The sequence below is a fragment of the Petromyzon marinus genome, chromosome 1, assembly GCF_048934315.1.
Source record: "Petromyzon marinus isolate PM22_M1 ecotype Great Lakes invasive population chromosome 1, UKy_Petmar_22M1.pri1.0, whole genome shotgun sequence".
In the NCBI taxonomy this organism is placed as follows: Eukaryota; Metazoa; Chordata; class Hyperoartia; order Petromyzontiformes; family Petromyzontidae; genus Petromyzon; species Petromyzon marinus.
The window spans coordinates 32593568-32665656 of NC_133667.1; the positions used below are offsets into that span (position 1 = coordinate 32593568).

The 72089-nt window shown below is 49.7% G+C and overlaps 2 protein-coding genes across 2 annotated transcripts; both read right to left on the minus strand.

Moving 5' to 3' along the window:
* Positions 1-3147: 3147 nt before the first annotated feature.
* Positions 3148-20650, minus strand: LOC116940170 (ammonium transporter Rh type C-like). Its single transcript, XM_032949529.2, has 10 exons — positions 19401-20650; positions 13407-13596; positions 11906-12056; positions 10826-10973; positions 8746-8912; positions 7752-7889; positions 7386-7522; positions 6251-6366; positions 5918-5991; positions 3148-3280 (listed from the first exon to the last, which is right to left on the minus strand). Exons 1-10 carry the CDS (start codon positions 19585-19587, stop codon positions 3182-3184), a joined length of 1407 nt encoding a protein of 468 aa, XP_032805420.1. The 5' UTR covers positions 19588-20650; the 3' UTR covers positions 3148-3181.
* Positions 20651-28281: 7631 nt separating this feature from the next.
* LOC116940176 (ammonium transporter Rh type C-like) lies at positions 28282-52169 on the minus strand. Its single transcript, XM_032949543.2, has 10 exons — positions 51059-52169; positions 45939-46128; positions 43103-43253; positions 40484-40631; positions 39628-39794; positions 39009-39146; positions 38428-38564; positions 31811-31926; positions 31221-31294; positions 28282-30503 (listed from the first exon to the last, which is right to left on the minus strand). The coding sequence occupies exons 1-10, from the start codon at positions 51243-51245 to the stop codon at positions 30390-30392; spliced, it is 1422 nt and encodes a 473-aa protein (XP_032805434.1). The 5' UTR covers positions 51246-52169; the 3' UTR covers positions 28282-30389.
* Between the last annotated feature and the right edge of the window lie 19920 nt (positions 52170-72089).

Sequence of the window (72089 nt, forward strand, 5' to 3'; positions counted from 1 at the left end):
TGTTGGAGGGCGACTGCCTCCAACTGCCCAGTAGCATCCTTCACGAGCCTCCTCCACAGAGGCCGATCTTGACACCGCTGGTACCAGTCATCGGCAAGTCCACTCAGCTCCACGTCCTCCTGTACCACATCACTCCATCTCTTCTCTAGCCCGTGCCGCGCCCGCTTAGCCCCCTCAATCCGGCCAAACAAAAGCTGTTTCGGCATGCGGTGGCTGGGCATGCGGGCTACATGACCCAGCCATCGCAGCCTTGCCTGCCGGAGGAGCTCACCGATGGGACCCTGCCCAGATCTTTCAAGGATTTGTGAGCTCCTCACACAATCCAGTCTGGTTAAACCCAGGATGGATCGTAGGCAGGTCAGCCTAAATGTTTCTAACCAACACAACAACAACCGCCATTCGCCACTAAGTGGCGGTGACGTCACCACGACGCTTGTGCCAGGCTATGTGCACCCTGAGGCCACGTGAAGTGTCGAACGCCCGCTGGCAGGAGGTCACGGGGCAGACCCAGGTGCCACGGGTCGACTGACTGAGATGACTGGCTGATGCACCACCTGTGCCCCCTACTGTGCCAACCTGCTGTGCTTTAGCCACCCGGCGCTCCGCTCGCTGTTGTGAGCGTCGCTCCTCCGCCCTCCGTTGTTGTTGGAGGGCGACTGCCTCCAACTGCCCAGTAGCATCCTTCACGAGCCTCCTCCACAGAGGCCGATCTTGACACCGCTGGTACCAGTCATCGGCAAGTCCACTCAGCTCCACGTCCTCCTGTACCACATCACTCCATCTCTTTTCTAGCCCGTGCCGCGCCCGCTTAGCCCCCTCAATCCGGCCAAACAAAAGCTGTTTTGGCATGCGGTGGCTGGGCATGCGGGCTACATGACCCAGCCATCGCAGCCTTGCCTGCCGGAGGAGCTCACCGATGGGACCCTGCCCAGATCTTTCAAGGATTTGTGAGCTCCTCACACAATCCAGTCTGGTTAAACCCAGGATGGATCGTAGGCAGGCCAGCCTAAATGTTTCTAACCGGCGAAGATGTTCCATTAGGGGGGTCCACGTTTCGCAAGCATAGAGAATGGAGGGAATGACCGTGGCCGAGAAGACCTGAAGCTTAGTGCGGAGCGACAGACCAGGTAGCTTCCACACAGCGTTACGCAACCGATGAAAAGATATTGCCGCTCGACTGATTCGGAGTGAGACCTCTGCTGTTAAACTGGAGCCAGTCATAAGCACACTGCCCAGGTATGGGAAACTCTCCACTCTCTCCACAACTGCCCCATCACCGATTGGGAGTTGTGGTGGTGGAGTGTCCGATGGTACAAAATACCCAGGCAGGTGCTTAGTTTTGGTGGGGCTGATGGTAAGGCCCCACCTCTTAGTGGCATGCTCCAGTCTCAGCAGCAGCGTCTCCAACTCCTCCTCTGACTGAGCAGCTATTACCAAGTCATCAGCATACATAACGTGGTTGAGCAATAGGGAGCCATCCCTTGACCGCACCCGGGCATCGATTAGCCTCCCATTATATCTGTACCATATGGAGATTCCCCCGGTACAGCTATTGAAGGCTTCACAAACTACGTGGTCAAAATAGATGTTAAATAATGTGGGAGCCAAAGGACATCCCTGTCGCACCCCAAGGTGTACAGGGAATGGCTCTGACTCCCGGCCACGTAGTTTTACCCGGGCCCGCTCACCATCATGAAGGTCCTTAATGATCGTGAGCAGAGGGTCAGGTACTCCAAAAGCACGAAGAACGACCCAGAGCCCAGGCCTACTGATGGTATCATAGGCCTTGACCAGGTCAATAAAGCAGAGATGTAGGTCTTGTTGGAATTCCCTACACCTCTGCTGTAGCAGACGGACAGAAAATATGGCATCTGTGCAGGACCGCCCTTTCCTGAAACCGCATTGGGGCTCCGCAAGCCTCTCCTCAGCGTGCCTGGCAAGGCGATGCTGAATAATCCTTGCCAGGACCTTTCCCGGCACACTGAGGAGTGAGATGCCCCTGTAGTTGTTACAGTCTGTGCGGTCCCCCTTCTTAAAAAGGGGGACCACCAGGGCATCCTTCCAATCCTGCGGAACCCGTCCAGTGGTCCAGACTGTTGTTATGATGTCATATAGGGCAGTCTGTGCACAAACGCCACCCTCCCTCAGCATTTCGCTTGGGAGATCATCTCTGCCCGCTGCCTTTCCTGGTCTCAGACTCCGGATCGCCTTCAATACTTCCTCAGCAGATGGCACCTCAGCCAGCCACTCACAGGGGGTGACTTCATCCAATATTAGAGGCACCGCAGCCTCAGCAGGGTCATCCTCACTTTGTGCCGCGATGTTTTCCTGGCTGAGGGATTTTCCCTCCCCCAGGACCTCACAGAAATGCTCAGCAAATCTGCGAACCTGTTCCTGGGGGTCGGAAATTGGATCACCGTTTTTTCCCCTAATGATGGTAATAGGTGTGGCGCTGCAGGTTACTTTTTTGATGGAGTTAAATAGAGATTTGTGATCACGGGCCACTGAGGCAGACTCCATCTCCTCAGCAACCCGCGACCACCACCCATCCTTGCAGCGCCTCACGGCTCTCCGAACCTCCGAGCGAAGGCTGCGGTAAGCCTCCTCATTCTCTGACGTGGGATTCTGTAGCCGATGACAGTGGGCCTGTCGCTTTTTCTCAACCATCCTGAACAACTCCTCTGTCATCCAGGGTGTCTGGGGAGGTCTGGACCGCGTACCCAAAGCAGCCATTGCAGCTGCATGAGTCACAGTCCTAAACCTCGCCCATTTACCCTCGACATCAGGAGGAGTCGGGGACGATGCCAATCCCAGCCGCAAGCGATGATGAAATTCTCGCTTGCAACTTTCATCAGATAACTGAGACCAGGCCACTTTAGGTTGGAATGGGGTCCTGGGTGTACACCCACCACCGGAGTGGAAGAATGGCAGGCGCATCTTACAGATGACTAGTCGATGGTCAGAGGGCAGATCAGCTCCACGGTAGGTCCTGGTGTCAAGGACATGGGCTCGCATTCGCTGGTCCGTCACTATGTAGTCCAGCAGATGTTCTTGCTTGGACCCGGCATGCATCCATGATGTTGTGTGGATGCGCCGATGCCGGAACAGCGTGCTAACCAACACGCACACACGCACACACACGTACACACACACACACACCACACCTCGCTTCTCGCTGCCACTAAGAATCAACCTTGGAGTTCTCGATCGTCATCTGGAAGTCCTGGTTGTTGCGGTCTTTAGGCGCCGGACTGTGATCCTCCTCGTCGCTCCCGGGTACCTGCAGAGTGGAGGACGACGTGAGGCGGACAACATTGGGGTGACTCGCTCCCGACACAACACAGGCACGGGTGCGGCCCCTGTGAATATTAAGAGAACACGCGTTCAGAGCGGTGTTCTTTGTTGCAAGGCCCGCGGGCCACTGGCGGCCCCTGGCGGCCTTTAGTGCGTCCCCCCATTCCCCGACAATACACACCACGTGACAACAATACACAGCACGTGACAACAATACACAACACGTGACAACAATACACAACACGTGACAACAATACACAACACGTGACAACACCCCCTCTGAAAATCAGTGAAGAACGCTGGTTTAGAGTATCTAGCTGCTGCAAATTTCCACGTGATGATAAGCCACCGTCATTTGTGATGGGCAGGTCGATTCTGAAAAAAGAGCGAAATATATCGCTCAGTGGGCCTTGCCCGGTAGTTTGAATGACTTTCTTTACTTCGTTATCCAGGAAAGCCACGCTGAGCTGTGGGACTCTCTCTTTCAGGAGGTTCCCACTCAAGCGACATTGCATCTTTATATTTAAAGACGTTTTCAGCCAATTCACGACGAGTCGCGTTTAGCGTACGTAGCTCAGTAGCTCTTATCTGCTAAAAATAAAAATCGTCAACAAATGACATGCCCACCCCACTGCTGGCGGAGAGGGCCCCCATTGTAAGAGGGCGTTTGGTCTACTCCACCACAACTGACCAGGTCACGTTGGAATACGCACCCACAGTTTACTCCACCGCACGCGAGCCCCGCCGATCGTCGACTAATCGGTGAGCCCATTTACACTGCTGCCGGGGGTTGGGCAGAAGGCGGTAGGGGATAATGATTAAACAAACAAAAAATTCACCCCCAATGTTTCAACTGGCCAGCCGGGAGACGGGACTCGAACCCTCTGGACTGCGAGCCAAGCGCTCTCGCACCTCTGATTATTACGGTTGGCTATGTTCGGTGCGAAAGAAGTTCAACATACGTTCAACATACGATAACCATTACCCCTGTGGCCAGGGGTAATGGTTATCGGGTTGCCAGGGCATATCACGCACTGTGCCCCCCCCCCCCCGCTCCCCACCCCCGACATTTTCCACATAAACCGGCAATATTGCATCTGACACCGCAACGTCAAAGCGTGGGTCCCCCCCCCCCCCAAAGCGTGGAGCCCGGGGCGGTCGCCCTGAATCGCCGTGACCCTAGAGAGACGGCAGCCTCCTCGCTCCGTACGATTCGGCCTTGAAACTGACACCCGTCGAGGAGACCGCGGTACGTACATACATCCCTACGAGCAGCAGTAGACGTGCGGTCTCCCTGTGTATTGTGGCCTGAGTAACATGGTGGTGAGGAGGGCGGGAGGGCGACCAGTGGTCTTGTTTGTGGGGGAGCGGAGGGGAAGGGGGGTGGGCACCATTACGAAGGGGGTGGGGGGGGTTGAGAAAACATTGCCACGAGGGCTGAAAGCTTTCGTGACTGCAGGAATTCATATCCTTTGGGTCTTTCGGTAAATACTCTTTGGTTCTATTCGGTAAAGTCACGTAGGTAAAAAATAAAACAACAAAAATCACGACGCCTGCACATGTTCACCCCCTCTACACCGTTCATCATGCTAAGTCCGCCAATTAAATGCTAATTTTTATGCTAATTCCTTTGTCAAGGCACCTTAATTCCTCTCACACAGCTTAAAGGTCGCGGTCTGAGCTTGGCTGTGTTCACTTCAGCGCTGTCCTCGAGACAGTCTGGTCCCTTCACCTGATGAAGGCCACTTGTGTTGTTGCCGAAACGTCGTGATTTTTTGTTGTTTTATTTTTTACCTACGTGACTTTACCGAATAGAACCAAAGAGTATGGATCCTTGCAGTCAGAAAAGCTTCAAATCTTTCGGTGAAGTCACGCAGATAGGTTCAAAGCAAATAAAAAAAAAACCATGACGATTCGATCACAACACAAGCGATCGTCATCAGGAGGCATAAAAGACGATTCCTTTGTGTTGCTAAACGAAACGACGTCGTTTTTTTTGTTCGTTATTTTCTTTGAACCTGTCTACGTACACCCCTAGCTGCCACTGCTATTCAGTGGCCTAAAATATGGCTCTGGGGTTTGGTGTTACATGTTATTTATGTAGTTTATTGTTAAAAAAATTCGGTCACAGTCCCTATGATCACTGTTACATTGCATTTATGGCTTTTATTTTGGTGATTTCGAAAACGTTTTTTTGTTTTGGCCATGTTTTTGTTTATTGTAGTACGGAGTTAGACTGATGGCCTTAATCTAAGTTGTTTTGTTGTTGTTGTTGTTTGACTTGCATCCCACCGGGATTTTTGCACACAGCGTTGGTGTACGGTGCTATTTCAGGAATATTTTGATGTGTTTTTTTCCTGGATTTTCTGTTTGCACAGTCACATAGTCACATTAAGATGTTTTCTTGTTCATGTTTTTGTTTTTTGTTTGTTGAGGCTGTACCCGATTCAAGAGCCGAATGGCTCACAGGGCTATACCAAATAAATTGAACTGTGAACTAAATGGAACTAACGTGACTTTGCGGCAAGACGCAAATAACATTGCCACGAGGGTCGAGCGACTCGCGTGGGAGTGCGCGAGCGACGTTGGCCGAGGCGACCTCTCGTCGACCCTGGCGGCTCACCTCCCAGTACGACTCGTCCTGGAAGCACTCCTCGTCCTCCGGGGAGTCCCAGATCGGCAGCTTCAGGAGGAAGCCTTTCAGAGACAGCAGCAACGAGAGGCAGCGTCACGCGCAGCTATCGCTGCCACGGCCCTCAAGCTCGCACGGCTGTCGATTGGCACGCAGCCACCCACGTCCCTCCACACTCGATGGCATCAATATGCGCCGATTCAATGATCGAGGATTCGATATTCGCGGGTTCGATATTCGCGTCTCTTTGGGGACCAGTGACCCGCGAATGCCGAGGGCCTGCTGTGCGGTGTTCGTTGCCTCGTCGCCGTGGGCGTGACCCACCTACGATGGTCCCGCCCACGAGACCCATCGCCATGGAGACCATGGTGCCAGCCATCTGGTACCCGCCGATTCGCCTGTCCGGATATTCCTTGAGGACAGGGAAGGTATCGGTGAGCCTGTAAACGACAAAACAGCAACACATGTCAATCTCACACGTTTTCTTAACCTGGACTTAACTCGACGTGACGTAACCTCACTCACACACTCACTCACTCATCCCTCCACCTGTTCCTACCCTCACTCACCCACCCACCACTTCACCCAACACTCGCCGACCCTCACCCATCCTCACCTACCTGATGCATGCGTAGCTTTAGTCGTCTCTGGCTATACTCCGGTTGATAATGGTGATGATGATTTGCCCTTTATGCTGGTGCACTTTGCACGCAATAAGTGGCTTCCATCACATCTCGCATCCAACATTTTAAAGGGCACCCCCCCCCCCCCCCCAAGTGGCAGCCGTCTTTGTGCAGCACAAGGTGCTTCAGTACCCGTCCTGCGTGGGGGCATTCATCTGCCAGGAGGGGGCGATGATTGCCGCTGTGTGTAATCCCAATTGAGTCGATTGGTGGTACTCTGGGTGGGCTCTGTGCGTACTCTGGTTTTCAATCTGGTTGCACTCTTCCTGCACTCTCTGAGTGTACTCTGAGTGTAATCTTGCTGCACTCTCTGGGTGTACTCTGAGTGTACTCTGTGTGTACTCTGAGTGTACTCTGGGTGTACTCTGAGTGTACTCTGAGTGTAATCTTGCTGCACTCTCTGGGTGTACTCTGAGTGTACTCTGTGTGTACTCTGAGTGTACTCTGGGTGTACTCTGGGTGTACTCTGGGTGTACTCTGGGTGTACTCTGAGTGTACTCTGGGTGTACTCTGAGTGTACTCTGAGTGTACTCTGGGTGTACTCTGAGTGTACTCTGTGTGTACTCTGAGTGTACTCTGGGTGTACTCTGTGTGTACTCTGGGTGTACTCTGGGTGTACTCTGAGTGTACTCTGTGTGTACTCTGGGTGTACTCTGTGTGTACTCTGGGTGTACTCTGGGTGTACTCTGAGTGTACTCTGAGTGTACTCTGTGTGTACTCTGGGTGTACTCTGGGTGTACTCTGGGTGTACTCTGGGGGAGTGGAGGCGCGCTCACCCAGGGCCGTAGGTGCCGCTGTTGGGGGCGGTGGCGGCCGTGACAGCCCCAACGATGCCACCGATGAAGCCCGGCATGGCGTGCAGGTTGTGGATGCCGCACGTGTCCTGGATCTTGAGCTTGGAGGCCAGCAGAGGCTGTCACGTGGTGGAGAGCCGGGGGTCCAACGTTAGGAACTTATATTGTATTTATATAATATATCATCATCACGATCCATGGGTCAATAGCCCGTAGGTGTAATGCGTAAATATATGGACCTTGAACGAATTGATAATGTTGCTGATGGTGATCGTGGCATCTAGTTCGATGATGATGCTTCTGACGATGATGTTGCTGCTGCTGCTGCTCATGACGATGACGACTCACAGAGAGATACTTGAAGCCCAACGTGGAGATGGTGCCGGCGATGAAGCCCACGATGAGCGAACCGTACGGCGTCACCATCATCTCCCCGGCCGTGCCCATCGCAACCCCTCCCGCCAGCGTCGCGTTCTGGATGTGGACCTGAGACACACCGGGAGGGGGTGGGGAGGGGGGGGGGCAACACGAGGAGGACACGTGGAGACACGCGAGGACACGGGAGCACAGCGACATGGAGGCATTGAGGGTTCAGCGGTGGCGAGATGTTAACGGCCCACTGAGCTGTACAGCTCTTTCTCTGAATCGACGTGGCCACAAACGATCACGGAGAAATGTATCGCAGCCAAAATACCCTCAACGCGTGGATGTCGATTCTAAATGTGGAGGGGAAAAGCGGAGTGCTCGGATACAACTCCACGTGACCACGTGGAGCGAGACACACAAGCACCAAACATACAGCAGGCGTCGGGGTTGGTATCGAACCTACAACCTCCTGCATACTAGACGAGGTAGTTAACATCTCGCCACCGTAGCCACTCATACACAGGTCGACTCATAAAAAGTCGACTCATGCACAGGTCGACTCATACACAGGTCGACTCATACACGGATCAACTCATACACAGGTCGACTAATACACAGGTAGACTCATACACAGGTCGACTAATACAAGGTCGACTCATACACAGGTCTGCTAATACATAGGTCGACTCATACACAGATCTACTAATACATGGGTCGACTCATAAAAGGTCGACTCATACACAGATCGACTCATACACGGATCAACTCATACACAGGTCGACTAATACACAGGTAGACTCATACACAGGTCGACTAATACAAGGTCGACTCATACACAGGTCCGCTAATACATAGGTCGACTCATACACAGATCTACTAATACATAGGTCGACTCATAAAAGGTCGACTCATAAACAGATCGACTCATACACAGATCGACTCATACACAGGTCGACTCGAACACGGTTCGACTCACCATGTCGAGTTTGCCGTGCTTGTCGGTGAGGCTGGATATGGCGTAGGTGACGACCACGGAGGCCGTGAGCGAGTAGTAGGTGTTGATGGAGGCCCGGTGCTGGTCGTTACCCGCCGCCGAGATGGCGGAGTTGAAGCTCGGCCAGAAGAGGAAGAGGAAAATGGTCCCTGTGTGCGGGACAGACGTCGGGGTCATCAGCTGGGCAGGAGGGGAGTCACGGGGTGGAAGTGGGGGGGGGGGGGTGCAAAGGTGGGGGGGGGCGCATAGAGCGGGGAGCGGTAGTGTAGTGGTCAGCGCTGCGCTACGAACCCGGGTACCTGAGTTCGATTCCCGCTCACGGCCATCAACACCGGGTGACGGTTACCTGAACCGGTCCTGGGCCTCCCTTAGGTCGACTCAGCCTCAAATGAGTACCCGGTGCGGTGTGTAAACATCGCCGCTGGGGAGACAAAGGCGGCCGGGCGTGGTGTTGGCCACCCAACCCCTCGTGTGCCGTGCCGGCCTTCATAGGTGCTCGCTAACAGCACTTGCCCCAAAATTATATTAAGGCTACACGGGGGATCTTTGCCTTTGATGTGGATTGAGGCAAATCCGCAAATAGCAGCTATGATCATCATTATCATGTCATCATCATCACCAGCAGCAGCATTGTCGTCATTACCATTGGCACCATCTTCATTGCAAATCAAATCATCGTCGTCATCATTGAATTCTGGCCAATTAAGCGAGAGAAAAAATTAACGCGGCAGTCGTTGAGAACCGAGGCGAGACCTCCGACTCACTGCGCTTTTTTGAACGCCGGTTAATCACGGGAGGCCACACGCGCAGACTGGAACCCAACAGCTCCCAGCAGTGCCGACTCAAAGCACAGAACTCTAAGCCACCTCTTCATGCGTTTGGAGTATATGTCTGCGATAAATTGCAACGCAATGAGCCACTTTGTTGGGCTATCATTTGTGATGGCCAGGTCGCTTCTGAAAAAAAATATATATATAGCTCAGTGAGTGGCCTTACCTGGTAAAATAAAAAAAAGTTGCATAAGTATAGTTTGGGGGTTTTTTTTCGTAGCTACACAGCGAGTGATTTTAACACTTAGGCGGCTTTCGCGACCAATATTATCTATATGTATAAAAGTAAAAAAAATTGTCTGTTCGTGGGTTTGTTTGTGGGTTTGTGTGTGTTCGCGAACGATTTGCCTCTCCGATGGTGGGGTTTACGTAAAAAAAGTAGCCAGGCACCACGCCGCAAGCCCCGCGGCGAGCAAGCGCTATTCCTTTTTCACATCCGTCAACTTAAAATAAGTTTAATGAGCGATTTAGTGCAGCAGCAGCAGGAGGACGTCATCGCAGCGAGTGAGTCGTATGTATCCGTAGCAAACAGCGCCAGTGCGTCCCAACGGAGAGGCGACACTTCTCCGGCACGTCGCGCGCGTGCACGAGCACCGTGTTTGCAGGCGGGATTCATCTTCGAGACAGAACGTAAACAGCCGGCGGGGGATTTGCCACCCGCATATTAGCGGTGACGCAAATTGCATCGCGCCGACGCGTGCGTACGTGCGTGGGCCGCAGTGCACGGAGCGGTGGGTGCAGTGGTTAGCGTGCGGCGCTCACCGAACCCGGCCACCCGCGCTTCGGCCCTCGCCCACGGCTAACAGCAAGATGCTCGCTGACAGCACTTGCCCCCAACAGTCTATTAAAGGCCGTACGGGAGATCTTTGTCTTTGCACTCGCTGGTTAGCGCTTCGCTGCTGCGCTACAAACCCGGCGACCCGAGTTCGATCTTCCCGCTCACGGCCATCAACACCGAGTGGCGATTACTTGGACCGGTCCTGGGCCTCCCCTAGGTCGACTCGCGTCTTGTTTTGTTGTCCTTCACCGCCCCCCCCCTGCACCTCCGATGAGCAACGGTTAACTCCGTGGGGGGGCGGGGGGGGTGCGATTAGAAGTTCAACCCGCGTACATACACACGAGTACCTGGCGCGGTGCGTTAAACATCGCTGTAGCCTAGAGACGGCTCTGATCCTGCGCAGGAACGAGACTGAACCGCTTTGCCACGAGTGAGAAGAAGTTACCGCACGCACCGATCATCGCGAAGACGTCCGAGTGGTAGACGGAGCCGTTCTTGGGGTGCCCGTCCTTGAGTCCCGGGCGGTAGAGCACGCGCGACACGGCGAGTCCGAAGTACGCGCCGAACGTGTGGATGGTCATCGAGCCGCCGGCATCGTTGCACTGCACCGCAACAGCGACAGCAGCGGCCACGTGGCGTCAACAATTCTCTCAAGCTCTGCGGCGCTCCTTTGTGTCATAGTCAGGTGACACCGGGCAGGAAACCGGAGCACCCACAGAAAACTCACGCGCGCGAGGGGGCAACGCTCTATTCCGTACAGATGGAGCAAATGGGTTCAGTCTCGTTCATGCGATACGCATTTTCTGTACTGCCTTCCCCTGGCCACGTCCACGGGAGGTTCGTTAACGAATGTGCCACTGCTTCACCACCAGCGTCATTGCACAACTGAATGACTGCAACAATAATAACAACAACAATAAATTATTGTCGTCCGTCCATGAAATGAACGGCAACAACAGCAGCAAACGTGTGGCCATAGCAATCCTGGAATTCCTACACCCTCTGCAACAAAAGTCGCAACAACAATAAGGGTTGCACGTGGTTGACCGGCTGTGGAAGAGTGGGCGGCCACGATACCTGTAGGCTGAGAACCAATGGGGTCAAGCGATTCGCGTCCGAGAGTGACAATCTCTCCATCTACGGCGGCCTCCTGGGACAATGCAAACTCTCAAGATGGAGCGTCAACGGCGGCGCTTCGCCGCTGCTTCATCTGAACAACGATGACGCGGCCGGGCGCGTGCTACATCAACGAACTCTGACGCTGAGCCGCAACGCAATGCAAAGCAACCGCATTACGGACCGCGAGTAATCACATAACTCGACTGCCCTCCGTCAATCGGCTGCTGAATGAAGCCCTACCCACCTCTTACGGTTGGGGAGGGTGAGTGAGTGATGATGATGGTGGTGATGATGATGATGGTGATAAGAGTGAGCGAGTTAGAACGAGGAGTGATGATGATGACGATAACAGCGAGCGAGCGAGCGAGTGCGAACGAGGAGAGTTGAGGGTGACGAGGGTGGGATGAGCTCGCACCCTGAGGAGGTGCAGGACGATGTACTCGTTGACCGCGTACAGAGTGATCTGCGGCAGGGCCATGAAGAGAAGCTGCACCGGGGTGGTCTTGCCCAGCAGGGCGCCAAACGCGATGAGCACAGAGCCCACGCAAAAGTCGGCGTTGATCATGCTGAGCGGACACGGGAGACACACGTACGCATTGCATATGCACGCACGTTGAACTTCTTTCACACCGTGCGTAGCCAACCGTGCTGATCGGAGGTGGCGGGGAAGGACAACAAACTATGGGGTCGTCTCCGCGCGAGTCTATGGGTCTCCGCGTGAGTCTATGGGTCTCCGCGTGAGTCTATGGGTCTCCGCGTGAGTCTATGGGTCTCCGCGTGAGTCTATGGGTCTCCGCGTGAGTCTATGTATGTAGCGTATGATGAACTTCTTTCGCACCGTCCGTAGCCAACCATACTCATCGGAAGTGCGGGGGAAGGACAACAAACTAAACACAAAAAGGAGTTCTAAAGAAATTAGTTCGTCAATCTAGATGATTTAAAAGTACATAGCTCCAGTGGCATCCTCATATCGGAAGGAAGAGCGTTCCAGGGGGCCGCAGAAGCGCTTCTGAAAGTGTTCGATGGCCGAGCAGCCAAAAGCCGCCGCTGCGAGTTTGATCAGAGTTCACATACACAACAACAACAGACCAACAACAACTCGCCACTCGTGCCAGGTTATGTGCACTTTGAGGCCACGCAGGGGTGCTATCGAAGGCTCGCTGACGAGGAGGTCACGGGACACACACACACAGACACACAGACACACACACACAGACACACACAGAGACACACACACAGACACACACACACAGACACACACACACAGACACACACACACAGACACACACACAGACACACACACACAGACACACACACAGACACACACACACACAGACACACACACACACAGACACACACAGACGCAACAATAACAACAACCGACATTCTAAGTGGCGGTGACGTCACCACGACGCTTGTGCCAGGCCATGTGCACACACAGACACAGACAGTGAAGCACATCTCCTTCGCCACCGCACAACCGAGCCAGCCACGCGCTCCGGCTCACGAGAGGCCATCGTGGGTTGTTGTTTTGTTTCCACTTCACAAGCCGCGCCGTGCCGCTTATGTCACGTGCAACGAACGAGCCGAGACGAGTGTAGCTTTTGGGGGGGGGGGGTGTTGGACCATACTTCACGGTGATCAGTGCAGGGGTGGCGGAGTCGACCCACCCCGATGTGTGTGGTCCCGGGCCTCCGCTAGGTCGACTCAGCCTTAAGAAATTACCTGGTGCGGTGTGTAAACATCGCCACTGGGGAGACAAAGGCGGCCGGGCGTGGTGCTGGCCACCCACCCCCATCGTGTGCCGTTCTGACCTTCATAGGTGCTCGCTAACAGCACTTGCCCCAACAGTCTGTTACTGGCCATACGGGGCGGGATCTTTGTCTTTGTTTTGTGTGTTTGCAGTGTCCCCTCACTTGATGACCCCGACTCGGATCTTGCCGTCCGGACCCAGGTGCCAGAACCAGCCCTGCATGAGGGTGGCCCACTGGATGCCGAAGGTGGCGAGGAAAAACGTGGCCCCCACACTCGTGAAGCCGTAGCGCTTGAGGAAGGTCATGAGGAAGCCAAAGCCAATGAAGATCATCACGTGCACGTCCTGGAAACCTGCGGTGGGTTCACGGCGACGAAGGTGTTGGGGGAGGAGGACGAGGAGGGGGGAGGAGGAGGAGGAGGAGGAGGTGTCAGTGGGAATCAAAAGGAGGTGGTGGAGGGAGGAGGAGGAGGAAGAGAAAGAGACACAACGACGCGTTTATGCAACTGGGTCAACCAGGCGTCTCTTTTAAGTGATGTAAACTTGATTTGGAGCTTGCGTGACTGCAGGAATTACTCTTTGGTTCTTTCGGTAGAGTCACGTAGAAAGAGAAAATGAGAAATTAAATAATAGCATACGACGTTTCGATTGCAACACAAGCAATCATCATCAGGTACAAATGAAAGAGAAAACAAACCCAGTAAACTTAGAAATATAATGCAATACAACACAGAGAGTCGGATAACATAACAGTCAACACCCTACCTGGCTGATTACGTTCTTCCAAAGATTGCTAAATTTGAGAAAGAGACAAAACACAGACACAGAGACACACAGACAGACACACAAGCAGAGAGAGACAACACAGAGACACACAAAGAGAGAGAGAGAGACACACACAACATAGACACACAGAGAAACAACGCCTCTGTGTCGAGGCCTTTTAAGTGATTTGTTTACCTTTGCTATACTTTGCACTCCGATCGTGTTCATTTCGTATGGGTTGTTATTTGTAACGCTCCGATCCATCCCTAATGGACAAAGAGCTTCACAGCTCATCGGATTCATCCAGTATAAATACATATTCTGATTCGGATTTCGTGTTCATGCCGTGTTCATTAACTCTCTCTCTCTGCCGTGTCTGTCTGCCGATCGAGACACACCATTGAAAGAGAGCTGCAAAGCTTCATTGGGGGGCTTCTGATTCTGTAACGTCTTACTTCGGAGGGGAGGGGAGGGACGTGGTGAATGGGTGACGAAGTGGTTAGCACTCGTGCGTTACGAACCCGCCGACCCTTCTGTGGCTAACCGTTCAAGGGCCACGGATAACATCAGTGGGCAAAAGTGATTCGAGCGAAACCAACAAACACCCCCCCCCACCACCTCCTCCTCCTGAGTATTAGTGGGCGGCGAAGGTCGATCGGTCAAACAACTCCCGCTACAGGACACGGCGTAACGGAGGCCTTCATCCAGCAGTGGATGTTGACCGTGGCCTCGAAAGCGGTCGTGGCAGAGCTGTGCACGCACCTAAAATGAAGCTCCCACCGAGCGTTGCTGGGTCACTGCATTGTTCGTCAACAACAACAACAACAAAACACGATAATCTCTCTTGCATATGAAGAAGGGTCATTGCCCGAAACGTCGCCCGTTTTTTTGTCCCTCGTGGAGCAGCGTTGTTATTAGCTCAGCGGTTGGCAGCGGTGCTCTGTGGACCGATTTGCCAACGCAGCATCGCAAACGAAATGTCACTCGAACGTCTCTGGGCGCTCGTGTTGGTGCTCTGTGCTGGGTGTGTGTTTACGCGTCATTGCGCTCCTGCCCTTGCTTATCGTTCTACATTAGTACAACAACAAAATAATAAAGTTTTACAGGCTGGCTGGCTGCCTGGCTATGACGACGCGCGGCGGTGACGTCACAGCGCACATTTGGGCAGTGCCTGTGGTGATTTGCCGGATAGCGAAACGATGAACATCGCCTGACAAACAAAAAAACGAGCAGCGAAATATTTAAAGGGGAACAGAAATACAACGTCTGACGAAACAACCTATTTAAAATGTATTTTCACGAGAGGAGTCCTGCGAGAGTCGACAGAGAAAGCAGCAGTAGCAAAAGGCAGCAGCAGCAGCAACAGCAGCAGTAGCAACGGCAGGAGCAACACCAACAGCGGTATCAACAACAGTAGCAACACCAGCAGCAGTAGCAGCAGTACTAACAGCAGTAGCAACAGCAGTAGCAACACCAGCAGCAGTAGCAACAGTAGTAGCAACACCAGCAGCAGCAGCGGCAGTAGCAACACCAGAATCAGTGGAAACAGCAGTAGCAACACCAGCATCAGTAGCAACAGCAGTAGCAACACCAGCAGCAGTAGCAGCAGTAGCAAGAGCAGTAGCAACACCATCAGTTGCAACAGCAGAAGCAACACCAGCAGCAGTGGAAACAACAGTAGCAACTGCAGTAGCAACACCAGCAGTAGCAACACCAGCATCAGTATCAACAACAGTAGCAACACCAGCAGGAGCAACAGCAGTAGCAACAGCAGTAGCAACAGTAGCATCAGTAGCAACAGCAGTAGCAACACCAGCAGAAGCAACAGCAGAAGCAACACCAGCAGCAGTGGAAACAACAGTAGCAACAGCAGTCGTAACAGCGGTAGTAACACTAGCAGCAGTAGCAACAACAGTAGCAACACCAGCAGTAGCAACAGCAGTAGCAACAGCAGCAGCAGTAGCAACAACAGTAGCAACACCATCAGTTCCAACAGCAGAAGCAACACCGGCAGCAGTGGAAACAACAGTAGCAACAGCAGTAGCAACACCAGCAGTAGCAACACCAGCATCAGTATCAACAACAGTAGCAACACCAGCAGGAGCAACAGCAGTAGCAACAGCAGCATCAGTAGCAACAGCAGTAGCAACACCAGCAGTAGCAACAGCAGAAGCAACACCAGCAGCAGTGGAAACAACAGTAGCAACAGCAGTCGCAACAGCAGTAGCAACACCAGCATCAGTATCAATAGCAATACCAGCAGTAGCAACAGAAGTCGCAACAGCAGAAGCAACACCAGCATCAGTGGAAACAACAACACCCACAGCAGCAGACACCATTGCACAACTGAAGACACGTGATCAGCTTCGACTCATGGCTCCCAAGCCGCGTGTGGCTCTTTAAGGACTGCTGCGCGGCTCTTGATAGAAAAGGAAATGTCTCTTCTTGTTATTTTGGTTGGCGACCGCTGACCATTGAAGTCCAGTTCGCCATGGGAGTCCACTTCACCATGGAAGTCCAGCTTACCATGGGAGTCCAGTTTACCATGGGAGTCCAGTTCATCATGGGAGTCCACTTCACCATGGGAGTCCAGTTTACCATGGGAGTCCAGTTCACCATGGGAGCCCAGTTCATCATGGGAGTCCAGTTCATCATGGGAGTCCAGTTTACCATGGGAGTCCAGTTCACCATGGGAGCCCAGTTCATCATGGGAGTCCAGTTCACTATGGGAGTTCAGTTCGCCATGGGAGTCCAGTTCACCATGGGACTCCAGTTCACCATGGGAGTCCAGCTTACCATGGGAGTCCAGTTCGCCATGGGAGTCCAGTTTACCATGGGAGTCCAGTTCACCATGGGAGTCCAGTTCACCATGGGACTCCAGTTCACCATGGGAGTCCAGTTCACCATGGGAGTCAAGTTCACCATGGGAGTTCAGTTTACCATGGAAGTCCAGTTCGCCATGGGAGTCCAGTTCACCATGGGACTCCAGTTCACCATGGGAGTCCAGCTTACCATGGGAGTCCAGTTCGCCATGGGAGTCCAGTTTACCATGGGAGTCCAGTTCACCATGGGAGTCCAGTTCACCATGGGAGTCCAGTTCACCATAGGAGTCCAGTTCACCATGGGACTCCAGTTCACCATGGGAGTCCAGTTCACCATGGGAGTCAAGTTCACCATGGGAGTCCAGTTTACCATGGGAGTCCAGTTCACCATGGGAGTCCAGTTCACCATGGGAGTCCAGTTCACCATGGGAGTTCAGTTTACCATCGGCCGGGATCGGCTCATGAAGGATTGTTTCGTGACTTTATTTATTAAAGGTCCCCACCGTCTCGTATTCACCAGTGTGCATTGCGGCTCTTGAAACATTGGGTGGGGTGGGGTGGGGGGTTGCCGATGTGGAAAACATCGGACGCGTTTGGTGGTCACTTTTTAAAGAGAAAAAAAATGTCGATGTGACAGAATTTAACCTCGATTACACTTCCTCTAACTTCAGAGCTAAATATATATATATTTTTCAACCCCACTCTACTTGTCTTTCTTCTGTTTCCTTACAAGGCAGTCTTCCGGAAACTTGTTTTTTTTTTATTTATACAAATATGAAATCGTGAAAATGTTATATGCATGCCAAAAAAATTGCACGTGTGAATCGCTTAAACGCAACAATTACAATTTCGACAGCGGCAACTTCACCAAAGTGCTGCACGTTTGTGTGAGACTGACGTTCACCCTTAGCATCGGGATTGTTCCGAGCGATCACGCTAGACCCCCCCCCCCGCTACCACTTCTGTGCCTCGGGAATTCCAGCTCTGTCGCCGACCACGAAGAGCCTCGTTGGAACGTGCACCGCTCACTCCGTCCCGCGATCGTCTGTACTCATCATGCAAACCACGGTGGCTCGGAGATGTTAACCACCTCGCGTGGTCTGCAGGAGGTCGTGGGTTCGATCCCGACCCCTGCTGTATTTTCGGAGTCAGCGTGTTTCTTATAATCACCACCACGGTGGCTCAGAGATGTGAACTAGTGTCTTGTACTAAAGATGAATTACCGAAGTTATCAACAGAAGGTGTATATCGGACCAATTGCTTATGCGGTATGTTGGACAGACGGGACGTAACATTAGCGTAAGACTAAAATAACACCAAAGGAACATTACATTATCTCAAACACAGCTGTCGGCAGTGGCAGAACATGCTTGCCAACAAGGACACTCAATTTATTTTGATAACGTTGAAGTGTTATGCAGAACTAATTATTACTGGCCAAGACTAATGAGATAATCCATCGTAATCAAGAGAAATACCAATCATTTTAACCGTTCTGATAGCTAGACTTAGCGCAGCCTGGAAGCGTATTATTAAGTAATACACAATACACATTACAATTCCTTAAAAAGGAATCACATACTAAGTAACTGATTACTAATCTATTATACGATTACATTACCCCCCGCCTCTGATCTCGAAACCTGATGGGGTTCAATGATGACGTCGTCTTGCTGCGCTATTTAACACCGGAAGCAGGTGGAGGGCTTCACTATTCTGGCAAATCGCCCAAAGTTGCTGGATGTAATTACCAGCCAAACGTCGTACTCATATTCTAAATGTTGTGGATTCACTCTTCAAACACACCGGTGGGCTGAAGAAGTTTTGTTAACGTGACACATTTCTTACTGATTGGCCGTGTCGGGTGGTGGAGGGTTGCGACACATTATTCATTAATATGAATAATACTGGTCGCGAAAGCCCACGTGTTAAGCTTAGTTTAAGAATAGTTTAAACCAACATCGTGATAACCCACCTGGCACTGCTGACCAAACACAGACGGTAGAAACTATAACACGCTGCTCAATGACACGGCCCTTTAAAGTAAACTATTATGAATCTTGATTTGAAGCTTTCGTGACTGCAGGAATCCATACTCTTTGGTTCTTTCGGTAAAGTGACGTAGGTAGAAATAAAATAAAACAAATTGAAATAAAACAAAAATAAAATGTGTTTATTATTTCTACCTACGTGACTTTACCGAAAGAACCAAAGAGTATAAACTATTAATATAATCGACGGTTCGGGCAATGGCCCTTCTTTATAGCACAGAGGCTCTCTGGCTCTCAATAGGCGACGTTTCAGGCAATTAACCTTCGTAAAATAGAATGCTTTCTGGATCTCAATAGGCGACGTTTCAGTCAATGGCCCTTCATAACACAGAATCTATCTGCGTGTAAGAAAAGTAACCGACGGTTCGGGGAAAGGCCCTCCTTCGTAGCGGCGCAATATGGAGACGCCACAGAAGATGGAGCGGATGACAAGAGTCGTAAGACCGCAAACTTCTACATCAGAAGGGGCGATGACCCCCCCCCCCCTCCTCCCACCACCGAGTTGAGGACGAGGCTTACTTGGGTATCTGAAGTAGAATTCGTTCTTGGCGACTCCTTCTCCCGTCAGGTTCTTCTCGTAAGACAGAGTGGGGTCCGAGAAGTCGTTGTAGCGTACGAACACCCCAAAGAGCACGATCATGCTGAACTGGAAGAAGATCGCGAGCGCCGGCAAGCGGATCCTGTACATGGTCGGATTAATCCCCATGATTCGGATCGCGTGTGGTCGCGCGCAATCGCGATCTGCGTGCGGTTACGCGGCCGTGTGGCTGTGCGGCTCTGCGTGATTGCTCGTGGTTGCGTGTGATTGTGTGTGGTTATGCGGCTGCGTGTGATTGCGTGGTTGTGTAATTGCTTGTGTAGCCGTGATTTGAAACTTCTCACAGCGATGGTCTCACAACGCGCGTGTATTTGAAGGTGCGTAAATGTGTGTAAATGTGTGTAAATGTGTGCATGTGTGTGATTGGGTACGCGTCCCTATGCGTTTGCATATATGTGTATGCTTGTGACTGCATACGCGAATATGTATATTATGTCTGTGGGTGTGTTGGTGTATGTATATTTACATATGCGTCTGAGTGTATAGTGTGGCTGTGTACGTGTGCGTACGAACGCGGCTCTATGTGTTTATACGTAGAGATGATGTTTTTGTAAAAACAAAGATTAACGGACTCGCCCACTTCAATTTTAAGACTCAATTACGCGCAACTTTGATGAGTTCAATTTGTTATGTCAGATATATATATTTTCACACACACACACCCCCGTACAGCCTTTAACAGACTGTTGGGGCAAGTGCTGTTATGCAGCGAGCACCAACGAAGGCACACACCCACACACACGCACGCACTCGCTGTTGATCATGCGTGCGGTCTGCACGATAGCCCTTACTCGCCTTGCCCGTTGTCCGCGTGTGCCCCCTTATATAGGAAACCGGGTACTCAAAAACCAGTCTGGCTGGCTTATTTTTCTTCTTCTTCTTCTTCAAAACGATATCCACAACATCTGCATCACCTGCGCTCATTTGGCTCACGTCCCAACCCGCATCGCGTGGATTTATCTCCATCTGACCGGTCCGATTTACGGGGATATATTGGTGTGTGTTGTTGTGTGTTGTTGTGTGTCTTCGCGTTGTGTGTGTCTTCGCGTTGTGTGTGTCTTCGCGTGGTGGGGAGCGGTGGTGTAGCGGTTGGCGCGCTACGCTATGAATGCTCACGGCCAACACCGGTGACGATTATCTGAACCGGTCCTGGGCCTTCCCTAGGTCGACGTGGCCGCAAATGAGTACATGGTGCGGTGTGTAAACATCGCCACTGGGGAGACAAAGGCGGTCGGGCATGGTGCTGGCCACCCACCCCCTCGTGGTACCGTTCCGGCATTCATAGTTGCTCGCTAACAGCACTTGCCCCTACAGTCTGTTAAGGCTATAAGGGGAATCTTTGTGTGTTGATCTTTGTGTTGATCTTTGTGTGCGCGTGTGCCCCAAGAGTCTGTTAAGGCTATACGGGGGATCTTTGTCTTTGTGCCTACAGCGAGGGGTGGGCCCCATAGGTCCATTAAACACAAACGTGGATTAGTCATTCCGTCACCTTCCTCTTTCAAATGAGCGAGGCGAGGCAGGTTGTTCATCTTCTGTTTATGTTGTAGCCTCTAAAGTCAGCGGGTGGCGATTCACATTCCTTTGGCGAGGGTAAGTCCATTATATTTCGTGCAGGTGATTATCATTCCTTATACTATATTTGAAAGAAAAAAAGTTTTGCTGGCTGGAGGGTAGGACCCATCGACAGTCACGTGCAAAGAACGTGCGCGCTGCAATTTATAAAATCTCATCTTATATAGATTTAGAATAGCGCATCATTCCCAGGTGCTTTACATCAATTAAACAATCGTACGTAAGATGATGGTGGTTGGGATAATGAGTAGTGGGGTTGTTATTACAAGTAGCGGTGGTGGTGTAGTTATGGTGACAGGAGAACCGACAGGAGTGGTTCAGGAAGGGTAGGGGTAGTGATAGGGGTAGTGTTAGGGGTAGTGCTAGGGGTAGTGCTAGGGGTAGTGATAGGGGATGTGATAGGGGTATTGATAGGGGTCGTGATAGGGGTCGTGATAGGTGTCATGATAGGGGTAGTGGTAGTGATAGTGACAGGGGTAGTGATAGGGGTAGTGATAGGGGTTGAGATAGGCCTGTTCGTAGCTGGGGGTCGAGGGCAGGGAGTAGGAGCCGTCGGGTCTTTTGTTTTTCTTGCTGGCTGAGCCACCACCGCCAAACACCAGGCGGCGAGGAGGAGCGGGCGAGGAGGAGATGGCAGTGGTGAGTGCGGTGGCTGCACCAGCCGCCGTTTCGACAACTAGGAGCGATCCTGACCGCACGCTCTCATTCTAGACCAGGGAGGTCGGTAACCTGCTGTTTCGGAGCCGCACGTGGCTCTTTCACGGCTGCTTCGTGACCGTTATGTACCAAGGAACCCTGCCGGCTCGTATTAACACGCAACGCAGCTCTGGATAGATCTAAATAAACATTTATTTTTTTGTTTAACCAAATTCGAAAAAAACATTGTCTCGTCTTGTTCTTTCGTTTTGCCGATCCCCTGGTCTACGTCGAGGAGAGGAAATGTGAGCTCCCGCAACATCATCATCATCACCATCCGCAAGCGACCACACTCTCCACGGGAAGCAAACCCGGCCACAATCCAGGCATCATAAGCGAGAGCATTGAGCTCCTCCAGCGCTCGAGCGCGACTGTCCAGTCTAGGAACAATTGGGGCCAATGCAAAAGGCAAAGGATAACAACAACAACAAAATCGACGCTCCACTCAATGACACCTGTCGCACGTACGCACGTGCTGTGCGTTGAACTTGTTTCGCGCCGTACGCGGCCGACCGAGGTGCGAATCGTTACAGGCCGCCTCCAATAATCCGCACAGCGTCACCAGACACCCTCGGAGAGAGAGAGAGAGAGCGGCGTCGAGTCGAGCGGAGAGGCTGCGACCACGGCGAAAGAGACACCGAAGACACGAGACGGACCCTCTGACACAACCAACGCAGCTGCGGTCAAACGCCTCGAGGTCACGTGGGAGCATCCTCAACAACGACACCGCCACCGCAGGCACTTAGCAACACCAAAGACAAAGAACCCCCCCCCCCACCACCCCGCATAGCCTTCACAGCCGGTTTGGGCAAGTGCTGTTAGCGAGTAGGTCCTATGAAGGCCGCTACGGAACACTAGGGAGTGGGTGGCCAGCAGCACGCCCGACCGCCTTTGTTTCCCCAGTGGCGAAGTTTACACATCGCACCAGGTACTCATTCGAGGCCGAGTGGATCCGGTGGGGGGCCCGGGAGCGGTTCAGATAATCGTCAGTGGTGTCGGCGGCCGTGAACGCGAAACGAACTGGGATCGCCGCTCCCCATAACAACCCTGCGAGGTGACGTGGCGGGAACGACTCGGACGCTATCTTGATTTGAAGCTTTCGTGACTGCAGAAATGCATACTCTTTGGTTCTTTCGGTAAAGTCGCGTAGGTATAAAATATTTATTTTATTTTATTAAAATATTTGTTTTATTTTAAATGCAATTTTATTTTATTTTATTAAAATAAAATTTTACTTGATTAAAATAAAAGAACATTTTATTTTAATCAAGTAAAAAATGTATTTTATTTGAATCAAGTAAATTTAATTTTATTTTAAAATTGTATTTGATTTTAATCAAGTAAAATTTTATTTTAATAAAAGCAAATTGCATTTAAAATAAATACAAAATATTTTACTAAAATTAAATTTTATTTATACCTAACGTGACTTTACCGAAAGAACCAAAGAGTATCGACTCGGACGCCTTCGGTGTTGAGACCGCCACCGGCATCGTCCGGGCGTGTGAACAACTCCACCCCCCACCAGCACCGGAGAGCCATTGCCGTGTGGACTCACGTGGAACACTCTGAATCGACTACTGGCGCACCCAAGTCGACTAGTCAAGGTTCAACTCGGTCACATGGCGAGCTGCTGCTGCTGCGACTGCGGGAGGCTATACGGCGGGATCTTGTATTAAGTTAAGTGCGCGAGATCTTGTAGCAGGCGACCCGCGAGACCCTGAGCTGCGCGCTTAACTCAACAAAGTTTGTGTTTGATTTGTTTAACCAGCTAAAGCCCACGGAGCTCTTCGTTCTTTGTCACAAGCCACAAAATGATAGCTCAACGAAGTGGCTCACCGCGTGAAAATATATAGCAGCCAAATAATCTCAAACAATCTAAACGCATGTATCTAAACTTGGCAGGAAAAACCCGGATGTCCCGGAGAACATGCAAACTCCCAATATACAGCAGCAGGCGTCAAGGTCGGGATCGAACCCACAACCTCCTGCATACCCAGCGAGGTAGTTAACATCTCATAGCCATCGCGGAGCCCACTGGGAGGACTTTTGACTTTGGTGGACGGACACGATAAAAAGCAGTGCGGTCCGACCTGTATACGGAAGCTACGCAAAGTTAACAACGACCATGATTTTCGTTCGATATGTACATATATAGTTCGAGGTTATTTCGTTTAAACCAGACGACAATTCACAAGAGGACAGGCTGAATGAGTCTCACGTGCAAGAGTGACCCGGGTCACGAGACATTTCAAGGGAGGAAGCAAAACACGAATCTCAAATTAGATTACGGGGCAATGAAGCAAACAGAAATATGATCGTGAAAAACAACAATTGCGTCACACGAGTCGTCAGAAATATTGCACAAACGTGAATCTGCGCGATTCACATCAAGTGCAAATCCATGCATCGTCTCACGCTTCACTATCAGCGTTATCTCCGTCGCAAGTATGCACTTCAAAACAACAGCAGCAGCAACGACAACAACAACAAACTTAAAACTGAACCATGTTTTTTTTATTTTACCACGTGAGGCCCACTGACTATATAGTTATTTTTCAGAAACAACCTGGCCATAATGGATAGCTCAACGAAGCAGCAGACAAATACTCTAAACGCATGTTTCTAAACGTGGAGGGAAACACCGGTGGACCCGGAGACAAATCCACGTGACCACGGGGAGACAGAGACACGCAAACTCCAAATATAGAGCAGCAGGCGTCAGGGTTGGGATCGAACCCACGTCCTCCTGTATACCAGGCGAGGTAGTTAACATCTCCTAGCCAGCGTGATGATGATGAGAGAGAGAGACACCGCAAACTCTAAATATACAGCAGGCGTCAGGGTCGGGATCGAATCCACGACCTCCTGTATACCAGGCGAGGTTAGTTAACATCTCATAGCCACAACACCACCACCACGAACTCGCTCGGCTACGGTCCCGGCCACGTTGGCTGCCGAGCTGAGTCTGGAGGGATGAGGAGACCCCCACCCCACCCCACCCCAAACGTGGGTGGCGTTGTCACGCGGCTCTCCGCTGTCACACAAACACGCGAGGTCAAGCAACGCGGAGCGTGGCAGCGCCTTACGCATTCCCCCACGGGGAGCGCTGCGCATTCTGAGCCGAGGTGGTGTTCAGACCCCCTCGGGCAGGGAAGGAGAGAGAGGAGGAGAGAGAGGATTGTCGAGTGTAAGGTGGCTGGATGGCTCTGGGCGTAGGGCAGCCCTGTAGCTTCGTGGTGGCGGGGGGGTAGGGGAAGAGGGGGGTTAGGGCGGTTGTTAAAACATGTTTTTTTTATTTGTCCAACTCAGGCCCACTGAGCTATATATAGCTCTTTTTCAGAAGCGACCTGGCCATCACAAATGATGGCTCAACGAGGCGGCATTATGATAATGTCGACATTTATAGCAGTATGCAAATACTATGAACGCGTGATGTTGATTCGAAACCTGGAGGTAAAAACCGGAGGACCCGTAGAAGAAATCCATGCACCCACAGAGAGAGAGAGAGCAGCAGACGTCAGGGTCGGGATCGAACCCACGACTTCCTGTGTACCAGGCGAGGGAGTTAATATCTCCTAGCCACAGCGGCGCCCCCTCTCGTGGAGGTCCTTCCATCAGCAGTGGCGCGAGCAAGCACATGTAGGACTGCGCCTTTATCTTCACATAGACCGGATGTGGATCTTATTATGATGGACCATTATTAGTGTTACTCTTTGGTTCTTTCGGTAAAGTCACGTAGGTATAAAATAAATCACGACGTTTCGGGCGCGACACAAGCGTCCGTCATCAGGTGAGAAAGCGTGGCCTGCTGCCGAGGCAGACTGTTTTAAAAGGTTTGAATTTGGTGTAGCCCAAGGGTCACAAAGAAGTGGGCGGGGCTAGCGATGTTAATGTGAGAGATTAGCATGATGTTAATGTGGGGGATTAGCATGATGTTAATGTGGGGGATTAGCGTGTTGTTAATGTGAGAGATTAGCATGATGTTAATGTGGGAGATTAGCGTGTTGTTAATGTGAGAGATTAACATGATGTTAATGTGAGAGATTAGCGTGTTGTTAATGTGAGAGATTAGCATGATGTTAATGTGGGAGATTAGCGTGTTGTTAATGTGAGAGATTAACATGATGTTAATGTGAGAGATTAGCGTGTTGTTAATGTGATATATTTGCATGATGTTAATGTGGGAGATTAGCGTGTTGTTAATGTGAGAGATTAGCGTGTTGTTAATGTGAGATATTAGCGTGTTGTTAATGTGAGAGATTAGCATGATGTTAATGTGAGAGATTAGCATGATGTTAATTTGGGATATTAGCGTGATGTTAATGTGAGAGATTAGCATGATGTTAATGTGAGAGATTAGCATGATGTTAATGTGAGAGATTAGCGTGTTGTTAATGTGAGAGATTAACATGATGTTAATGTGGGTGATTAGTGAGTTGTTAATGTGAGAGATTAGCATGTTGTTAATGTGAGAGATTAACATGATAATGTGGGATATTAGCGTGTTGTTAATTTGAGAGATTAACATGATGTTAATGTGAGAGATTAGCATGATGTTAATGTGAGAGATTAGCATGATGTTAATGTGGGATATTAGCGTGATGTTAATGTGAGAGATTAGCATGATGTTAATGTGAGAGATTAGCATGTTAATGTGGGTGATTAGCGTGTTGTTAATGTGAGAGATTAGCGTGTTGTTAATGTGAGAGATTAACATATTAATGTGAGAGATTAGCATGGTGTTAATGTGGGAGATTAGCGTGTTGTTAATGTGAGAGATTAGCATGATGTTAATGTGGGATATTAGCGTGTTGTTAATGTGAGAGATTAGCATGATGTTAATGTGAAATCGGAGAGCGGCCTCCACGAGGCGAGGGCGTCAACGCAAGAGAACCACTGCAACAGTGGCCATGCCATTGAGACACACAGCCCCATACCACAGTAAGAACCATCGATACATCGAGGCTAAGGGAGCAGAAGTGCCCATTTTATTGAGAACCCAGCACGTTAATGCAAAGGCATCCCACAGGGCAATGCAACTCAGAGAGACGGTGATAACAGCCAAACGGCATGAAGGATGTAAGCATCACAGCAAGTTACGACTTGACCTGGCGAGCGATTGATGTGGATGGTTGGAAGTGAGATTGTCTTGTTGCGGCTGGTTGTTGGGGGAGTGTGCGTGGAAGGCACTCAACTGAAGTGCAATGCATCTATTAATTATATATTAGAATGAATATATTAATATTATTTACTAATATTAGCTTTACTGCCTGGCTTCGCCCGGGACTTGGATTCACCACGCCCGGCCACCTTTGTACCCCCCAGTGGCGATGTTCACACAACCACACCAGTTACTCGTTTGAGGCTGAGACAACCTAGGGAGGCCCAGGACCGGTTAAAATAATCGTCACCGGTGGTGGCCGTGAGCAGGAATCAAACTCGGGTCGACGGGTTCGTAGCGCAGCGCGCTAACCACTACACTACCGCTCCCCCCACACACACACACGCTTTCTGCAGACACACACACAACTTTCAGGGTGCGTACGGCAGTAAACGACTGAAATAATGAAGCAATGCTGAGCGAAGAACGCCTTAGACCCGCAACACATTTGTATTTCACTTTACCCGCGATCAGCAGGCACACTCCGTTACACTTCCGCACACGGGTGACATGACAGATGTGACGTCACAGCTCACTTGCCGTGCAAAATATAAATGCATAATTGCGCCCCTCCCCCCCCAAAACAAAACACACAAGTCTATTTTTATAATTTTTGCAAGGTGTACAGTCTAGAAAGTACCCACACGACAAATTTCAAGTTTGTTGCATGTCGGGAAGTATGCTAAACATTTTGAACATACACATAATCTCAAATTTCCCTTTTATATATATAGAGAAGATGAGGGGGGGGGGGGGCTGTTCGTTGTGGAGTGACGTCACCTGCTCATGATTATTAATGAGAAGGGTGCTCCATGTGGAGTGACGTCACCTGCTCATGATTATTAACGGGGGGGGCTGGTCGACGTGGAGTGACGTCACGAGCGTTAAGGACATTCCTGGGTGATTATAGTAGGTATAATAATACCAAGTATAATATTTTTTTGTGTGCGTGGAATATACGAGTATACTTTAATACTTAATAACATTAAGTAATCTCATTAAGTGCGAAGTGAGTATAACAATAGTAATAATATATTAATATTATTAATGTGGCGCACGGAGCGACGCGTGTCTCGCGGCTTGTTCAGTTCCGCTGATGTTTACAGTCGAAGACAAACTAAAATAAAACATCAACGAGGCAATACATCTCGGCACATCAAAAAACTCCGGACGTCAAAAAAATAAAATTCTTCCTGCCCCGAGGCCGTCACCTGCCGCGCCCTTGGGCGCCTGGCGGTAACCACGAGCGGGGAAGTTCCCGGTTCGGTCCCTGGTGAAGGAAGATTTCTGCTAAGACCTCGCGGCGAATGCTCGTGGCTCTGGGACCCGAAGCGCTCTGAAGTGGAGTTTGGAGATCTCTGTCTGTGGGGGGGGGGGAGGGGGGGCGTCGTCCCTCCACTGTCTCCCAATCCGGTCCCGCATCAATTTCACTCTCAACGTCTTCAAATATTCCAATAACTCGCCTACCTCTCCCCTCTCATCTCACTCGACTCCCCTGTCATCTCACTCGACTCCCCTCTCATCTCACTCGACTGCCCTCTCATCTCACTCGACTCCACTCTCATCTCCACAGCACCATCTCTCCCTTTCCCTGTCATCTCACCCGACTCCCCTCTCATCTCACTCGACTGCCCTCTCATCTCACTCGACTCCACTCTCATCTCCACAGCACCATCTCTCCCCCCCTCCGTCCACACACACAAAGACAACATCCCTTAGTATAGCCTGTAAACAGGCTGTTGGGGCAAGTGCTGTTAGCGAGCACCAATCAAAGCCGGCACGGCACGCGAGGGGGTGGGTGGTCAAAGCCACTCACCCACTCACACGAAGTCTAAAACTGACCTCGTGTTTTTAAAACAAATTATTCGCTGATACGGCATTGCCTTATGATGGACCACTGCCCTCAGCGTCGCCTATTATACATTTTCGTTCCCTTTTAAGGCCATGCGGTGTTATTGACGAACGTGTTGAGTTTGTTTACATTATGAGACCTCCTTTGCCAGTAACACGATATAGGAATAGGTTTTACCCTTTTACGCCTTTTGGCGTCTTCTGGTCCAACACCAATGGAGACTAGGCTCTAAGAAAAGCCGTCTCGGGTGTGGACCAATCAAATTCAAGGACAGTGCATATTATTATCAGAGTTGTCTTTTTTGTTTGCATTTTGACTGCTTGTGTTGTGGTTATTGCAAACATGATGCCTTGAATAAAGGTGTCAGTTTTTGTGCCAGTTAAAAGGGTAAAACCTATTCCTATGTGTTGTAGTTGTTGTATGATACACAGACTTTACAAAGAGAAGCCACGTCACTGGGAATGGGTTCCGTGAAGTCTTTCGTCTTCAGCCGCGTCCGTCTGGGCATTGATGATCGTCTCTCTCCCCTCTCACCACGTGATAGTTAAAAATAATAATAATCATCATTATTACAGTGCAATTCATAACGCGCACGATTATTCCACGGGGCATAACATGCCTTTAGTCTTTTAAGACTGCAGTAAATAGATGGCACGTGACTGCGAGTAAGCTACAGGCGTGCGGTGTAATTTCCCATAAAGCTCTGCGATCCGAAACATATTAAGGTGTTTGCCTGTCAATTAAATGGCGGCCTTACACGTGGCAGGAAACCGCAGCACCCGGAGTAAATCCCACGCCTGTGAGGGGGCAACGCTCTATCCCACAGGTACGTACCCAATCGAAGTATTTAATTCGCTGTATTGCCTTCTCCAAGGCAGGCTCCTCCTTGACACCCACGGGAAGGGAGTTTCACAAGATCGGTGTGTGCGGTGATTCACCAACCCCTCGCTGCTGCCTTCAGAGAGCCGGATCACAGGCAGCCACGTGCAGCAAGCAACAGCATAGCCACCACCGCTACTACCATTACAACTACTACCAGTCAGGATCATACGTAGGCTTTCGCGACCAATATTATCCATAATAAAGGGGTTTTTTGGGGTTGTATTTCATAATTATAGATGCGTCGTTAAACCCGCCACCACCCGACGCAAGCAATTAGTAAGGTTTGTCACGTAAACAAATCATGTCAGCGAGTTACTAGTTCAGCACGCCGGCGCGTTGGAGAGTGAACCCACCGCATTTACAATTCGAGAACTGTGACGTTTCGCTGGCGATTACAACATCGACAGCCGGCTTCGTCGGAGCGATTCGCCAGAATTGTGATGATGTTGATGAGGAGGAAGAAGAAGAAGCAGCAGAAGAAGACCTCCAGTCTCGGTCTTAGCAGTTCACGTGCCACCCGGCTCGCGTCTTTATCGTGGAGCCGGGAAGCCTTGAGCGGCACGTGCCAAGGCCGTGCTCGCGCGTGATGCGCTGCGCCGTGCCAGCGCCGCACGCGCGCGCGTGGTGGTGGCGGTGGAGGAGGAGGAGGAGGAGGATGGCGATCTGTGTCGGTAGAGGGCCACTCTGGGGTTGTTGATCAGCACCTACACCACCACCCCCCGCCCGCCCCCTTCCCACCACACGCTACGCGGCCGCCTTGGCGTTTTCGATTGTCATGTTGAAGTCCTGCTCGTTGTTGTGCTTGGGTTGCGGCTGCGGCGACACCGCCGGCGCCGACTCCTCGTCGCTCTCTGGCACCTGGAAAGTGGCAAAAGGCAAAGATCCCCCATATAGCCTCAACAGACTGTTTGGGGCAAGTGTGCACACAATCAACAATGATCGACCGCGTAGACGGCTCAATGCACATGCGTACACACACACACACAAAGACAAATATCCCCTGTATAGCCTTAACAAACTGTTGGGGCAAGTGCGATCAGCGAGCACCTGTGAAGACCGGCACGATGTTTACACACCGCACCGGTTACTCATTTGAAACTGAGTCGACCTAGGGGAGGCCCAGGACCGGTTCAGATAATCGTCACCGGTGTTGGCCATGAGCGGGAATCGAATTCGGGCCGGCGGTTTAGTAGCGCAGTGCGCTAACCAGCAAGTGCAAAGACAAAGACTCCCCCCGTATAGCCGTAACAGGCTGTTGGAGCAAGTACAGTTAACGAGCACCTATGAATGCCGGCACGGCACACGAGGGGGTGGGTGGCCAACACCACGCCCGGCCGCATTTGTCTCCCCAGTGGCGATGTTTACACACCGCACCAGGTACTCATTTGAGGTCGAGTCGACCCAGGGGAGGCCTAGGACTGGTTCAAATCATCGTCACTGGTGTTGGCCTTGAGCGGGATTCGAACGCGGGCCAGCGTAGCGCTAACCGGCCGGCAAGTGCGCAAACACACACGCAGCCACGTGTTTTACACACGTGCCATCGATTGATGCGTTTTGTGCGTGTGGGGAGCCCACCTCCCAGTAGTGCTCATCCTCATAGCACTCCTCGTCTTCTGGGTAGTCCCAGATCGGCAGCTTCAGGATGAACCCTGCGCGATCACAACGGGCACAGATTCCACCTTCATCCAGCAGTGCGTAACGTGTCGACACAATTTGGATCAACAAGTTATTTTTTTTTTTATGTAGATACCCCAAAGTGTTTGGAATCACCGACATCTCGTCTCTTAGCATCTCTCCAATCCTGCCTCCTCTGTCCTCATTTGAACCGACTATCTGATCCCAGCCACGAGAGTTTAAGTGTTGAATGTAATTTTTGCCACGCGATTGCTATTGTTAAGTTTCTTTGTTCGTTTTAAATTCCGCAATTGTGGAATGCTTCGATGCTGTCCGCCTTCTTCCACTTCTGACGCTCATCGGAGGTGCGGGGGGGGGAAGGACAACAAACGAAACACGCGCAAAAGAAAGAATCTGCTCGAAAGAAATCAGTTTTAAAAAAAAGAAATGACCGTGTAACGGTTATACTCCGGTGTTGGGATTGCTTTCGGGTCGACGTTACACTCATTGATGGGCACGGGGTGGGTCCTGGTGCTCGACAGCAAACTCACCCACGATTGTTCCTCCCACGATCCCCATCGCGATGGCCACGAGGGTGCCGGCCATTTGGAAGCCACCCAGCAGCCTCTCGGGCTGCTTGGTCAGGACGGAAAACGTCTCCGTGAGCCTGTGACGCACACAACGTGGGGCGGTTAAAAGAAAGTAAAGAAAACAAAAGCCCAAAAAGTAGTCCCCCGCGCTTGCATAGCGAACGCCGTAACGCGGAACGCCGTAACGCGGCGTTCGCTATGCAAGCGCGGGATTACTTTTTGCGCGCGCATGTGCGCGCACAGAAGCAAACCGCCGCACCCCGTTATAACAGACAATGCGCCTGTTATAACGCGGAACGCACCCGTGATGAGGCGGAACGCGCGCCGCTGTAACGCGGTTTCTGAGCGGTCGACGACGTGAAACTTTCTTGAGCTGTGATGCAGCACGCGGAATGGTACGGTAACGCGGCGGCGCACACTCGGTCATTCGTCTCCCCATCCTGCGGTGTGCGTGGTGCATCGTGACTCGCCAAACCTTGCCCTTACATCATTTATTGTCAAATTAATTTCGCTTAACGCCTCTTTCCGCTTAACGAGGCACTTTACAGGAGCGCATCTACCGCGTTAAACGAGGACTACCTGTCTTAATATCACATTGTTCTTCTCCCTTGTCAGGTGGCATTTAAAAATGGGAAAGAAAAATCTTGACTTAAAGCTTTCGTGACTGCAGGAATTCATACTCTTTGGGTCTTTCGGAAAAGTCACGTGGATGGACTAAATACAAAAAAATCACGACGTTTCGATCGCAACACAAGCAATCGATTGCTTGTGTGATTTTTTTGTTAATATTTTTATATCTACGTGACTTTACCGAAAGACCCAAAGAGTATGGGAAAGAAAACTTGCTGAAAGACGAACGAGTTCGATTAGTTGACGTCTATGCTAAAGAAGGCAGCTGAAAGCAATTCGTTTGCGGTAATTTCGTTTTGTCGCCCTTCCCCCGCACCTCCGATTAGCACGATTGGCTACGTACGGTGCGAATGACGTTCAACATGCATGCATAATCTTTTAACTAAAAGTCCTAAATTCATTTCAAAAGAGGATTCGTGTGGTGTGTATAAATGTTAACGGTAAGTCAGCATGAACATTTGTGAAAATACAAATGAAATTATCCTATGCGATCTGCTTAAATAAATATCATAACCCTATTCGTCCTGACTTTTGGGCCACGCTGAAAATATCATCTTGTCTGTTCACATATTAGCACAACAGTCACCCGATATCTGCCGACTGCTTCTGTAGCTTAACGTTGTAATTGTGCACAATCTGCCTGATTTGATGTTTGCGTGCGACATGTTGTCGATTTTTCACGATGGTGGCATGCCTGCAAAAGGAGTGAATTCCATTCAAAAGGAGTGAATTCCATTCAAAAGGAGTGCATTCCATTCAAAGGAGTGAATTCCATTCAAAAGGAGTGAATTCCAATCAGTGGGGGAGAGGGAGGGAGAATGGGAGAGAGAGAGTGGGAGAGTGGGGGAGAGAGGGATGGTGGCATGGCTGCAAAAGGAGTGAATTCCATTCAAAAGGAGTGAATTCCATTCAGTGGGGGAGAGGGAGGGAGAATGGGAGAGAGAGAGAGGGAGAGTAGAGAGAGAGCGAGAGAGAGAGCGACATGGAGTAGGAAGAGAGTGGGTACAGATAGAGGGGGGGGGGCAGAGAGGGGGTAGAGAGAGGAGAGCAGAGCGAAAATTATTTGTTAAATCTTTGATTTAAAAAGGGGGGGGGGGGGTTACGTAAAGCAAAGCAATAAAAAAGCATCAATAGGAGTGAATTCCATTCACTACTTTTGTTGCAACTTAATTTGTGTTTGCTTTGCCGCTTCGGCGACTCGGGTCACTCTTGCAAACAGCCGATCCTGTAAGTTCTCTTTGAATCATCACCTGGTTGCAAGAAAAAATAAACTTCAACTCATTCATTCACCCACTCACTCATTCACTAAAACTCATCCAGGAGGAGACTGTCCTGCAGGTCTCTTGGAGTTTTCACCTTGTTACACCCAAAATACACTTGAACTCATTCACTCATTCATTCACTCACCCACTCACTAACTCATGCACAGGAGACATTGTCCGAGTCTTTTTGAGGTGTCACCTGGTTACAACAACGTAAACGTGAAACCTGAACATCACAAGACACTTCAGCTTTATCCGACTTTTAATTAATGTACTAGATGAAATTCAGCACTTAGTTAATACATTTTCCGTTTATTAGTTTCATGAGGTATCGTTATGATGTCTGCTGCTGTGTTTTGTACAGTGCTTTGAAATAATTCCTATCAGGTACTTTATGAATATAATTCGTAGCATTACTGATATCATGTGTTCGTCTGTGATGTGGGTGTGGTAGTGCAACGGTAAGCGCGCTGTGCTACTAATCCGGCGACCCGAGTTCGATTCCCGCTCACGGCCAACTCCAGTGACGATTATCTGAATCGGTCCTGGGCCTCCCCTAGGTCGACTCAGCCTTCAAATGAGTACCTGGTGTGGTGTGTAAACGTCACAGCCGGGGAGACAAAGGCGGTCCAGCGTGGTTGCTGGCCACTCATCCCCTCGTGTGCCGTTCCGGCCTTCATTGGTGCTCGCTAACAGCACTTGCCCCAGCAGTCTATCTTTGTGTGTGAATGAGGCACGTTACTTACTTCAAGAGATCTCATCTCACTGAGTGAAGGGCTTATCCTGACCGGAGGGCACCAAAGACCTATGGAATTGATGACGAGCTGTTTGCAACTCATGACGTCTGACTTAGGTCACACCAACCCCCCCCCCCCGACCCTCGGCAGCTAAAGACATTTACCCTGGTAATCTCATGTGAATTTAAACGTGAATAAACCCCATATTTCTCGTATTGAGGGTGAAAGAATTCGCCTTTTCATTTCTAACAAAAAAGGTTTAAAATGTGGGGGGGGGGGGGGGGGGGGGGGGACACGGAGGCTTTTGGGAGGGACTTGGTAAAGATGAAGGTAAAGGAGCCAACCTGACGTGTAAAACTCTTATCCCTCTTCTTGGTTCGTTCGGTAAAGTCATGTAGAATGAGAATAAAACAAAAATAAGACAATAAAATTCTCACGGCGTTTCGGCCACAACACAAGTAGCCTTCTTCAGGTGAAGGAACAGAACTGTCGGGACGACAGCGCTTCAATGAACGCTGCTAAGATTGCAGCGTCGTTTAAACTAGGTGGGAGAAATAAAGCGCCTTGACTAAGGAGTTTACATATCAAACAGGAGAATTTAGCATTGAAATAGTGGTGATAAAGTGTTGGATCAGCAGGGTGTTAAAGTCATAAATTAGCATGTAACTGGGAGATTAGCATGATGTTAATGTGAGGGATTAGCATGTGACTGGTCACGGAAATAGCTATGTTAAAGTCAAAGTTTTCATATCAACAGAGACATTTAGTATATGAACGCTAAAGGACTGCAACTACCCAACTATCATACAATAAACTACATCAATATAATTAATGTACTCAATATATTCTTCAATAAGTTGAGCTATTAACATAAAGTAACTGGTTATACACTACACTCTATAATGAATACCATATAGTAAACTAATAAAAAAACTAAAATATAAACTACATCAATGTTATCAATAAACTCTATATACTCTCCAATCAGCTGAGCTACCAACAATAAGTCGTTATACATTATAATGCCATATGGCGAAAAAATGGGTGGCGGTTTTTTTCTTTTCAACGTTAGCACCACGGACAGCGGCGAGCTTTGTTCAGACGGACGAGTCCATCTATGCTCGGAACGGAAGAGGGGGGAGAAACAGCCACGATGCGCTGTTATACTCCATGTTATAAACCATACCATTAACCGTGGTGTTAGAGGTATTAAGAGGCAATGCCAGCGAAAAAGCTGCGGTCTGAAGGTCACCGTAAAATACAATTAATTAAGAACCGAAATGGTTTAAAACATCTTTCCAATGGTTACTAAGCCAGAATCCATCTTCTCGGTTGAAATTGTCTCTGTGCTTGTATATGTGGATGGCCTCATGAACGAATTTCTCATGGTAGCCGGTTGGCTTGCAAAGAACCTCCGTCTTGGAGAAGTCAATGTCATGTGAGCCCACTGAATAATAACAGTGATCTGCCACGGCAGAGGAGTTCGTCCTACCGTGTTTCAAGTCTGCTTTATGTTCGCGGATGCGGTCCGAGATATGTCGTTTGGTTTCTCCAATGTAGCTGCTACCACAGAGGCACTTTAGTTTGTAAACGCTCGGGTACTGTATGTCTGGAACAGCATCTTTTACAGATGGAACCAGATCACGGATTTTATGTACTGTGTTGAATCGGACCTGGATCTTGTGTTTGTTCAGGATTTTGGAGATCTTTTTTGTGACCCCCGCAATGTAGGGTAAGGTGATGGTTTTGAATGGTTCCTCAAGGGGATCCTTATTCATGACTGGAGTGATGGCTTTGCGGATTGTGTAGTCGGAGTAACCATTAGCCTTGAGAGCTTGGTGTACGTGTTTGAGTTCACTGGCAATGTGATCCTGGTCGGAAATGCATTGGGCTCTATGGTATAGAGTCTTGATGAGGGAGTTCTTCTGGGATGGATGGTGGTGTGAATCCCGTTTTAAGTAAGCATCCGTACGGGTCGCTTTCCTGTAGAAAGAGTGGCTCATTGAACCATCATGTCTCCTTTTAATTAAGACATCCAAAAAGGGTAGCTTGCCTTCTTTTTCGACCTCCATGGTAAATCTGATGGCTGGGTGTATGGAGTTGATGTGGTCGAGGAATGGGTCTCGAGCAGGTAAGCCATGTAGCCAGATAACAAAGGTGTCGTCTACGTACATCAGCAAAGATGAGCGCTTTGAATTATCTCAATTAAAAAAGAGAGATGGCATTGTCATCCTCTCAGCCGACAAGGGCAATGCCACTGTCATCTGATTCTGACAGAACTAGGCTCACGCCACTGCTTCCTGAAAGGTCTCTTCCATGCTGGCCAGACCCACGCTTTAGCCCATCACACAGGGACCTTCCGATCGACGAACTCCAATGCGCCTGAGAGATAAGTTTAAGTGATTCCCTGCTCTGAATGAGCATTGATGTGTTGTCGCTCATCTGATGTCTAGAGCCCCGCCTGAGCCAGTGGTGACAATCCATTTCCCTATGGCGGGGGCGAGTCTCTTACCCATAGGACGACCGCTGACTTCCCCGCAAAGTTGGTTACTGATGAGCTGCGTCAACCACCAACCAGAATTTTGAACTTGAACTCGAGACAAGGGAAATACTGTTTTGATATCAAGAAGCTGCCGGTCCGTGATGACTTCTCAGTGACCTCTCCATGGCACCCTGTTGTTTACTTGGCAAGCTAATCGACGGCTCACAGAATCACTCAACCTGCATATCGCACAAGGTGCCTTTGTGACTTGCCGTTTCACCCCCCCCCCCCCCGCACACCACAATTGCCAACAACAACAGCATCAGCAGTGGCATCAGTGGCAGAACCATCAGCAGCACCATCAGCAGCAAGTGGCTCTCCACACTGCGAGTGCATGCGGGAGTGAGGGCGAGCAGGAGCTAGAACGGAATAGATAAGGGCAGGACGCCATTTTGTTATGCAAATAAGAACGCCATCTTGCCTGGGGAGGGAGTTATGTTTCGTCGAAGTTACATATGAAATAAATCCTATTTCAAAACCTATATATTTTTTATTGAAAATATAAAATTATACTTGTTGTTGTGAATCTGTATATAACAGTATTAGTAAGTTTAGTGAACTAATCTCTCTATCTCTGATCCTATTTCTATTGATCCATTAATTACCATAGCCCACAGGTAAGATGGCCGTCCGATTTACACACAGGGGGCCTGCCAAGTCCAAGTTCAAGTCTCATTTGCATGAATTAGTGAATAAATTAGTGAATGAGTGAGAGAGTTCAAATATCAAGTTAATTTTGTTGTAACCAGGTGAGGGGACCTCAAGAGACCAGGATAGAGTCTCATTTGAATGAGTTAGTGAATGAGTGAGTGAGTTCAAATATCAATACTCTTTGGTTCTTTCGGTAAAGTCACGTAGAAAAATAATAATAGATCACGACGTTTCGATCGCCACACAAGCGATCGTCCTCAGGTGGGACAGGTGGAATATCTTATCCCACCATCCTATCCCACCTGAGGACGATCAGGTGGGATATCTTATCCTACCATCCTATCCCATCATGAGTTCGATCCCGACCCTGATGCCTGTACATATGGAGTTTGCATGTTCTGCCCCGTGACCGAGTGGTTTTGTATCTGGGTCCTCCAGTATTTCCCTCCCCCATTTTATAATCATGCGTTTAGAGCATTTGACTGCTCAGCTATGTAGCCGAGTGGTGCCTTCTCTGATAAAATAAACAAATAGTTTATAGTTTAGTTTTAACAGTGACCTGGGTCACACAGGTGACAAAAGCAAAGACAAAGTATCATAACAAAAACAACGTATGGCAAAAAGCAAGCAGAAATCAGTCCAAAAACAGCAACTGCGGCACTTGAGCAGTAGTTGTTAATGTCTTATCCCACTCGTGCACCGGATGATTGGGGGGTGGTGGGAGGGATGGGCGGGGGGGATCGTAAAGGCCCTCACCGCTCGCCATAGGTGCCGCTGGTCGGCGCGGTGGCGGCCGTGATGGCTCCGGTGATGCCCCCGATGATCCCTGGCATGCCGTGCAGGTTGTGGATCCCGCACGTGTCCTGTATCTTCAGCTTAGAGGCCATGAAGGGCTGCCGGGTTATAGAGAGCAGAGGAGGGGGGGGGGGGAAGGAAGGAAGAGGATGGAGACATGAATTAGGAAGGAGTAGATGAAGGAGTAGGTGCATAGATGGAGTGAGGGACAATATAAGACGTTGATTTAACGATTAACGTTAAAGCATCAAAATTACATAAATGTATCGATTTGTTGTTCACACCAGTTGTAAATATATATTATGCTGCTGCTAACAATGATGATGTTGCTGGTGATGAAGATGATGCTGTTTACGATTGTGATGATGACGATACTGCTGCTGCTTATAGTGATGATGATGCTGCTAAAAGTGATGATACTGCGGCTGCTACTGATAGTGATGATGATGCTGTTGCTACTGATAGTGATAATACTGCTGATAGTGATCATGCTGCTGATAGTGATGCTGACGCTGCTGATAGTGATGTTGCTGACGACTCACAGAGAGATACTTGAAGCCCAATGTGGAGACGATGCCGGTGACGAAGCCCACGATTAGAGCTCCGTATGCCGTGATCATCATTTCCCCGGACGTACCCATCGCCACTCCCCCCGCCAGCGTCGCATTTTGGATGTGGACCTTGCATGGAAACGCAACGGAAATGGCCGTTACATCGAGGTACGTAGAGACATAGACTCAGGCCATTTCAGCTGTCCGTACGTATGCATGTTGAACTTCTTTCGCGCCAAACGTAGACAACCGTGCTAATCGGTGCGGGGGAAGGGCGACAAACTAAACACAAAGAGCAGCTCAACAGAAATGCGTTTTCCATCTTGGTTTAAAGGCGCGTAGCTCGAGTGGCTTCCTAATGGCTTCCGTAACTTTCCGCACAATGGATAAGCCAATTAGGTTGAGCAATCATGCGCGATAGCCAGCACGCTTCTGAAAAGGAGATAAACTCCATGTGTATGACTCCAAGGGCCTTAACTGGTAATATATAATATAAATACATATATAAAAAAGAGAAACATAAAAATTAAAAAAACATCGTTTTCATTTTAGCCCTGTCTGCCACATCTCTCCATCCCCCCCCCCACCCCCACCCCGGTTCGCGACTAACCATGTCGAGCCGCCCGCGCTTGTCCAGGAGGCTCGACATGGCCACGGAGGCCAAGACGCATGCCGTCAGTGCGTAGTAGGTGTTGATGGCCGCACGGTGCTGGTCGGTACCCGTCACCGAGATCGCCGAGTTGAAGCTCGGCCAGTACATCCACAGGTAGAGAGTGCCTGTTGGGTGGTGGAGTCGCACAGGTGAGCTGGGATGAGAGGCAGCGAGGAAGGGAGGTTGCAGGTAGTGGTGGTAGTGGTGGTAGATGAGGGTGGTGGTAGTGAGCAGTAGCGGAACGGAGCTATGAACCCAGCGATCCGAGTTCGATTCCGACTTATGGCCAACACCGGTGACAATTATATGAACCGGTCCTGGGCCTCTCCTAGGTCGACGTCAGCCGCAAATGGGTACCTGGTGCGATGTGTAAACATCGACGCTGGGGAGACAAAGGCGGTCGGGCGTGGTGCTGGCCACTCACCCCCTCGTGTGCTATGCCAGCCTTCAAATGTGCTCGCTAACAGCACTTTCCCCAACAGCCTGTTAATGCTACGCGGAGGGGAGATCTTTGTCTGTTTTTGGCGGCGAAAAGATATCATTATCATTGTTTGCCAGGGCGGTGGCTGTGGTTGTGGCTATGCTGCTGTACGTGGCAGCCAATAAGTAATCGAGCACCGTGGAGGCGGAATTGAGGGTTTGTGAGATCACCGCAACATACGAATTGAGGGTTTGTGAAACTCCCTTCCCATGGGCGTCGAGGAGGTGCCCCTTGCCCTGGGTCGCCATGGGAAGGCGATACGGCAAAATGTGGTCTCTCAACTGTTTACGCCTGTCTGGGATGGAGTGTTGTCGCCCTGGCAAAAGCACGCACCGATCATCGCAAATAAGTCCGAGTGGTAGACGGAGCCGTTCTTGGAGTGCCCGTCCTTGAGTCCCGGGCGGTAGAGCACGCGCGACACGGCGAGTCCGAAGTAGCAGCCGAACGTGTGGATGGTCATCGAGCCGCCGGCATCGTTGCACTGCACCACAACAACAACGACAACAACAACGACGACAACAGCTACAACAACAACAACGCACCATGATACTATCAACTATTTGAACTCTCAGCTATTGTTTTATTTTAGCAGGTAAGGCCCACTCAGCTGTATACAGTGAGGGAAAAAGTATTTGATCCCCTGCTGGTTTATTACGTTTGCCCACTGACGAAGAAATGATCAGTCTATAATTTTAATGGTAGGTTTATTTGAACAGTGAGAGACAGAATAACAACAACAAAATCCAGAAAAACGCATGACAAAAATGTTATAAATTTATTTGCATTTTAATGAGGGAAATAAGTATTTGACCCCTCTGAAAAACATGACTTAGTACTTGGTGGCAAAACCCTTGTTGGCAATTACAGAGGTCAGACGTTTCTTGTAGTTGGCCACCAGGTTTGCACACATCTCAGGAGGGAATTTGTCCCATTCCTATTTGCAGATCTTCTCCAAGTCATTAAGGTTTCGAGGCTGACGTTTCGCAACTCGAACCTTCAGCTCCCTCTACAGATTTTCTATGGGATTAAGGTCTGGAGACTGGCTAGGCCGTTCCAGGACCTTAATGTGCTTCTTCTTGAGCCACTAATTTGTTGCCTTGGCCGTGTGTTTTGGGTCATTGTCATGCTGGAATACCCATCCACGACCCATTTTCAATGTCCTGGCTGAGGAAAGGAGGATCTCACCCAAGATTTGACGGTACATGGCCCCGTCCATCGTCCCTTTGATGCGGTGAAGTTGTCCTGTCCCTTTAGCAGAAAAACACCCTCAAAGCATAATGTTTCCACCTCCATGTTTGACGGTGGGGATGGTGTTCTTGGGGTCATAGGCAGCATTCCTCCTCCTCCAAACACGGCGAGTTGAGTTGATGCCAAAGAGCTCCATTTTGGTCTCATCTGACCACAACACTTTCACCCAGTTGTCCTCTGAATCATTCAGATGTTCATTGGCAAACTTCACACGGGCATGTATATGTGTTTTCTTGAGCAGGGGGGCCTTGCGGGCGCTGCAGGATTTCAGTCCTTCACGGCGTAGTGTGTTACCAATTGTTTTCTTGGTGACTATGGTCCCAGCTGCCTTGAGATCATTGACAAGATCCTCCCGTGTAGTTCTGGGCTGATTCCTCACCGTTCTCATGATCATTGCAACTCCACGAGGTGAGATCTTGCATGGAGCCCCATGCCGAGGGAGATTGACAGTTATTTTGTGTTTCTTCCATTTGCGAATAATCGCACCAACTGTTGACACCTTCTCACGAAGCTGCTTGGCAATGGTCTTGTAGCCCATTCCAGCCTTGTGTAGGTCTACAATCTTGTTCCCGACATCCTTGGAGAGCTCTTTGGTCTTGGCCATGTGGAGAGTTTGGAATCTGATTTATTGTTTCTGTGGACAGGTGTCTTTTATACAGGTAACAAGCTGAGATTAGGAGCACTCCCTTTAAGAGTGTGCTACTAATCTCAGCTCGTTACCTGTATAAAAGACACCTGGGAGCCAGAAATCTATCTGATGGAGAGGGGGTCAAATACTTATTTCCCTCATTAAAATTCAAATCAATTCATAACATTTTTGACATGCGTTTTTCTGGATTTTGTTGTTGTTATTCTGTCTCTCACTGATCAAATAAACCTACCATTAAAATTATAGACTGATCATTTCTTTGTCAGTGGGCAAACGTACAAAATCAGCAGGGGATCAAATACTTTTTTCCCTTACTGTAGCTCTGTTTCAGAAGCAGCCTGGCCACAAATAATAGCTCAACAAAGTGGCTTATCACATGGAAATGTGTAACAGTCAAATTATGTTTATTTTAAATGGGGAGGGAAAGACCGGAGGACCCGGAGAAACATCCACACGACCACGGGGGGGGGGGGGGGGGGAGCGAGACACGCAAACTCTAAACTCTGCAGGCGTCAGGGTCAAGATCTAATCCACGACCTCCTGTATACCAGGCGAGGTAATTAACATCTCGCCACCGCAGCGCCCAGCCAATAGCGTCACTTTATAATATCAACAACAATAATAGCGGCGATGTCACCGCGTGGTGACGTGGCCCAACGGGAGCACGTTCGCCCCCTCCCCGCTTGTTTTGCATAGGTTCGCGGTTCGAAACCCAGTGGCCGCCTCGGTCAATAGCATGAGTGCATGAGAACCGTGAAACATTACTAAGTGTGAATAATTGCACCTCAAATGATGATGAGAGATGGTGTGATGATGATGATGACGGAGGGGTGGAGACGGAGAGAGAGAGAGAAAGAAGGAAGGAGCAAACAGGAGCGAGCCGCACGGAGCGGCGCCTGCTGTCACATTTGGTGTGGAAGAGGGGGAGGGGTTCCAGAGTGTGGGTGGGCACTCATGAGTCACGAGATTTACCGGAGGCTTGCGCTGATATATACACAGGTGAGTAACGGGACTCTGGTGACTGGAAGCGAAAACTGGGGCCGTCAGGGACTCACGTGGAGCGGGTGCAGGATGATGAACTCGTTGACGGCGAAAAGGGTGACTTGGATGATGGCCATGAAGAGCATCTGCACCGGGCTGGTCTTACCCAGCACGGCCCCGAACGCGATCAGCACGGACGCCGTGCAGAAGTCCGCGTTGATCATGCTGAGTGGAAAGCCGGCACCATCGTCATCATCATCATCATAAACCGTCAAGCGAACTCCGGTCATCCTCGCAGCAGCGGCTTTTGGCTAACCGTTTAACATAGACGGTCACCGCATCACGCGCTTTCAGATGCGCTTCTGTGGCCGTCTGGAACGCTCTTCCTTCCGGTATATGGAAGCCACTGGAATTAAGCACTTTTGAATACAGATTGACAAACTAATTTATTTTAAATCTGCTTATTGCGTTTAGTTTGTTGTTCTTCCCCCGCACCTCCGATTAGCACGTTCGGCTACGTACAGTGCGAAAGGAGTTCAACATTCATACATCGTTATCAGCATAATTGCTGTCGTCGATGTAGTCATCGTCAGCGTACCGTCATCAGAGACACATCGTCGTCATCAATCAACATCATCGGCATCATCGGCTTCATCATCGTAAGCGTTCATCGTGCTCAGTGGAAACGAGAAACACGTCGTCAACATGAACATCGTCATAATCATCATTCACTCTGATCTTTGTGACCGTCAATGTCACGATCATCGTTGTAGCAGTCTCAGCATCATTACTACCATCATCAACAGCAGGAGCATCAACGCCAGGCACAATCATCATCATCATCCTCATCGTCCCCAAAGTCATCATCACGAGCCAATATCGATCAATTGGTGTGAAATGTAGCGCCTCTAGTGGCTGCAAGATCCTCAGGTGACGCGCACGACTGTGACGCTATCGCGACGCCAATCACGTGATCCCCGTGTTATTTTTCATTCGAACGTCGTTACAATGCCCCCCCCCCCAAAAAAAAAAATCCCATCAATACCCCCCCTGGTCTGCTCCCTCCTCCCCCTCGCCCAGCCCCCCCCCCGCCCTACTTCAACCACATCCCAGCGTCAAGACGTAAAACGGCGGTAGCCGCTGCAGCAGTTTGCTCCGCAGTCTCTAATTTGATATCGCGCACAATCGCGGCACCGGGAGCGTGCAGAACTCCACGTGCCGGGATGCACCCCTCTGATCATCGCGGGTGGCTACGTACGTGTGTGCGAAACAAGTTCAACATACATACATCTAACTCCTCGTGTGGCTCAAGAACAGGTTTAAGCGTATTTGGTTTAGCGGTTGAGATCTCCAGAGTGCCAAGATGCGTCTGATTTGCGCTACGGGGGGCTGGGTCACCGACACGATAGAAGCAAAAAATATTACATTTTGATTGAATGCTTTCGTGACTGCAGGGATTCATATTCTTGGTTCTTTCGGTAAAGTCACCAGGTAGAAGGGAAACAATAAAATAATACAAAATATAAAACAATAAAATTCTCACGACGTTTCGACTGCAGCACAAATTTTCTTGCTGTGGTTTTCACACCTGATGATGATTGCTTGTGTTGCAGTCGAAACGTCGTTAGAATTTAATCGTTTTATATTTTTATTATTTTCATGTTTCCCTTCTACGTGACTTTACCGAAAGAACCAAGAATACAAAAAAAATATTAGATAAATAAATACAAATTACGGGCAATCGAGCCAATGGCAATCGGTGCAGAAAAGCCTAAGAACAAACTCCCAGCCACACTTTGCATGTTTGTCTGGTAATGCAAACAAGTAACACCCCCCCCCCCTCCCCCAATATGAATCCATCATTGTCATCGCCAACGCACCCGGTTGATCTCGCTCGCTCACTCGCTCACTCGCACGCACAGCCGACGAGCCAAGGCACGAGTTGGCAATTCCGTGACATAGGGGAGGGGGGGGGACTTTTGGAGGGGCCACTTTTTGAGTGGTTTCTTTTTATTGCCCAGTAACCGTGCGATTGCGTGTGATTTGTCGCACGCGTGTGTGGTCGTTAATTATGTTTTTTTTTAAACACAATCACACGATTCACGCGCATCTGTCAGGTGCTTCTTCCCTTGCACGGTCAGGTGACCCTGGTACCCTCGACTGCTGACACGTGGCCATTAAATAACACGACACACACATCACGCACACACGGGGCTGTTGTCGTGAATATCAAAACGATTACACTTACGGAACATTACTCATTGTACGGCCGAGTCGAACCTGTTGGGGGGAAGAGGCCCCAGGACCCACCGGTTCAGATCATCCCCGCTGCTGTCGGGTCATGTGTGAGCGGGAATCGAACTCGGATCGCCAGGTTCGTAGCGCGGTGCAGCGCTAAACTATAAAACAATTTTATATTTTTATTTTACCAGGTAAGACCCCACTGAGCTAAATATAGCTTTTTCAGAAGCGTCCTAGCCACAAATGATAGCTCATCATGTTTTAAATTATAGCAGCCAACTGCTCGAAACGCATATTGCTTCTAAATGTGGAGAGAGACACGCAAACCCTAAACATATAGCAGGCGTCAGGGTCAGAATCGAATCCACGACCTCCTGCATACCAGGTGAGCTAGTTAGCGTCTCGCCACCGTGGCACTAACCACTATGCCACCACTCCTCTCACTCACTCACTCCACAGTCGCAGGTCGCGGCTCTTCAAAGACATTATTCGTATCCATTGAGGGTCTTTAAATATTTATGGTTGTCTGTTTTTTTTTTGCACCGAATTCGAAAGAAATGCCTCCTCTTGTTAAATTGCTTGTCGAACCCCTGGGCTATACGGAGGGAGGCAGAGAGGTCCTTTGTCTTTGTGCCCTTGCGTGTTCGTGTGTTTGCAGTGTCCCCTCACTTGATGACTCCGACTCGGATCTTGCCGTCCGAATCTAGGTGCTCGAACCAGCCCTGCATGAGCGTGGCCCACTGGATGCCGAAGGCGGCGAGCATGAAGTTGAAGCCCACGCTGCTGAAGCCGTAGCGCTTGAGGAAGGTCATGAGGAAGCCGAACCCAATGAAGATCATCACGTGCACGTCCTGGAAACCTGCGGTGGGTTCACGGCGACGATGGTGGAGGATATGGTGGAAATGGAGGAGGACGGAGTGAGGAAGAGTTCGGAGGAGGAGGCGGCAGTGGGAATCAGAAGGAGGAGGAGGTGGTGGTGGTGGTGGTGGAGTGAGGAGGAGAGGCGAGGGGGGGGGGGGCGTAAGAGGAGATGGAGGTCACGGAGGTGGTGGAAGAGGTGGAGGGAGGAAGGAAGATGAGCGGGGGAGGGATGAAGGAAGAGGAGGTGGAGATGGACGAGGAGGTGGTGGAGATGGTCATGGAGGAGGAGGTGGTGGAAGAGGTGGAGGAGGGACGAGCATGAGATGGGGAAGGATGAGGGAGAAGGAGGTGGAGATGGACGAGGAGGGGGGAGGGGGGAGGGAGGAGGAAACGCTTTGATAAAATGGCCTGATACGATCAAATTCCGTACCGCATTAAATTGCACATCATCGGAGATGTTTAGTGACCGATTTAGTCACAATGCGCTATCGGTCACTGATTCTATAGGAGGGCGTGATACGAATCAAATTCCGGACCGGATTATAGCGAGTGTCAACCCGAGGCCAAATAACGATTTCACAACTCGAGGGGAGCGATCGTGAGATTTTACAAGAAGGGTCAGATTCACATCTTTACGAGCCGGCTGCCACCCCCGCCTCCCTCCCCTCCTCTACCTCTCTCCCCCCTTCCAACAATGAGCAAATAAATACCACAAACAACCACTAAGCACGGACAAGCACATGCACACAACGAGGCAATCCAACTCACGAGGAGCAATCAGACAACATCCGAATAAAATAATTCAGGCAATCAAACATCGGGATAATCGGACAAGCAAATAATCAAATAGGTATGTTGCATTATGTCAATCAGCTCAAGCGTCCTATAAATCACGTGACTTACGCGTGGCCATTCCCAACTCTGAATCCCTCGCGTCTCTGCATGGGGGAGGTGGGGTTGCCACCTCTCCTGCTTTTCACTGGGATCGTCCTCTTTATATTATTATTAGTATTAAGGCAACCGTCCTGGCAAATCTGTAAATCTTCCTGAGGCATTAAAGTGTCCCGGTTATTGTCAGTGGCGTAGTTATATATTTCAATCAGGTAAAGCCCTCCCGTAAACCACGTGACTTATGCGTGACCACGCCCACTCTGAACCCCTCCCCTGTTCCCGCCCCCTGTCAAAACAGACGCTGCTCCTCCGTGCAGTACCAGCGTCGAGACCCTGATACAGCCTCTTCCTCCCTCTCCTCGTCATCTGTCCTGACCCTTTGCTGCCGTTTCTCTATTCCTCTTCCTGGTATACCGGAGGTCGTGGGCTCGATCCAGACCCTGAAGCCTGCTGGACATTTAGAATTTGTATTTTCTCTCTCCGTGGTCTTGTGGATTTTTCTCCAGGTCCTCGGGGTTTCCCCTCCACATTTAGAAACATCCATTTAGAGTATTTTGGCTGCTTTAATTTTCCACACGATAAGCCACTTCCATTGAACTATCATTTGTGGCCATGTGGCTTCTGAAAAATAACCATATAACTCAGTGGGCCTGACCTGAATATTCAAGATCACATTGATTATATTGGTAAATAGACAAAATAAAAAAAAATGGTTTTCTATATCGACACAAGCACTGCTTCCCCCCTATGTTCCGCTTTGAATTGATTAAAGCTACCATTCTGCCTCTACTTGATTACTGCGACATCGTATATACATCAGCCCCCAGTACTATACTGAAGAAGCTTGACTCAATTTATCACTCGGCCTTAAGATTTGCATTGAACTGCTCATATAGGACCCACCACTGGGTCAAACTTAACTTCTCTTAATGATCGACGGCTTGTGCATCAGATCTTATTTATTCACGATGTACTTACAAAAAAATCAGCAGACTACCTGCTGGATCTCCTCACTGTTTCGAAGAACAAATGTGACCTCAGGTCTTTGCTCATTTACCAGCTTCACGTTCCTTAATGCCGTACAAATACTGGACGAAGGGTCTTTTCTATTGATGCCCCCAGGGTCTGGAATACTATCACCAATAAACTGCAATTTGGATCACTACCTGTGAGATCTTCACTCAAAACTGCTCTAAAGGAGTTGTACACCCCTAGCTGCCACTGCTATTCAGAATGGCCTCAAATCAAATGTATCGTTCCAGATGACCGCTGCAAAGTATGATCTTGAGTTTTGATTATAGTGTACTGATCTTTAAAGGTGTATTGAAAATGTTTGATTCTGCTACTGATACTCCTGCTGTTATGGAGTGACTCATGCAGCCAGCTATGGCTGCAAAGTTTGGTCGTACATGTTATGTATATACTCGTTGTTTTTTTTTGTAAAGTCACGTAGAAATAAGAAATAATAATAAAATTACATAATAGCATACGACGTTTCCATTGCAACGCAAGCAATCATCATCAGGCATAGAAGAGCTAAATTTAAGAGAGAGAGGAAACATAGAACCGCAGATATATATACAGACACCTAAATAGAGGGAGTTAACAGAGACACAAAGAGAGACACACGTATGGAGCACAGAGAGACAGGGTCTCTGTGTTGAGGCCTTAGCATGTAGGGGAGACAAAGAGAGATGGAGAAGCACATCAAATCGAACACGATTTAGTAAAATTTGGAATCAATATAATGCAACACAGAGGGTCGGTCAAAACACAATTAACGCATGGTCTGGTTGATTACGTTATTTCAAAGATTGCTAAATTATAGGTTGTGTGAAAATTTGAGAGAGAGATAAAAACCTACATACGGGACACAAAAAAACAGACATATAAGTAGAGAGAGAAGAAGCAGAGACACAGAGGAATATAAAACAATACAGCGTAGATAGCCGGCCAACACAACAGTCAACACTCTACCTGACTCATTACGTTCCTCTAAGGATTGCTAAATTTAAGAGAGTGATAGAGTACAGATCGCAGACACATATATAGACATCTAAGCAGAGAGAGTTAGCACAGAGACATACAGAGAGAGACGCATATAGGACACAGTGAAACAGTGTCTCTGTGCCGAAGCCTTAAGTAGAGGGAGAGGGGGGGGGGGGGAGACTGAGAGATAAAGGATACAAATTAGTAGGAACTGACGTGGAGCAAGTGGAGGCACACCACACACATGTCGCCGCAGCGTGGGGAGGGGCACAAAACTATTGTAAAATTTGAATCACAGTTCCTATGATCACTGTTACATTGTTTTTATAGTTTTATTTTGGTGATTTTTTAAAAAACTTTTTGGTTTAGTCATGTTTTTGTTGTTGTTGTTGTAGTACAGAGTTAGCCTGATAACTTATGGTTGTTATTGTTTGACTTGCATCCCACTGGGATTTTTTGCACACAGCGTTTGAAACACGGTGTTTTTTCTGCTGTTTTTTTTCCAGGATTTTTCTGTTGCGTGTAGTCACTTGAAGATGTTTTTCTTGTTCGTGTTTTTTGTTGCGGTTGCACCCGAGTCAAGAGCCGCATAGCTCACAGGGTTATACCTAATGACTGGAACTAAAAACTGAAACCTGGAATTTTTTTTATAAATAATTAAAGTTTTTAGTTTCCTCCTTTTTTAAATTCCCGCTAGTACACACAAACTAGCAATCAAACAATGCAACATTCAGATCAGCAAGCAGAGGTACAATTTATTCCACAAACAATCCATCAGTAAACCAGTCTAACACTCAGACAGGCAATGATCACATCGCACAGACAGCTAATTTTTCAAGCAATCACTCCCACACACGATCAATGGAATCATTACAAAGACATACAATTAATCACAGTCGTTCAATGCATCAGACAACAAAAGACAAAGATCCCCCTATAGCCTTAATAGACTGTAGGGGCAAGTGCTGTTAGCGAGCACCTATGAAGGCCGGCATGGCACACGAGGGGGTGGGTGGCCAGCACCACGCCTGACCGCCTTTGTCTCCCCAGTGGTGATGTTTGCACACCACACCAGGTACTCATTTGAGGCCGAGTCGACCTAGGGGAGTCCCATGACCGGTTTAGATAATCGTCACTGGTGTTGGCCGTGAGCTGGAATCGAACCCAGGTCTCCGGGTTCGTAGTGCTGCGCGCTAACCGCTACACTACCACTCAAACACACAGACACACAAGCAATCAACAATCAAACACATAGCCGTTCAATGGATCAACCGAAACAGACAATTCGTACAATCAATCAAACGGATTATCGATCAAGAGAACGGACAATCATTCAACCGATCAATCAAACAATTGCCTCCACGTAGATTGTCCACTCGTTCGCTCGCTCACTCGTTAACTCGCTCACTCACTCACTCATTAACTCGCTCACTCACTCATTAACTCGCTCACTCACTCACTCATTAACTCGCTCACTCACTCACTCATTAACTCGCTCACTCACTCACTCATTAACTCGCTCACTCACTCACTCATTAACTCGCTCGCTCACTCATTAACTCGCTCACTCACTCACTCACTCATTAACTCGCTCACTCGCTCACTCACTCATTAACTCGCTCACTCACTCACTCATTAACTCGCTCACTCACTCACTCATTAACTCGCTCGCTCACTCACTCATTAACTCGCTCACTCACTCACTCATGAACTCGCTCACTCACTCACTCATTAACTCGTTCGCTCACTCACTCATTAACTCGCTCACTCACTCACTCATTAACTCGCTCGCTCACTCACTCATTAACTCGCTCACTCACTCATTAACTCGCTCACTCACTCATTAACTCGCTCACTCACTCATTAACTCGCTCACTCACTCACTCATTAACTCGCTCACTCACTCATTAAGTCGCTCACTCACTCACTCACTCATTAACTCGCTCACTCACTCATTAACTCGCTCACTCACTCATTAACTCGCTCACTCACTCGTACGCTCACTTACTCGCTCATTCACTAGCTCACTCATCAACTCGTTCACTCACTTGGGTATCGGAAGTAGAACTCGTTCTGGATGATACGGTCTCCTGTGAGGTTGTGCTCGGTGCTGAGGATGGGATCGGCGTTCTCGTCGTAGCGGATGAAGACCCCGAAGAGGATGATCATGGCGATCTGCAGGAAGATCGCAAGCGCCGGCAGCCGGATGCGCAGCAGCGTGGGATTGATTGCCATGACGTTCGTGGGATGATGGCGATGTTCAGAGCGGTGGAGTGAGCGATGTGTGTAGTGGAGTGAGCGAGATTGACAGAGTGTGAGGAATGTGTCAGAGAGAGTGAGTGTGTGTCAGAGTTAATTGGAGTGTGTGTGTGTGTTTGTGCCACAGGGTCAAGAAATGTAATGAGCGTGTGAGACAGGGAGTTCGAGGGTGATTAAAGAGTAACTCTAGTTGGAAGTGATAAACTATGAATGTCTAAAGAAGGTGTCGCTTTAGTTGAGTGATATTCACGCTGTGTGTCGCTGAGTTCCTTAACAGTTAGCTAATCGAGTGGGATTGTGAGTGAATTTATTGAAATTCTGGGAATTTTTTTTTTACTTTTCCCTGTGTGATAGGTCACGTCTGAAAAAAAGGAGTAAAGATAGCACCGTGAGAGACGGCGAGATGGATGAGTTGACTGGGCTATCGGGAAAGCGCAAAAAAACAATCGTGGGAATGATCCCCCGTTAGCCAGACAGACGGACGGGCGGTGAAAATAATCGTGAACGTTCAACTTGACGGCGGTCACAGAGTTGGGCGAGCGAACACAGCGCGTTGCGAGCCAGGGAGAAATGTATCTATAAACCCCGATTCATCTCCCTATAATAAATGATTGAACGATACTTTTGCGGGCGGGAGGGGAGTGTCTAATTGGGATAACAAATTGGTCTGCGCGAGGGGGCGGCGGTGGCAGGGGAGGCTTAGGTGGGGGAAGGGAATCTGCGACGCTCATCTGAAGCGCTGCTGCGCTTTATAGCGAGCTCGGCCGCTATCACCATCATCAGCATCAGCATCATCGCCATCGTCAGTACGATCGCAGTAGTTGCTGCAATTACATTATTTGTTCGTGTAATCCTTTGGATGTCTTTGCTGTCATTCAAACCTGCACGCCGCTTGTCTTACACCCCCCTCTCCACCATATCTCTACCAGCAACTCTCCACTCACCCCCTCGCTCTCACCCCCCCCAGCTGTCCCCCCCCCCACCGCTCCACTCACCCGCACCACATTTACGTAAGCAAACTCACACGGGGGGGGCTGGTACGGCGTGCGCCAATAGCTGAGCACCTGGAGGAGGGTGTGAACCCGGAGTTGCGAGTTGAACAGGTTTGCCTTGTGGGGGAGGAGGGGAGGGGGAGAGGGGGGGGAGAGATGCAATCGCGAATCGTAAGTTCAGTGGCCTTTATTGAACCAGGTTGATCGCGCATGGTGGAGTCGAAACCGTCTCCGGTGGGGAGTTGTCAACTCTTACGTATACATTAATTGATTGAAGCTACAACGAGGACTTAGGGATAGAATTGAAGATGACCGTACGCCGGGGAGAGGAGACGGCCACACACGTGGATGGCATGGCTGGTCTTCAGTCGTGCCTTATTACAGAATTTCGCGCCTGACAGATAGATATCAGCGTAAATTAATACATAAGCCGGGACGTGTAATATTCCGAGGAAGGCTTTACAGGTTTGTCATGGACAGTAAATGTATATACACACACAGATGACTGTTCTGGGAAAATTCGCAACAGGTGGCAACGCCAAAATTGAGTATTCAAACTGTAAAGAAAAAATATTTGGTAATATATAATCGGCGACGTTTCAGGCAATGAGCCCTGGGGGAGGCGGGGGGGGGTGGAGTCCGTGCTCAGAAACCGTGAGAAGAGGAAACGACTCAAGGCGCGATGCAGAAAGCAACCAAGCAACACGCACATCAGCAATGCTAAGATAGTTGTGCAATTAAATACAACACCATCGATCAAATCACCAACAGTCAATGATGTCACCAGCATAGAATATCTTAGAATATCTTAGTCGGCAACAGCGTAATGCATCTGCACCGTAAGTTCCAGCAGCCAAAATTATTACTCAAAACGATACATATTTCTTTTGGGGGGAGGTGAGGGACGGGGGGGGGGCGAGATGACTAAATTATCTTGCTAATATTTGCCAAGTCAAGTCCATTGAGCGCCGTCCCCACGCAGCCCCCAAAGCGTCGAATGGCCGCGCGTGCGGGAGTTCCAGCGGAGCTCCCAATGCCACAGCGGCATCGAATGTGGCGCGCGACTTTACAGCGAGAAGTGACGCCACCCAGAATGGGTTCCGCGGAGGGATTCGTTTTCAGCGGCGTCCGTCTGGGTTTGGGACCGCGGAAAACTATTTATCATCTCTTTACCACTACACTATACACTACTCTACACAGACTCAAGCTATGCATTACTACACTATACATTACACTATACACTACTCTACACAGACTCAAGTTATGCATTACTACACTATACACTACTCTACACAGACTCGAGCTATGCATTACTACACTATACACTACACTATACACTCCTCTACACAGACTCAAGCTCTACATTGCTAGACACTACACTGTACACTACACTATACAGTGAGGGAAAAAAAGTATTTGATCCCCTGCTGATTTTGTACGTTTGCCCACCGACGAAGAAATGACCAGTCTATAATTTTAATGGTCGGTTTATTTGAACATTGAGAGACAGAATAACAACAAGAAAATCCAGAAAAACGCATGTCAAAAATGTTATAAATTGATTTGCATTTGAATGAGGGAAATAAATATTTGACCCCCTCTCAATCAGAAAGATTTCTGGCTCCCAGGTGTCTTTTATACAGGTAACTAGCTGAGATTAGGAGCACACTCTTAAAGGGAGTGCTCCTAATCTCAGCTTGTTACCTGTATAATAGACACCTGTCCACAAAAGCAATCAATCAATCAGATTCCAAACTCTCCACCATGGCCAAGACCAAAGAGCTCTCCAAGGATGTCAGGGACAAGATTGTAGACCTACACAAGGCTGGAATGGGCTACGATACCATTGCCAAGCAGCTTGGTGAGAAGGTGACAACAGTTGGTGCGATCATTCGCAAATGGAAGAAACACAAAAGAACTGTCAATCTTCCTCGGCCTGAGGCTCCATGCAAGATCTCACCTCGTGGAGTTGCAATGATCATGAGAACGGTGAGGAATCAGCCCAGAACTACACGGGAGGATCTTGTCAACGATCTCAAGGCAGCTGGGACCATAGTCACCAAGAAAACAATTGGTAACACACTACGCCGTGAAGGACTGAAATCCTGCAGCGCCCGCAAGGTCCCCCTGCTCAAGAAAGCACATATACATGCCCGTCTGAAGTTTGCCAATGAACATCTGAAGGATTCAGAGGACAACTGGGTGAAAGTGTTGTGGTCAGATGAGACCAAAATGGAGCTCTTTGGCATCAACTCAACTCGCCGTGTTTGGAGGAGGAGGAGGAGGAGGAATGCTGCCTATGACCCCAAGAACACCATCCCCACCGTCAAACATGGAGGTGGAAACATTATGCTTTGGGGGTGTTTTTCTGCTAAGGGGACAGGACAACTTCACCGCATCAAAGGGACGATGGACGGGACCATGTACCGTCAAATCTTGGGTGAGAACCTCCTTCCCTCAGCCAGGGCATTGAAAATGGGTCGTGGATGGGTATTCCAGCATGACAATGACTCAAAACACACGGCCAAGGCAACAAAGGAGTGGCTCAAGAAGAAGCACATTAAGGTCCTGGAGTGGCCTAGCCAGTCTCCAGACCTTAATCCCATAGAAAATCTGTGGAGGGAGCTGAAGGTTCGAGTTGCCAAACGTCAACCTTGAAACCTTAATGACTTGGAGAAGATCTGCAAAGAGGAGTGGGACAAAATCCCTCCTGAGATGTGTGCAAACCTGGTGGGCAACTACAAGAAACGTCTGACCTCTGTGATTGCCAACAAGGGTTTTGCCACCAAGTACTAAGTCATGTTATGCAGAGGGGTCAAAAACTGATTTCCCTCATTAAAATGCCAATCAATTTCTAACATTTTTGACATGCGTTTTACTGGATGTTTTTGTTCTTATTCTGTCTCTCACTGTTCAAATAAACCTACCATTAAAATTTAGACTGATCATTTCTTTGTCAGTGGGCAAACGTACAAAATCAGCAGCGGATCAAATACTTTTTTCCCTCACTGTACACTACTCTACACAGACTCAAGCTCTACATTACTATACACTACACTATACACTACACTATACACTACTCTCCACAGACTCAAGCTCTACATTACTATACACTACACTATACACCACACTATACACTACACACTACTCTACACAGACTCAAGCTCTACATTACTATACACTACACTATACACTACTCTACACAGACTCAAGCTCTACACTACTATACACTACACTATACACTACACTATACACTACGCTACACAGACTCAAGCTCTACATTACTATACACTACACTATACACTACACTATACACTACGCTACACAGACTCTAGCTCTTTCTAGGGAGTTCCAAGCCAGATGAACGACGTTGTCCCGCCAGCGTGTCCTGGGCCGGCCCCGGGGGGTCTTCGGCCAGATGCGTGAAGCTTGCGTGATCCCAATGCGTGCAGATTATTTAATGCATTGCGCAATGGGGGTCTGCGTCCCGTGGTATTTCCAGAGTCTCTGATGTTATTCTGCCGCCGTCTCTCTTTCTCACCCTGGCGCGACTCCCAACCCCCCCAGGATCATCACACGCACATTGACGTCATCCCATCTAAGCCTTCCCCTCCTTCGCTCGGGTAAATTCCATCGTTGGAGTTGTGCCGACGTCGTCGGCGACGTCACGACTGCTATCGGCGTCGCGAGACGGGCAACATTTATCTGTCTGAGCGCTCTCGGGACGTTTGGCGCGTTGTTTTAGAATTCATCCGCGGAAGACGACGCCCACAGAACCCCTCCTGAGGTCCGTGCAAGCGTCGCCTCTGAGCCCGTCACACGCGCGGCTGTTGAGTTGTTCGTCGAGTGGCGGTCCTCACTCAAGACTTTTCGCTCATCTCAGAGCAGGAGGGTTCAGCCAATTTCGTAGAGAAACACCAAATTTGACGCCATGATATTGTGTGCGTACTGGCCACCCATCCCACGTGCGCCACCGTGCCGGCCTTCATAGGTGCTGCTCGCTAACAGCACTTGCCCCGAATGTCTGTTAAGGCTATACGGAGGATCTTTGTGTATTGTGTAAGTCATCCGTTACTGGGTTGAAAGCCTGAAAACCATCGACTCGCTATAAATGAGGACCCGGCTTAAGTTCGAGTTGGATGAATACCCGGACTAGAACATAAGCCCACAGTGTCTTTAACACAACCTCTATCCCTCCCATGCTCTGAACCATTCGTGAAGGTGAGTGTCTCCCCACACGCTCTCGTCGTGGTCCACCAACCCCCATCTCCCAGCAGGTGCGCTTGATGAGTCATACGTCACCGCCAGAGATGTTAACTACCTCGCCTGGTTTACGGGAGATCGTGGGTTCGATCCCGACCCTGCCCGCCTGTATATTTGAAGTTTGCGTGTCTCTCTCCCCGTGGTCGCGTGGATTTAAGACCCTGCCCGCCTGTATATTTGAAGTTCGCGTGTCTCTCCCCCCGTGGTCGCGTGGATTTTTTTTCTCAGGGTCCTCCGGTGTTTCCCTCCACATTTAGAATAAACGTCAGGCGTTTGGAGTATTTGGCTGCTATACATTTGCACGTGATGATAAGCCCCTACTTTGAGCTACCATTTGTGGCCAGATTGCTTCTGAAAAATGAGCTATACAGCTCATGTGGAGAGTCCTTCATCCGGCAGTGGATTGACGAATGGATGTAAATTATTACCCTTATTATAATTATTTCCCCATTGACGAGGTCAAAAATTGCAACGGAGTAGAAGCCAGTGGATAGAACGCGGTGGATAGGCGTCCCACTGAGGAGATGGAGCGTTGAATTTCGCGGCTTGGGGTTGCGTTCTACTGAACATCTGTAAAACAAAGAACTTAGTAGCTCATCGGATTCCTCCACTATAAAGACGTCTGCTGATTCACGGCGGCTGCTGCTGCTGCTGCTGCTGCACGTGCGTGGCTGATAAACTCCGCGTTACCCTGGAAAGACGCGAGATGAGAAGGTGGGAGGCGGGTGGAGGGGCTGGGTGGGGAAGGAGGGCGCGAGGAGGTGGGGTGGGCGCGGAGAGACAGATAAGAGGTCACCAAGAGTTCGGCTCCATACGCGGGTCTCGTGCGGGCGATGGTGGCTCGTGATTCGAGCGTCGCGCGGCGCTACCTTGGCCGTTCGGCTCGCGTCACATGGAACATGGGCACTCGCATACGCGCGCAACATGCATACATACACTGGGACGGAACGTCCACACCGCTCACGCGCGCACGAAATATGTGCGCACACGCGCGCACACTGAGATCTCCATTATGAATTTAAATTGTCCCTATTAACGCAGAGACGGCGTTAATTGCTTACCGCGTCACGTGAGACGTGTTCAGCAATCATCGGGCGCGTGCAGCCGCGCGACGAGTTAATTTGCGTTTGAATGGAGGGAAGTTTGTTTTGGGACACTCCGCCGTACACCCTCGCAATGATGTTCGACGTTTCGCTGTCCGAATTCAATGCAGTTCAGGAGGGATGTTTTGGCCAATCAGTTGCACAAAAGTGTGTTCGGCGTCACGTGGGAGGACCCGGAGTAAACTCCACCACGCCGGTAGCCTCCCAAGCCAAGCCGAAAGGTCCTGCTATTCTCAGGCAACTTCCCGTTCACTTACTCGGAGGGATTTCCTCCTTTCAATCGAGCATTGAAATGGTGCCCATCTCATGTTTACGGTGGAAACTCCACATTCATATGGCGAGGGGCTCAACTTTTCTTGGCTTCCAAAGCTCCCGCGACATCGGTGATGGTCCGAGATTCTTTCCACTTTTAAAGGGGACGATACAGGCCCCTTCATCCCGGTCACTCATCAATGCCTTTCTGCGTCTCTGGTGATGAAATATCAAGGAAGAAAAATCACGCACACGCATGGATTCTTTTGGATTCGAGTATTTGACTGCTACACATTTCCACACGATGATGAGCCACTTTGTTGAGCTATCATTTGTGGCCAGGTCGGTTCTAAAAAAGAGCTATATAGCTCAGTGAGCCTTACCTGGTAAAATAAAAATAAAAAATATAGTTTAAAATTTGATTTAAAGCTTTCGTCACTGCAGTGATTCATATTCTTGGTTCTTTCGGTAAAGTCACGTTGAAGGGAAACAATAAAATATATAAAAAAATAAAATATATATGTAAAACAATATATATTTTATTATTTTATTGTTTCCCTTCAACGTGACTTTACCGAAAGAACCAAGAATATATATAAAAAAAATAGTTTAGTTTCGGACCGCATTCACTTTGGGGCATTTTAAATATAAACTGGCAATCAGAAGGTGCGGCAGTGGATTCTGCTGTACGGGCAATCTACCGCATAGCTCGCGGAGTAAGCCTATAGCACCTGTTAGGCGCGCGTGCACGCCAGCTCACAATGGGGGCGTGGGGCTTGGCTTTCGAAGTCTGACAAGTCCGGGCGCGTTCCACGTGCTGCGATCATCACAAGCGTGGCACGACAATCCCCGAGTCGTGATATGTGTGTGTGTATATGTTACGAGGCAGTGTCAGTGACTAACGTGGCGAGATTTATTTGTTGTTCTAAAAAAAAAAAAAAAACCCCATTTATTAATTTATTATTGGATGCATTCTTGGCTGGCCTGGTTCATGCAAGGTGCAGCCACGGCACTGATGCCGCCTCGTGTGTCAATACGTGCGTGCCGCATGAGTGTGTGCGTCTCTCTCTCTCTCTCTGTGATTTTGGCAAAGACAAAGATCTCCCGCATGGACTTCAAAAGAATGTTGAACCAGTGCCGCTGAAATTTGCCGCGTGGTTGACGGTAAGGGAGGTGTAATACATACTATAATGTATCTGTGCATGTGCAGGGACAGGTGCGTGAAGGGGGGATATATGACGGGGATATGCGACGCCTGCTTATTTACGCTGACCTTCCTCAAAAGATGCCGTGACCACAAGGTAATACCCATCGCTTTCACACTCACTTCTGCCGCTGTATCTTCGCCGAATTCTAAACAGATGCTGTTCAAGGCCAGCCTATCTTTAATTTCAGAGAGGATAAGGCTACTCGGATTTGAACTCGATATTTTAGATAGGACTCTCCTACAAGCTCATTTAATTTTCGATTTAAAGCTTTCGTGACTGCAATGATTCATCTTCTTTGGTTCTTTCGGTAAAGTCAAAGTAGAATGAGAATAACACAAGTAGCCGTCCTCAGGTGAAGAAACAGGACTGTCCAGAAGACAGCGCTTGAGTGAACCCTGTCAAGCTTGACAGCGTCTTTTAAGCTTAGAATCGCGGCATCTCTTCATAAAGGTGAGAGACTCGATTAGTTGAGCTTTCTTGTCCCGGAGTCTGTTGAAAGATCTTAAGAAAGATCTTAAGAAAGATCTTAAGATCTTTCTTAAGATCTTAAGAAAGATCTTAAGATCTTTCTTAAGATCTTAAGATCTTTCAACAGATCTTATGAAAGATCTTAAGATCTTTCAACAGACTCCGGGACAAGAAAGCTCAACTAATCGAGTCTCTCGCCTTTCTGAAGAGATGCCGCGATTCTAAACTTAAAAGACGCTGTCAAGCTTGACAGGGTTCACTCAAGCGCTGTCTTCTGGACAGTCCTGTTTCTTCACCTGAGGACGGCTACTTGTGTTGTGGCCGAAACGTCGTGAGAATTTTATTGTTTTATTTTATTATTTTATTCTCATTCTACGTGACTTTACCGACAGAACCAAAGAAGAAGCTCATTTAATGTTAACACAAGAAATGTCACCTTCTGATTGGAACCACGTAGACAACATGACTGTTTCTTCTGCTGATTCATTGTCAGTCAAATGCAAAGCTAACCTTATTTCTAAATTCAACCACCTATCAAAGAAGAACCCACTTCCACAAATAACAAAACTAGACGTTAACAAAATCGGCATTAATCAGAGTAGCACCCCGATTTCGGACAATCTGAAAACAGTACTGGCTAGAGGGCTAAATATTGCTGTCACCCCAAAACATATACCAGTAGATGATATCATCTCTCAGGTCGATGTGGCCCTCAAAGGCGTAGGACACATCCAAGCAGACGTTGCGAGAGCTGAAATAGCCACTATTCTTAAGAATGCTAAGAAACCCATTAGCAACATCAGCAAAAATGAACGCTCTGAACTCGCGAATTTAAAAAACAGAAGTGATATAGTCATCCTCTCAGCCGACAAAGGCAACGCACTGTAATTATGGATAAAGATTCATACAACAACAAAATCCAGAACCTGCTCAACTATGGAAGTTACTCAAAAATTAAAAATGACCCTACTAAAAGCCTAACGATAAAAACCAACAAGATCATCACAAGTTCGACCTCCCTAATCGAACCAACTAAACGTCCCTCCCTAAATCCTTCTGCTGCAAGACTCCCTAGATTCTATGGTCTTCCCAAGATTCATAAAGAAGGCACCCCACTACGACCCATCTGTCCACGATCAACTCCCCTACCTACAGGCTAGCCCGTTTTCTGTCAGATACCTTGCTGCCTTTCACTGGCAAGACCACCTCAGCAGTACTTAACTCAGCCCAATTGGTCTCTATGGTCAAAGACGTTGTACTGTCCCCTGACGATATCCTTGTCAGCTTCGATGTGGTCTCTCTGTTTACCAAGGTCCCAGTACCTGATACCATTGAAATAATTGAAAATTTGGTCCAACATGGACTAGACCCCGATACACCTGCGTTGGTTAGGCACTGCCTCACCAATACCTACTTTACTTGGAATGGCACCTTCTACAAAAAAAATGAGGGTACCCCCATGGGTTCCCCCTTGTCACCAGTGATAGCCAATGTTTTCATGGAGAAATTTGAATCAGACGCCATCCAGACTTCCACCCTCAGACCTTCCCTGTGAAGAGATATGTAGATGACACTTTCGTCATTTGGCCACATGGCCTCCCAGCTTTAAACCTTTTCCTAGACCACATCAATTCCAGACACCCCGCCATCAAATTCACCATTGAAGTGGAGAAAGATGGCAAGCTGCCATTCTTGGATGTTCTGTTTGAGAGCAGACTTGATGGCTCATTGGGACATTCTGTCTACAGGAAACCCACCCACACAGATTCCTACTTGAAACCTGATTCCCACCACCACCCAACTCAAAATAATTCTCTCATCAAAACGTTATACCACAGGGCTCATTGCATTTCGGACCAACACCACCTGACCAGTGAATTAAAACATGTACATCTGGCCCTCAAGAGGAACGGATACTCTGACCGCACCATCCGCCAAGCTGTTTCTCCCTCCATACAGAAACAACCACTTGATACTCCGATCAAAACCATCACACTACCATATATAGCAGGTGTTACTAAAAAGATCTCCAAAATTTTAAACAAACACAAGATCCTGGTCCGGTTCAATACAGTACACAAAATCCGTGACCTGATTCCATCAGCGAAGGATGTCATTCCTGACTTACAGTACCCCGGGGTTTACAAATTGAGCTGCACCTGTGGTGACTGCTATATCGGGGAGACGAAACAACATGTCTCTGACCGAATTCACGAGCACAAATCAAATTTAAAACACCGCAGAACGAATTCTTCTGCCGTAGCTGATCACTGTTACAACACTGTGGGTGATCACGATATAGTTTTTTTCCAATACCAAGGTTCTTTGCAAACCCACGGGTTTTTATCAGAGATTTGTCAACGAGGCAATTCAGATTTACAAACACAGACACAATTTCAACTGAGAGGATGGTTTCAAATTAAGCAATCATTGGAAAGATGTTCCAAATCAAACCAAACATTAAACTAATTTTCAATGGTACATTATATTTATTCAAGTAGTGGTATCCCAAACTTTCACAGCAGCTTATTTCCCTTCACACCAACATTATGTAAACCCCCCCCCCCCCTCCACCCCGTGCCGGTCCATCATGTACCTCCTACGTACATCATGCTCATTTTTATGCTAATTCATTTGCCAAGGCGCTTTTGTTTCCTCCCACACAGCTTAAAGGACGTGACCTGGGCTTGGCTGTTTTCACTCCAACGCTGTCCTCTGGACAGTCCGGTCCCTTCACCTGATGAAGGCCACTTGTGTTGTGGCCGAAACGTCGTGATTTTTTGTTGTTTTATTTTTTACCTACGTGACTTCACCGAATAGAACCAAAGACTATGCTTATTTATTGTTACTGATAGTATCCCCACATTGACACGCGCGCGATTAAACGACGACCACAAAGATCCCACCGTGTAGTCTTGAACAGAATGTTGTGGGCACGTGCTAATGGCGAGTAGCACCGATGAAGGGTCGGCACGGCACACGAGGGGGTGGGTGGCCAGCACCACGCCCCCCCCACCACACTCCCGTCGACTTTGTCTCCGCAGGCAGTGGCGATGTTTTTACACATCACATTGGGTACTCTTTTAAGGTTGAGTCGGCCTAGGGGAGACCCAAGAGCAGTTAAATATTTATCTTTTGTCATCCAAGTGGCGTGAGAGTAAAAGCCAGAGTCGGATTTTTTTTTCATGTTAGACTGGAGGAATCCCATGACCTTCTGAAGCTCTTTTTTCACAGATGTCCATCGCACCTCCGATTAGCACAGTTGGCTCCATGCACGGACGGTGCGAAAGAAGTTCAACGTACACGCATAGAGCAATTGCAGGGCTGTACCTTCACCCAGAGGGCTGGACCAGTCGAATGGGACTTTATGTTTTTGCCTAATCGGGGTGAGCGGCGGTGGGGAATCCGCGGGTTGCGCCAGGAGAATCGGCGCTCGACTCAGCCGAGACGCGGCTTGGCGCACCCGCTGCTGACGAACTCTGGGCCGCATAACGGCACCAGGAATCGCTTGCATCCTCAATCGAGTTTCTCCCCCCTCTCTCTCTCTCCTTCCCTCTCCACCCCGGCCAGCCTCCCTACTACCCACGCACAAGCAACAGTCGTCGTAGCAACAGCAGCGGCAGCAGATGCAGGTTTAATTCATAGTTCGTGGCGATAAACGCAGTGCCGGACTATCCTCGTAGCAAAAGTAGCTACATATGTAGTAGTAGCTACGGGCCCCGCACTTTCAAGGGCCCCGTGCGAAATGCTTTCAAGCTGTAAATTCCGGTTCAGTGATTCTGCACTTGCTCCATTACTACAGTACGATACTGCCTTCAACTTTTATGAAGGACTGTGTGTTTAAGGTTAGCGATTTGTCGTATTATCTAACTGTATAGCAAATGAAAAAATACAATTACTTTACTATGCAAGATAGACAATTGTATTTGAATGTTTGTGGGTTTCTTTAGGGCCCCTTTATAACATTAGCTACAGGCCCCCCACTAGCTTAATCCGGCACCGGATTAATGGGCAATAGAAGAGCGGTTCCCAACCTCTTTGGCATGACCGTGAGTGCGAATCGAACTCTGGTCACCGGAATCGTTTTAGTTTAAATGACCAATCAGATATGTTTCTTGGTAGATTCGGAAGAGGATTGAATGTCAATTATAAAGAAGCGCACCGGCACTTTTACGCCGCTGCTAAATACTGGACACGAATTCCTAATGAATGAATCTGCTATGTTGTTGTTTTTCATTGCGCGGTCGAGACCCAGGACACTTGGCTCGAGGGGATGAGTTTCGACGGTCGGGGAAGAGTAACGGAGGAGTGACGGCCAAGGGAGGGAACGCGGCTCGAAGTGAGGGCATCCACCGGGGAAGGCGATGGGGCGATGATTAAATCAAGCTCGTGCGCAAGGTACACTAAACTATGAACTATTTTTTGTTTATTTTACAAAGTAAGACCCCCCCCCCAGTGAGCTATATAGCTCTTCTTTTTTCATAAGCGACCTGACCAAAAATGGATCGCTCAATGGAGCGGCGTATTATCGCGCGGACATTTATGGCAGGCAAATACTCTGAGCGGTGCTAGGTCAATCGGTATAGGGGCATCGGTGAACCGTGGGGAGATGGCAAAGGCTTGGGGAAGCCTTGATCCAGCAGTGGATCGATCATGGCTGATGATAATAATGATGACGGCATTGGTTAGTACGTGATGTGATGGCGATGTCGTAATGTCCTCCTCTGCCTGTCCTCATGGCTAATGATTATTATTATTGATAATTAATTCGATTTAAGGATTGTGTTCTTTCGACTCCTGTTGTCCGTGCTGTTTCTACACGTGTAGTGTAACAGCGCCGGCTGGTGGACAGCAGCGGCAACTGTGATGGACAGACAGCGCACACGCCGGTGAGGGTGAGCACGGTGCGTGTTGGCAGAGCGGAGGAACTTGGGCAAGGGTCACGGAGGACCCCGTCTGGAGGACCCTGGAACCTGCTAGAGGGTTCCAGAAGGGAGGCGCGGTCAGGGCGGAGCCAGGGCCGCGCTGGGAGCATAAAAGGAGCCGAGAGCGGGGGAAGGGAGGCTCGAGGCTGCCGGTTCTGGGAGTGGACTCGTCTCGTCGTCGCTGGCGTCTTGTCGCCGTCGTCGCTAAACGTCTCCGCTAGATATTGCGCTACGAAGGAGAGCAGTTGGCTATCTCAGTCAGCGCCGTCAGTGTTAGACGGCCAGTGTTGTGTACAGGCTAGGCTGAGCTACTGTGGAGAGTGTGCGGACGAGACCGTGAAAGTTGTTAATTAAGAAAGTGCCTCCGAGAAACTCTGTCTCCGAATCGTTGACACTACACGTGTGCTCTGCACAGTATTGCTTTGTGCGCCAGGTATCATTTCAACAACAACAAAAAAGTAATGTTTTAGTCTCGGCGAGTTTTCGCCTGCTTTAGATAAATTATATGTTGTGTTTGGCGTGTGTCTGTTTGTTTTTTTTAAAAAAGATGTCCTGCTACTGGGTGCTTGAGAAGCAGAAAGCGCCGGTCTCGGACTCGCTTCTGCCGACCGCCTTCTGCTGGCGTGCTCCACGTGCCAGCAAGCCGCCTACGCCATGGGGGGGGGGGGGGGGGGTATGATAGTCACGTGTCTTTGTCCCATTGAGTCTGTGTAAATATTCTTTGCTTCTTTCGGTAAAATCACATAGCTATGGATTTCTGCGGTCACGAAAAGCTTCAAATCTGTGTAAGTAGTTGGGACAATTTAGACGGTTCGTTTTTAATGGACGCGCAGAGCAAGCACGTTGCATCGTTTTCGATATTTCTCCCTCCCTTTGCACCCTTCCACCGGAATAAACTTCCCCCGTACATCAAGCAGCCCCCCCCCCCCCTCATTCCGTTCCTCTTCAAGCCGCACCACCTCTCCATTACCCATTCTCTTTCTCTCTCTCTCTTCCCCTGCCCCCTTCGTGACCCCCACGTGCCCTCTATTTTTGCTACCGCTTTTAAGCTATTTCCATGAATATAAAACGAGATAGCATCACGAGATAAACCAGCACTGCAGAGGCGGCAAGAGATTGGTGGATCACCGCACACAGCAATGTGCGGGATCCCCTTGCCATGGTGGTCGAGGAGGAGTCATATAACCCTTGGCTTGCCGGGAGAAGTCGGTACAGCAAGTGGAATAGCCGCCATCTATTTAAATCTGTAACGGGGATCGAGCGTTGCCCCGTCGCGCGCATGCGTTTTCTCCGGGTGCTCCGCTCTCCTCCCCACTGCTTGCATAGTAAACACAATTAATCAATGAGTTTAAAACATCTTAAAATTTAAAAAAACCCCGATGCAGCAGCAGCAGCACCAGCAGGATGCTTTAGTGCGGCTCTCTCTGTGATTTAATTATTTACCCGAGGAGAGTTTTTAAGGTGATCTGGGAACGGCAGCGAGATTGGCAGTTTTACAGCAGCGGCGGCAGCGGCGGCAGCGGCGGCAGCAGCAGCAGCAGCAGCAACAGAAGGACGCGGGCAGTCATGCGACTCGACGATACGGGCCCAAACGTCACAGCTGCGCCCTCGCGATGAACCTGCGGGTTTTGGTTTTAAGATTCGCGCGTTTGTTAATCGTCGATTTGCTATTTAATTATTTCCACTGCCCTTTTGCTTTTTTTAGTTTTCTACTCAGGAAAGCTTCGACCCGAGTCCCACGATTCCTTGCCTCGGAGGGTCCCCTGCCAAGTTTCCGTGCTGGGGTGGCGATGATCGCCGCCTACCTTTCTAATCCCAATTGAGTGATCCCGAAGGGGTGAGTCGTGAAATGTCGATGACGTAACGGAATTTTTTTCTTTTTTTACGTCCAAAGTCATCTCTTTTTCGAGATAATAAAACCATCGAATGATTGCATCTCACAAAACGTTGAGTAGGAAACCCACAGACCAAGGTGGAAGGCTGGCAGGTGGTGAGCCGGGCGCTACTAAAAATAATTTCTACGGTTCTTTATACTTGCTCACAGCCAATTAGTGAGTGTTTAGTATACATGGGGGAGGGGGGGGGGAGGCAGGGAGGCACAGGGGGGGGGGGCACAGGGGGGCAGGGGGGGGAGAAGAAACCGGATGAATTACACCCGCGGTAATAACCAGGGTGGCCGCCGGAATCGTAACTGCGCAGCTCTGCGACGGGCGGCGACTTCACACGCCGATGAGGCGCTGTGGAAGCTCGCGAAGGGCAGGCACAGGAGCCCCGCAAGCAGGGTCAGCCAAGTCGTCAAGTCCAGCAGCAGCAGCAGCAGCGGCGGCAGCAGCAGCAGCGTCTTTACCACCCATTAAGAGCTACGCCGTCTAAAACCGGCCACCGTCGCTCATGGGGCATTCTGAGCGCGATTCACGACGCTGGTTCGTACGGTTTGGTGTCGGCAGGGGGGGGGGGGGGCAGAAGAGACTTGGGAGCTCAGAAGTGCAACTGCACTCTCGTTTGTTTCTGTTTAGCTGCCCTACCCATGCACCACGTGTACTGCAACCCGCACGCGCGTGCGTGCGTGCGTTCGTGTGCGCGGTGGTCGCGGTTGCGCCTCGGCTTAGCGCGCTCGCGCTACGAACCCGGCGAACCGAGTTCGACTCCCGCTCACGGCCAGCACCGGCGACGATTATCTGAACCGGTCCTGGGCCTCCCCTAGGTCGGCTCAAGCCTCGAATGAGTGACCCCTTGCGCGGTGTGCAGCGAGCATCGCCACTCGAGAGAGAAAACAGACGGCCGGCCCTGCGTGCCTTGGAGACCTTTGTAGGTGCCCGCAAACGGCAACTTTGACCCCGACGGTCTGTGTCACAGGCTGCTGTTGTTCGTGGTCGCCCATGCAAGCGCTGGGCAATGCTTAGCTTCCGAGCTGTGCCAAGAACCGGTGCAATCCGGGTGCTCTGACCGCGGGCATGTGAACGTGTGCACGTGATCGCGTTACTCAATTACGTTTGCCGACGCACTTACGCGCAAATCGCCCGCGCGGCGAGCGAGTGGAGTGCCTCGTTGCCCGTTCACACACAAGCGGGTAATCTCGACCGGAGAGGGCCGTTGCTTTCATTGCTTTCCTTGAGGTTTAAGTGCTAAGTTGAAGTGCCGTCGCCCGTGCCTAGGAGATGTTTGTGCGCGTGTGTGTGTGTCCCTCGCTCGCTCTCGCCTGGTGTGCAGCAGGAGATCGCGGGTTCGATCCCGGACCACGACGATGCACTTTTATTGGTGAATATTTTGAGTTCGCGTGGGTCTCTCTGTCCCCGTGGTGGTCGCGTGGAGTATTTTTTTAATCCGGGTTCCTCCGGTTTTGCACCTCCCCCCCCCTTCACTATTAGAATCAAAATAATCTAGCTTCTAGATTATAATATCAAAATAATCTAGCTTCAAAATAATCTAGCTTCTAGATTATTTGCCTGCCACTATAAATCACCACGGTTAATGATGATATCAGCCACTTTGAAGATAAGCTATCACCACGTTTTTGTGGACAGGTCGCCTCTGAAAAAGAGCTAACAGCTTAGTGGACTTTGCCTTGTACGTAAGACAAATACTGTAGCTACATTTTTACAAATGCAGTTTGAGAATGGAGGAGACACTTGTGGGCCCTATTTTTACTTAAATATATTTTAAGTTTAAAATTGTTGTTTAACCCCCCCACCCCCAAGAAAAATAACTCTTGCAGTGCCAGCAAACCCCCTCGTGTTCGAGAACGGCCCGCGGAAGCAGATGTCGCAGAGCTACCTCTGAGACCCCTCCCCCCCTTCCTTCCTTCTTCAAGGCACTTCTGGCTCACAAAGCAGAGGGGAGCATTTTCTCGTCTGCTCTGCCGAATATGAGAGGACATTTCACATCCACGTATGTCATTGTGAAAGCTGGAGTTTACTCAAATTCAACGCAAGATCAATTTCAATGTGACGCGTCTCGTAAATAAAAAAATATCTAAAATAATTTTCTCGCGCCCATGAATACACAAATGAAGCAATTGGCGGGACCCCGGGGTCCCATCACTGCCCGGGGTGGGAAAAACCACGTAGCGACACGAGTCTTGCTGCCTTACCGACAACAAAACTAGTGCTCAATTGATTGGCCTCGTCGAGAGCTACTCGGGGCACTAAGTTTCGTACAAAGTTGAAAAATTACGTAAACACGTTAAATTCACTGCCTGGGGGGGGCGGCGGGCTCGCCTTGGCAAAGAAGCTGAGGATCGACGGCTGACCGGAGGGCGTCATCGCCGCGCGCGACTGCGGCGGACGCCCCCCGGAGCTCGCGTTTGGCCGGTGGGGTGGCGCCCGTCGTGTTGATCGCCGCCTGCTGCTGGCGCTTGTTGGTGCGAGTCTGGGCGGGCGGCGCGTTGCTGTCGGGGTCACGTAGTGGGGCGGACTGAAAAATAATAATTATTGACTTGATTTTTGCGGGACCCCGGGGTCCCGCCAGATGATTCAAATAAACACCGTGTTCAGCCACCATGCGCCTATTCGAACACAGCCCGTTGTCAAATCCACTGCTGGATGATAACGACGCCTGACATCACGCCGCACAACCGCCGGCGAACGCGGCCCAGGCGAGTGGCCATGGCCCCCTGCGGGAATCAGAAAGTCACCGGGGCTCGCTGCTTCATCAGCTGCGCGCCATCGTAATTCGTGCTGTGAGTTGCCGGGTTAGAAACTCTCCCCCCCCCCACCACCCCCCCCAAATCGTCGCCACGCTCCAGCCCCGATGTCCAGTCTACTCCCACGTGCACGCAAGTCAGCCCCGCTCAATTCCAGCCGCGGGCCCCGGCTCTTATCTGCTCTGCTCGCCACCGATGCCTTAGCAACCTGTGGGCTTATCGCTCTTTGCAACTACGCTAAAAACTACCCCCCACCCACCCCCCACTGCTACCCCCCCTCTCCCACCCACACCACTGCCCCCCCTCCCACCCACACTACGGCCCCCCCACTGTCCCCCCCACTGCCCCCCTCCCCACCCCCCACCATTGCCCCCCCTCACCTCTCCACACACCGCCAACATTGAGCCCCCGATCGCTTAGGCGACGCGGCTCGGCTGTTTTTGCCAAGAGGTGAATGTCTTCCATGTGCCGATTGGGTGTGGTGGTGGTGGTGTGTGTGTGTTGCTGCAGGGTGGTGCTGGTGTGTGTGTGTTACTGCAGGGTGGTGGTGGTGTGTGTGTGTTACTGCAGGGTGGTGGTGGTGTGTGTGTTACTGCAGGGTGGTGGTGGTGTGTGTGTGTTACTGCAGGGTGGTGCTGGTGTGTGTGTGTTACTGCAGGGTGGTGGTAGTGGGGTGTTAGTGCAGGGTGGTGCTGGTGTGTGTGTGTTACTGCAGGGTGGTGCTGGTGTGTGTGTTACTGCAGGGTGGTGCTGGTGTGTGTGTGTTACTGCAGGGTGGTGGTGGTGTGTGTGTGTTACTGCAGGGTGGTGGTGGTGTGTGTGTGTTACTGCAGGGTGGTGGTGGTGTGTGTGTGTTACTGCAGGGTGGTGCTGGTGTGTGTGTGTTACTGCAGGGTGGTGCTGGTGTGTGTGTGTTACTGCAGGGTGGTGCTGGTGTGTGTGTGTTACTGCAGGGTGGTGGTAGTGGGGTGTTAGTGCAGGGTGGTGCTGGTGTGTTAGTGCAGTGTGGTGGTGGTGTTACTGCAGGGTGGTGGTGGGGTGTTACTGCAGTGTTAGTGGTGGTGGTGTTAGTGCAGTGTTAGTGGTGGTGGTGTGTTACTGCAGGGTGGTGGTGGTGTGTTAGTGCAGTGTGGTGGTGGTGGCGGCGGTGGTGTTACTGCAGGGTGGTGGTGGTGGTGTTACTGCAGGGTGGTGGTGGGGTGTTAGTGCAGTGTGGTGGTGGTGTTAGTGCAGTGTTAGTGGTGGTGGTGTGTTACTGCAGGGTGGTGGTGGTGATGTGTTACTGCAGGGTGGTGGTGGGGTGTTACTGCAGGGTGGTGGTGTGTTAGTGCAGTGTTAGTGGTGGTGGTGTGTTAGTGCAGTGTTAGTGGTGGTGTGTTAGTGCAATGTTAGTGGTGGTGGTGTTAGTGCAGTGTTAGTGGTGGTGGTGTTAGTGCAGTGTTAGTGGTGGTGTTACTGCAGTGTTAGTGGTGGTGGTGTTACTGCAGTGTTAGTGGTGGTGGTGTGTTAGTGCAGTGTTAGTGGTGGTGTTAGTGCAGTGTTAGTGATGGTGGTGGTGTTAGTGCAGTGTTAGTGATGGTGGTGTGTTAGTGCAGTGTTAGTGGTGGTGGTGTTACTGCAGTGTTAGTGGTGGTGGTGTGTTAGTGCAGTGTTAGTGGTGGTGTTAGTGCAGTGTTAGTGGTGGTGTTAGTGCAGTGTTGGTGTTGGTGGTGTGTTACTGCAGTGTTAGTGGTGGTGGTGTTACTGCAGTGTTAGTGGTGGTGGTGTTACTGCAGTGTTAGTGGTGGTGGTGTGTTAGTGCAGTGTTAGTGGTGGTGTTAGTGCAGTGTTAGTGATGGTGGTGTGTTAGTGCAGTGTTAGTGGTGGTGTGTTAGTGCAGTGTTAGTGATGGTGGTGTGTTAGTGCAGTGTTAGTGGTGGTGGTGTTACTGCAGTGTTAGTGGTGGTGGTGTTACTGCAGTGTTAGTGGTGGTGGTGTGTTAGTGCAGTGTTAGTGGTGGTGTTAGTGCAGTGTTGGTGGTGTGTTACTGCAGTGTGGTGGTTCTGGTGGTGATGTATTACTGCAGTGTGGTGGTGTTAGTGTATCAGCACAATATGACGGTGTGTGTTAGTGCAGTGTGGTAGTGGTGGTATGTGTTTTGTGTAGTGGTGCTGGTGTGTGTTACTGCAGTGTGGTGGTGTTGGTGTGGATTAGCGTAATGTGGTGGTGTGTATGGTTTTCGCGGTGTATATATCATGGTTTATACAGTAATATTATTCTGGCTGTCTCGTGAGGCTGTTTTTTGGGGGGGGGGTTGTGTGTGTGTTTGGAAGGGTGTTGTTGTTGGTGGGGTGTTTTTAGGGTGTCACTGGGCGGTGTGTTGTTGCGGCCGTGTTGTTGTGGATTGTTTCTGGGCGGGGGGGGGGGTGTTGTTGGAGGTGTGTCATATGTGTCGTCAGGAGTGTATGTAGGAGTGTGTGTGTAGGGGTGTGTGTGTGTGTAGGGGTGTGTGAAGGGGTGTGTGTAGGGGTGTGGCAAAACAACCCCCTACCTCCTCGCGGTGCCGAACGGGCAACTCTGTCGTGGACAGTGCTGTGAGGTGAGGTCCAATTCCGATTGGCTCCTCCCCTCATGGCGTCTGTGTCCACCACAGTGGCTAAACGGGGGCTCTGGACGGGTGCGAGGGGCTGGTAACCCCTCCACCTTCAATTAATTACCACTAAACCACGAGTTAAACTGAAATATGTAACTAATAAGCTTGTGCCGGAGGCCCCGGAGGGACAGGCGTCTATGACGTCTCCTGGCCAAACCCCAATTGGCGGAGCCAGGAGATTGAATCTCTACCCTCGGGGCTCCTCCAGAAACAATGAAAAGCCACTATGGATGGCCACGTGGAATGTTCGAACGCTCACTGCAGAGGAGAGGCTGCCACTCCTCTGTTGGGAGCTGGACCGGTACCACCTGGATCTCTGTGGCATTCAGGAGGTC

Coding starts and splice junctions, on each gene's coding strand:
- LOC116940170 (XM_032949529.2), bottom strand. CDS start 19,587: ATGGGGATTAATCCGACCATGTACAGGATCCGCTTGCCGGCGCTCGCG. Junction 7,890..8,745: donor AGCACGGCAAACTCGACATG/GTGAGTCGAACC, acceptor GGTGTGTCTCAG/GTCCACATCCAGAACGCGAC. Junction 6,367..7,385: donor AGCGGCACCTACGGCCCTGG/GTGAGCGCGCCT, acceptor TGTCGTTTACAG/GCTCACCGATACCTTCCCTG.
- LOC116940176 (XM_032949543.2), bottom strand. CDS start 51,245: ATGGCAATCAATCCCACGCTGCTGCGCATCCGGCTGCCGGCGCTTGCG. Junction 43,254..45,938: donor ATCCGAGTCGGAGTCATCAA/GTGAGGGGACAC, acceptor CTTTCCACTCAG/CATGATCAACGCGGACTTCT. Junction 30,504..31,220: donor AGGATGAGCACTACTGGGAG/GTGGGCTCCCCA, acceptor GCCACTTTCCAG/GTGCCAGAGAGCGACGAGGA.